The sequence below is a fragment of the Acomys russatus genome, chromosome 2, assembly GCF_903995435.1.
Source record: "Acomys russatus chromosome 2, mAcoRus1.1, whole genome shotgun sequence".
Taxonomy (NCBI): Eukaryota; Metazoa; Chordata; class Mammalia; order Rodentia; family Muridae; genus Acomys; species Acomys russatus.
In genome coordinates, this window is record NC_067138.1 from 89,601,841 (window position 1) to 89,652,688 (window position 50,848).

General features: G+C 43.6%; 2 protein-coding genes across 2 annotated transcripts; one reads left to right on the forward strand and one right to left on the reverse strand.

The window, feature by feature from the left end:
* Positions 1 to 17,899: 17,899 nt before the first annotated feature.
* On the forward strand, positions 17,900 to 43,535 carry Snapc3 (small nuclear RNA activating complex polypeptide 3). The gene is made up of 9 exons (XM_051163859.1): positions 17,900 to 18,238; positions 18,926 to 19,003; positions 25,294 to 25,378; positions 31,818 to 31,922; positions 34,047 to 34,196; positions 38,056 to 38,138; positions 40,232 to 40,396; positions 41,718 to 41,825; positions 43,165 to 43,535. Exons 1-9 carry the CDS (start codon positions 17,937 to 17,939, stop codon positions 43,310 to 43,312), a joined length of 1,224 nt encoding a protein of 407 aa, XP_051019816.1. The 5' UTR covers positions 17,900 to 17,936; the 3' UTR covers positions 43,313 to 43,535.
* LOC127204638 (reactive oxygen species modulator 1-like) lies at positions 27,116 to 27,352 on the reverse strand. Its single transcript, XM_051163844.1, has one exon. The coding sequence runs from the start codon at positions 27,350 to 27,352 to the stop codon at positions 27,116 to 27,118; it is 237 nt and encodes a 78-aa protein (XP_051019801.1).
* Positions 43,536 to 50,848: the final 7,313 nt, after the last annotated feature.

Below are 50,848 nucleotides of genomic sequence, written 5' to 3' on the forward strand. Positions count from 1 at the left end.
TCCTGAGTGCTGGGACAAAGTGTACGTTGTCACCTTGCCCAGATTTATTTCATACAAATTATGGTAAGTCATATAAACTCCACTCCCTTAAGTCAAGACCATGTAATTCTTTACTCCTTTACAATTGGCCTCTGTGCATGTGCTTTTGTGCCCAGCTACATGATCTTTTGTATTTCTCAAGACTAAATGTCCCAGATTATTCACTCTTGCTCCATATGTACTTCTGACCCCTGCCGTATATGTCCTAACCTAACTCAGTTCATTTATTAAAAATAAATAAATAAAAGAGGGAGCCAGGCATGGTGGCGCATATCATTAGTTCCAGCACTCAGGAGGCAGAGGCAGAGGCAGGCGGATCTCTGTGAGTTCGAGGCCAGCCTGGTCTACAAAGAGAGTTCCAGGGCTATTACACAAAGAAATCAAATCACTACATTTAAAAAAAGGGGGGGGGGGGAGTGCAAACTTGTGGATCCCAGCCCTTGTCAGTCAGGAAACTTTGTCCCTGATAACTAAGGTATCTACAGAACTGGGAAAGCCATGCTGCCTTGATTCCTAGTGAACTTCAACCAAAGCACCACAGAAGGAGTGCACCAAGGAGGAAGGAAGGGCTCTCCTCTGGATGTGAGTAAGGACCATTCTCACTTGGGGACACAGCACTGCTCTTAGAGCTTGGCTTTACACTCTCTTAACCTGGAAACGCAATGCAGGATAGGATCTGAGTGAACACGTGACTGTGGGTGCCCCCTTTAGGGACCAAAGCCATCACCATGGCCAGCGCTTCTTGTTCCGCTATGGGAATGGTTTGGTCAAGGACCCCAATGATCTACCCTTCCATACAGAAAGAATTGGCAAACTAAAATTTCCCAAAGAGGCCAGGCATGATGGCACACGCCTTTAACCCACGCACTGGGAGGCAGACGCATGAGGATCTCTATGAGTTTGAAAACAACCTGGTCTACATAATGAGTCCAAGTCAGCCAAAGCTACATAGTGAGGTTCTGTCTCAAGAAAATATGTGTAATGTGGAATCTGTTTCCAGGACTTACTGTTTTTTCTCTTTGGACGTAGGTTTCAAAACAGTGTAATAGGTTTCAGAGAAAGGAGCCAAGAGATGATAGTGTCTGTGTGTATTGAGAGTCTATTGGAGTCAACTGTCATTTCTTTGAGTCACCACGAAAAGTAGATCAACGGTTCTTGCAGCACTTCTGAAAGAGATCCTGGGGGGATGTTTCCTCCTCAGTTGGCCAATGGGAAGCACAACCCACCAGTGTCACCTTTCTCATTTTCCCCAAGAGACTCCAATTTCTTGTGACAGGATCTTTTCTTCACCTGATTCAATTGTTGTCTCAGAGGATTACTGCCTCTGGCTGCCAACCTAGGTCTAGTCCTAGAAGCTTCTAGCCTCCATACACTCTCACCTAGACCTAGAATGTTTTCAGCCTCTGAGACCTACTGCTTAATATGCTCACCCTTTCTTGTTCTTTTTTTTTTTTTTTTTTTTTTTTTTTAAGACAGGGTTTCTCTGTGTAGCCTTGGCTGTCCTGGGCTCACTTTATAGACCAGGCTGGCCTCGAACTCACAGCAATCCGCCTGCCTCTGTCTCCCGAGTGCTGGGACTAAAGGCGTGCGCCACCATGCCCGGCTCCTTTCTTGTTCTTACTGAGTTCTGGGCTAGCTGGTTCAACTCAGATGTTCTGCCTCGAACTCCTCTCCCAGCTGACTTATTCAATCTGGCTTTTCTCTCTGCCACTGAATTGCTGTGCTTGACCTCACACTAACCCCAGCAATCTGCTCTAATCTTCTGGCTCCTTTTCATTCTCTGACTCAGTCTGTCTTTACCTGTGTCTAGTTTGTTCTTTCATTCAACTTCTCTCTGTAAAACTCTCCCAGCAAAACTGCCTCCTCCTCCTCCTCCTCCCTCTCTCTCTCTCTCTCTCTCTCTTTCTCTCTCTCTCTCTCCATTGCCCCTTAAGTAGCTTCTCTTTCCTCTCTCTTCTCATGAGTTGGGCGTATCCTATTCTGGCAAATCTTCTCTGATTTGTCACTTTTTTCCCACTTAACTAGGCATCCTTTCAAACATGGGTGCTTCTACAAATTTTCTTTGCCTTCATTGTTTGGGATTAAAGGTGTGTACCACCATACCTTGGCCTAAACTTTTCTTTACCTGAAACTTTCTCTATACCAGGCTGGCCTTGACCTCAGATCTGTTTGCCTCTGTCTCCTGGATTAAAGGCGTGTTTGTATTCCAGCCAATCACACAGACCTAGAAGGTCTTTGGATGTGATCTCTTGCCAGAGCAGCCATGTTCTGAATTAAAATTCATATACGGTTTCTCTCAACCTTTCCCTCTGAGAGACAGAGTACTTTCTGACCCATACACATACACAACGAAGGGACCTGACCCCAGGGACCCCAGGAACCCAAACCCCCCAAAGACCTCAGTTGCTTGACTAGACCAACTCCATGACAGGTTTTCACTTTGTCTCACTAGGCCAAGTTTCTAACAATTCCTGGAAAAAACACAAGTTATGGACAGCTCATGGGCAGCTAATCAGCTTATAGAACAAAATGACTAGATATCATGTTTTTATTACTTCATGGCCTTGGTAAAGAGCACAGCTGGCCCCATCCAATCAAATTAAAGGCCAACTCCTGAGTAAGAGCCAAAACCTCAGTGACTCAAAAAGTCTTCAGTAACCAAAGGAACAGCCAATCCTGAATCCCCTCGTATACTCTGACTCCATTCTGACCAATCAATTAAAGCCTGTCACAAATCCCTCCAACTGTCTATAAATTGAGCCTGCATGCCCTCTAGAGGAGAGAGGCGATCCTCGCATGCTAGAGTAAAAACCTCGTTGTTTTTGCATATTGCCTTGAGGTCTTCTTCAGCAGATCACCTGAACCCTAACAACACAGATTCCAGAATTTAAGCAGGCGGCTTAATGGTGAGCCAGGATGATTTTTTGTTCCCTACTTCAGCCCATTCTTTAGGTGGAATTCAATGGGAACACTGTCCCTGAACTCTCAACCTACACCTTTTTGTGGATAGATGAAAAAGGGTCTTGATTGTGAAGCAAATGAGAGGCATAGATAGACCTAGGCATACAGAAACATTGGGTCAAGACATACAACATGGAAAATCAGGAGCACAGTTTCTTACAGCTCCACTGGGGCACACTCACTTCTAGCCACAGGGTTATATCAACTGGACTCGGCTAGTGAGAGAGTCCTAATTGTTGGCTATTTCTAGATCTATGGCAGAATAGAGATGAAGAGATTGAAAAGGGGGTCCTAAAATTTTTTTTTTTTAAGAAAGAAAAGAGGGTCCTTTCTAAGGAGAGGATCTTTTTTTTTTTTTTTTAAAGATTTATTTATTTATTTATACAGTGTTTGGTCTGCATGTGAGCAGGAAGCACCAGATCTCATTACAGATGGTTGTGAGCCACCATGTGGTTGCTGGGAATCGAACTCAGGACCTTTGGAAGAGCAGCTAATGTTCTTAACCTCTGAGCCATCTCTCCAGTCCAAGGAGAGGATCTTAAATATTGTGATGAAAGTGGACTACCAAGCACTGCCCATGGCACCATCAGGACAGGCAACTGTCGTGGGGTTTTTTTTTATGGTTAGGAAGCTCCAGAATCACCAATGGGACCAGAAGTGGCATGCTAAACCAAACCAGAAAGCCCATCTCGGCCCAGCCCTGAGGCAACCCTTCTTCTCTGCAAAGGCAACTGTGCTGGCAACAATAAGGTTGAAGCCAAACAGCCAAAGTCTGCTATCAGGAAATGTGCTTGTTAGGGATCAGGAAGAGCTGCCCACTGACTGCTCCAATGCCAGACTCAGAGTAATAGAAATTTATTGAATGCTAAACAAAAACTGACCATCCAAGGGCACAACCTGAGCTTGGGAGCCAGAATGTTTCCCTGAGCTGCTTTCAAAGTGAACTTTTAAAGGAAAAAGCCACAACCAAGCAGGAAAAAATCATTTCTGTTACAGCTTCATTATGTTCATCCAAGCAAGAAGAATTAACTTTTGTCTTACACTCATTGTATCTAGGTAGCCAGGCAATGCACTTTAAGCTGATTGGCTGGGATTTTAGTGTAGGGGAGCTCTTGGGAGATTTCCAGCCTTCTGGGAGACAGGAACATAGCAGGGCATTGCAGTTTAACATGACATAAGCAGAACGTGTATCCATTGTTTTATCTTGGCAGCAGGTATTGAATTATTAGTTTGTAAGTAAAGGCTGGGTTTTTTTGTTTTGTTTTGTTTTGTTTTTCTCAGGAAGGTAGAGTCTGAGAACTTAACCGTTATTTCACCCCGTGACAAAATGGAGACTTGAAGGCAAAATGGCTTCTGTTATGCTAAAGACGAATGTAGGTGTTAACAGAGGACCTACAGTTATGTTGACTAACGAACGTAGGGCTCAGCTCAGGGCCTATGATTATGCAAAAGTTTAAGCAGATTACAGCATGCTCATCAAAGACAAGAAAGACAAAGCAAGAAAATCACAGCTTTTGTGCCAGTGATGGTTGCTTGAACTTCATTGAAGAAAATGAGGGTGGCTGCCGGATTTGATCAGGAAGGTCATTAGTGATACTCCTAGAGTCTGTTTTAAGACTGTTTTAGTAGTCAGTGTGTCTCTTTTGGTCCTGTAAAAAGGCCGAAAAGAAAGTCTGAGGGCATAAATTTTGATTATGAAAACAGTAGTAGTAAAATTTCATATCCCTGAGAGAGGGAGGGAAATGGGAGGTGTGCATGGATGTGTGGAGCCTGCAGCAATGGCATGAGAACGTTTCTTTAATGTAGCATAAAAATAATAGAGAGTAGCCAATGGACAGGACATTCTCCACAGTTGTGTGGAGAGCAGGGACTGACTCTGGCATGAACTCTGGTGCCCCATATTTGACCACTTATCCATGGTGGGGAGGCCTGATGGCACTCAGAGAAGGGATAAGCAGGCTACCAAGATGAGACTTGATAGGCTGTGACCATATGGTGGGAGAGGAGGTCCGCTTCCTTCCGTCACAGAGCTAGGAGAAGGGAATAAGGTGAAAGAGGGAGGGAGGGAGGAACGGGAGGAGACAAGCAAAGGGATACCAATTGAGATGTAATCTGAATAAATTAATTTTTAAAAAGAAAAAAATAGTAGAGAGAAGGGAGTGATGGATTGACTTTAGAGTTTTATGTCTTTATTCTTTTATAATTTCATATATGGCTATAATGCTCATCCCATTACCCTCTCTTCTCCCCCCTCCCACTCTCATTGACCTCATTTTTCTTCCTAACAAGTCCCCATTACGGCTTCTTATGGTTTTTTGGTTTTGGTGGGGCACCAGATTCAGTAAGGGTTGCTTGCCTCGGGGTGGGTGGCAGGTTACTTCCTGGAGCATGGACAATTTATAAGGGATGCACCATTGAGGGATATGACACCCACTCCCCCAGCAGCAAGAACTTCCAATGCTCCTCAGAGAGGAGCGGAGCCTCTTGATTTACCACCCCATCACACACTCCCACTCCGTACTAGAGTGTTGAAGGGCCCCATCTCGTGGCAGGCCTTCTGCAGCTAACCACAGCAGCTGGAAGTTCAGGTCATGTCCAAAAACAATGGTTCACCACTGTGCTGCCTTTTTTTTCTTTCGGTCAAGTAGACATCCTAAGCTATAGTCATCTGAGGGAGGAGAGAACTTCAACTGAGAACATATCCAGCCTCCAAATTATTTAAGCTATACACAGATAAGCCTGTAGGGCATTTTTAAAATTGGTGGTTAATGGGGGAGGGCCCAGCGCATTGGGGGTGGGGACGCCCTTGGCCTGATGGTCTTGGAATCTATAAGAACACAAGATGGGCAAGCCATGAGGAGAAAGACAGTAAACAGCACTCCTCCATGGCCTCAGCTCCTGCCTCCAGGTTCCTGCCCTGCTTGAGTTTCTGCTTGGATTTCCTCAATGATGAACAGTGATGAGGAAGCCTAAATGAAAAAGACCCTTTCCTCCCCACGTTGTTTTTGGGCATGTGTTTCATCACAGCAATAGTAACCCTAAGACACAAGCACTCTGTTCCACCCTCTTACTCTTAAGTCTTCTGCCCCTGAGCCTTGGAGTAAGTGATGTACCTGTCTTGTTTTCTGTTGTTGATGTTGTTTGTTTTGTGTTGTTTTGTTTTGTTTTTCCAAGACAGTTTTTCTGTATAGCTCTGGCTATCTTGGAACTTACTATGTAGACCAGGTTGGCTTTGAACCTGGAAAGTGGCTGTCTTGTTTGAGGCCATTATAATTGTACCACCTACTGAATCACACTAGGTGAAAAAGCTCAGGGGCAAACTTAGAGGGCTTGTGGGTATAGTCTTGTGCCAGTACACACACTCTCTCTCTCTCTCTCTCTCTCTCTCTCTCTCTCTCTCTCTCTCTCTCTCTCTGTGTGTGTGTGTGTGTGTGTGTGTGTGTGTGTGTGTGTGTGTGTGTGTTGAGAAAGGGTTTCTCTGTCTTGACTGTCCTGAAACTCTCTTTGTAGACCAGGCTGGCCTTGAACTCACAGAGATCCACCTGCCTCTGCCTTCCCAAGTGCTGGGATTAAAGGCTTGCGCCACCACGCCCAGCCTGTGCCAGTACTCTTGACTCCAAATTTCACACCACTTTCACAGCACAGTGGATGGTTCCAATATCCTCAACTAGGAAATCATAAAGTCTTTTATTCCCCTCCCTCCGATTTAAGGACCAAAAGTTAGATCAAAGAGTTATAGGGACTGTAACTATCCTGGAAGTGGGAAATCTCCCTACATCTTTCTGCTATCATTTGGTCATCCTGCCAGGCTTCATATGCCCGTTTTCCAAATGTCTTTGCTGTGCCTCTTCCCAGGAAGGAGCGGCTGCTGATAAAACCCATCTGCTCGACATGCGTAGTTTCTGCTGGGGCTTGCCACCAACGCTCTTCTGTCCACGGATCCAGCAATCCCACGCTTTTCAAGCTGCTGATGCCCAGTGGAAACCTGAGAGGGACACTCTGCCTCCTCTGCTCGTTCCAACCCGGCCCTCACCCACGGCTGCCCAGGAACTTCTGTGGCCCCTATTTCCGAAACCAATGTTACTGCGCCTTCAGACAATGCGAAAGAATTCTACTGGAAGAGTGCTATATCTGGAGTGAGAGCGCCCTCTGTTGAGAGATCTGGACCAAGTTTTATAAGGCCTAGGATTAAAGGCATGCACCACCGTGCCTGCCTCAAGTCCTGCTTTTAAGAAACAAGTATAGTGGCGCACGCCTTTAATCCCAGCACTTGGGAGGCAGAGGCAGGAGGATCGCTGTGAGTTCGAGGCCAGCCTGGTCTACAAAGTGAGTCCAGGATGGCCAAGGCTACACAGAGAAACCCTGTCTCGAAAAACCAAGAAAAAAAAAAAAAAGAAACAAGTATTCCAGGACATCATATTTACATACGGAGAGCCTGTCTCAAACAATAAAACCAACAACAAAACAGGATGTGAAAATCCCCTGTGAAAAGTCCTTTCTTTGGGGGATTTATTTTATTTTTTGTTTGTTTGGTTTGGTTTGGGTTGGGTTTTTTTTTTTTTTTTTTTTTTTTTTTTTGGAGACAGGGTCTCTCTGTGTAGCCTTTGGGTTTTTTTTGTTTTGTTTTGTTTTTTTGTTTTTTTGTTGGTTTTTTTTTTTTGAGACAGGGTCTCTCTGTGTAGCCTTTGGGGTTTTTTTTTGTTTTGTTTTGTTTTTTTGTTTTTTGTTGTTGTTGTTGTTTTTTGTTTTTTGTTTTTTTTTTTTTTTTGAGACAGGGTTCCTCTGTGTAGATTGGGGAATTTTTTTTAAAAGAGGATTTCCTCTATGTGTAGCCCTGGCTGTCTTGGAACTCATTCTGTAGACCAGGCTGGCCTCAAACTCAGAGATCCGCCTGCCTCTGCCTCCTGAGTGTGGGATAAAAGACCTGCTGCCACCACCTAGCAAAAGATCATTTCTTTTACCAACAGGAGAATATCATTCTTCACACACACACAGACACACACCAGAAATGCAGGAGATTTACTATAGTCACTGTATCATAACCATATTATAATTATTCTCAATGTCTATGAGAAGGCTGGAGAGATGGCTCAGCAGTTAAGAGCACTGTCTGCTCTTCCAGAGGTCCTGGGTTCAATTCCAAGCAACCACATGGTGGGGCACAGCCATCTACACTGGGATCTGATGCCCTCTTCTGGCATGCAAGTATACATGCAGACAAAGCACTCAGAGATAAAATAAATAAATAAAATCTTTTTAAAAAAATATTTATTTATTAATGTATACAGTGTTTTGCCTACATGTACACGTGCAGGCCAGAAGAGGGCACCAGATCTCTTTTTTTCCCTTTGGTCTTTCAAGACAGGGTTTCTCTGTGGCTGTGCTAGACTCACTTTGTAGACCAGGCTGGCCTTGAACTCGCAACAATCTGTCTGCCTCTTCCTCCCGAATGCTGGGATTAAAGGTATGTGCCACCACGCCCAGCAATACCAGATCTCTTTATAAATGGTTGTGAGCCACCACGTGGTTGCTGGGAATTGAACTTAGGACATTTGGATGAACAGCCAATGTTCTTACCCTCTGAGCCATCTCTCCAGCCTGATAAATAACATCTTAAAAAGAAACTCAGGGCTGGAGAGATGGCTCAGTGGTTAAGAGTGCTGCCTGCTCTTCCAAAGGTCCTGAGTTCAATTCCCAGCAACCACATGGTGGCTCATAACCATCTGTGATGTGATATGGCGCCCTCTTCTGGCTTACAGGAGTACATGCAAGCAGAGCACTGTATACATAATAATAAATAAATCTTAAAAAAGAAAGAAAGAAACTCAGGCCTGATGGCACACAACTGTTATCCCAGCACTCAGGATGCTAGAAGCACCTGTAAATTAGAGGCTAGCCTGCTCTACAAAGCAAGTCTAGGACAGCCAAGGCTATCCAAAAAAAATACCTGTTTTGAAGAAAGGAAAAAAACCAGACAATCAAGAGAGAGAGACAGAGAGAGAGACAGAGAGAGAGAGAGAGAGAGAGAGAGAGAGAGAGAGAGAGAGAGAGAGAGAGAGGCGGGGGCAGGTGGGGGGTCTATAAAATAAGCAGTAGTAGTACACACCTTTAATTCCAGCATTCGGGAGGCAGAGGCCAGCCTGGACTACAGAACTAGTTCAAGGACAGCCAGGAATACACAAAGGAACCCTGTCTCAAAAAAATTTTTTTAAAAGAAAAAGAAAAGGAAAGAAGAAAGAAAGAAATATACAACACAACAAAACAAAAAACTAGAAGAGATCTCAGCACTTGGGAGGCAGAGGCAGGTACATTTCTGAGAGTTCAAGGCTAGGTAGGACTACACATAGAAACCCAGTTTCCTTTTGTTTTTGTTTTGTTTTGTTGAGACAGGGTTTCTCTGCGTAAAAGAGCCCCGGCTATCCTGGACTCTCTTTGTAGACCAGGCTGGCCTAGAACTCACAGAGATCCCCCTTCCTCTGCCTCCCGAGAGCTGGGATTAAAGGCGTGTGCCACTACCGCTGGCTTACAAACCCAGTTTCAAGAAGCCAACAACAACAATAACCAGCTCTAACCTTTAAGCCCTACTTGACCAAGGAAAGATAGCTTCCTATGCCCCGGCCCGCGGGGTCTTCAAACAGAACCTGGGAGGGGGTGCCGGAGTGAACAAAGGAAGACAGGAGACACGAAGAAATGAGGGCAAGTCTGCATTCTGATCAAGCCCTGTTTATTGAAAATTTTCACAAGGTTTTTATAGAACGTCTCAGAGGGGCAAGGGCAGGGTTGCTATGGAAACCTAATGGCAGCTATTCTGCTCTCTAGCCCGGTAGTAAAAACTTCAAGATAAGGGAGTAAGTTTTGAGAGAGTGCAGTTGCAAAGGTGATAAGCAAGCGGGTTCCTAGGACCTAAGGAGAATGTTCTGCTATTTATCTCAGTAGTGAAAACTTCAAGGATAGGGAGGTTAGTTCTGAGGAACGCAGCTACAGAGATAAGGCAAACAAGCAGCTTCCCGGGACCAGGACCGGGTGGCCTCGGGGTGACCCTCAGCTTGCTACACGCCTGTAACACCAGAGAACAACATTGTGAGTTCAGGCAGACTGGTGCTTTTCCACTTTTGTTCATGCTCCTTTCTCTTCCTCCCCATCGAAGGGTTGTGAGTCTTTTGGTCCTGATCTGCATTCCACCAGCGTTCACCGTCAGCAGGAGTCCAGCTTTGGTCTCCAGCTTCCCTTCAGCCAGAGGCATCTGGAGGAGTCCAGAGCAGAAAGAGAAAGGAGTGGGCTGAACAGCACCGGCTGCTGGGTGTGGCCAGGGCTATCTTCAATAAAGGAAAGACTACCAGGGCACAGAGATTAGCGAGAGCAGGAGCGGAAGTCTGGAGAAAACACAGTGAGACTAGCAAGGGCTGTAAGGAGAGTGAGCAGCTGCAGGGAGGGAAGCGTGAGGGGACTGGTGGGGGACGCAAAGTGTTTAACACATACTCTTGAGTGGAGACTGAAGGAGCCTGGAGGCTAACATGGACCTTAGTGCACTGAAAGATGCCACAGGTATGTTAGCTGGAGAGCTATAGGTCCCTTTTTCCAGAAGTCAGGGAAATGGTTCCCTTTGGCAGTCAGAAATGGCTCCCTGAGGAATGCTGGCTTTTATCTGATTGCCCAAAAACCCTCCAATTTTGTGCTCATCTCTGGCTTGGACTGCCTTTTGGAGTTTGGGGAATTGGCAACTGCTTTCAAGCTTCACTCAAACCCTAACCCTAACCCTAACCCTGAGTTTCTAAATTCTTTTATCTAAGAGACTAAGCCTGTGAAAGGGTGCTGTGCTGTCCCATGACAAAACCATGCTCGGTGAGTGTCATCGACCATCAGGCAAATGCAAATGAAAAGGACAGTGGGATACCATTTCACACGGGCTAAGATGGAGATAACAGCTTCAGATGGTAATGTGTTGGGAAGGATATGGAAACTGGAACCCTCTCATGCTGCTAAGAGGAATGTGAAATGGGGTAGCAGATTTGGGAAAGCATGTGTCGACTTGATCCTGTCAAACAGGTTAGCTCCAGGAGGGATGAAAGAATGCTTCTTCCCCCAAAAACAAACAAACAAATAAAAAACAGTAGATGGGGTGGGGTGGGTGGGTGGGTAGGGGGGAGTGGGGGGTGGGGGGGGGTTGCCTCAGCTGGCAGGTTTAGTTCAAAGTGACTCAGTTCAAACTTCAGTCAGGGACTTCCTTCTGTAGGGCCAGTGGCTAACTGGTGCCTATTAGCATACCAAGGTACGTGCTGGCCTCCAGGCTCTCTCTCTCTCTCTCTCTCTTTTTTTTTTTTTTTTGGTTATTTGAGACCTCCAGGCTCTCTCAACATCACAAATATCTGTTACAGAGTCCACGCTGGCTCTTCTCACCCCAACCCCTGCCCTAGAGTTCTCATGGGTCTCCCTTCCCCTGGCTTCTTATTACTGTATATACAACCCTGCCTTTTCTGCCACGCACTCCCTTGGTCTTCTCTTTCTTGGTCCTCTTGATCTCCTTTGCCCATACTCTCTTCTCTTCCTTTCTTGTTCTGTCCATCTGTCTTAGAGTTAGTATTGCTGTGATTTAAAAATAATAAAAATAAAAAAAAAAAAAAAAAAAAAAAAAGACCAAACCAACTTGGGGAAAAAAAGAGTTTATTCAGCTTCCACACACACCATAGTTCATCACCAAAAGGAGTCAGGACAGGAACTCAGGCAGGGCAGGAATCCAGGGCAGGAGCTGATGCAGAGCCATGGGGTGGGGAGTGTGCTTGCTGTGGTTAGTTTATAAGTATGGCCTAATAAATATTTATTATTAGGCTAATTATTATTAAGACAGTATTTTCTAACCTGCTAGTAATGGATGAAAACACAGACACCTGATGTATTTTAAATTAAGCTTTTACCCAGGGCAAGGCAGATATTACCTCCTAAGCTGTCCTCCAATAACTCCCAGTCTCCATCCCATTCCATCTGCTTATAATAATTTATATTCGGGCTACCTCCCACCCATAATCCAAAAATACTTGCTGATGTTCTGTGTCTCTTTCCATATGAAATTTCAGAATTCCTTCTCAGGGGCTGTGTACCTCCTTTCCTAGCCTTCTACTTCCTCTGTCCCTCCTTTCCTCCCCAAGATTTTCTCTCCCGGTGCCACAGGAACCTGCACGCCCGGACCTCCCTTTCGGCCTTGCCCAGGTATATTTATTCAGCCAATCAGAGAGGCAAGGTTCAGGGCAGTAGCAATTAGCATCAGAATACATCAGACCAGTCTCCAACTGGTGCTGTTTACTGGCTTGCTCCCCAGGGCCTGCTCAGCCTGCTTTCATACAGAACCCAGGACCACAAGCCCAGAGTTGATCCTACCCACAATGGGCTGATTGCTCCCCCACTAATCACTAAATAAGAAAATGCTCTTTTGGCTTGCCTACAGCCACTCTTTTTTTTTTTTTTTTTTTTTGGTCAAGGTTTCTCTGTGTAGCCTTGGTTGTCCTCTACTCACTTTGTAGACCACACGAGCCTCGAACTCATAGAGATCCGCCTGCCTCTGCCTCCCAAGTGCTGGGATTACAGGCGCGTGCCACCATGCCCGCCTCCTACAGCCAATTCTAAGGGGCATTTCTCAGTTCCCTTCTTCTGATCACACTAGCTGAAGTCAACTTGACATAAAAGCAGCCATCAGCATCCCCTCCCACCTTGCTCCTCAGGGGCTCTGGCAGCCTGCTGGCCATGTTCAGTCTACTAGTTTCTCTCCCTGCTCTGGACTCCTCAAGGTGCCTCTGGCTGTACCTGCCTTGGTATCTACAATAAAATCTTCTTCCGGACATACCTTTAGAGCAGCCACGTCCTCATTTTAAACATCTTCTTTTTCTTCAGATGTCAAAGCCTGGACATATATCCCCTGATGCTCTGGCATTTTAACTTTTCTCCAGAAGCAGTCCACATGCACACACACACACACACACACACACACACACACACACACACACACACACACACCACCTCCCCAGCTTCTTCTGTATGGCTCCTTATCTAACCTCTACATCTAACTCAAAAGACCTGGCTTTGTTCCCCTCTCTCTTTTCCATATTTCTTCTTCTGGCCTTATGCCGAGATCACCCAGATCGTGAGACCCCGAGAAAAGACCACCAGGACTCGATACAGATGCAATATACACGGGGTCCTGTATTACGAGTTCAGAGCTTCGGATCACAGTCCTTCCTGAAGGAGCAGGATAGGAGAGTGATACCGGAGCTTCAAGGCTAATGCGTTTCTAAGGAAAAACTGTAATTAGGGGTTGGAGCCACAGGGAAGTAAGGAAAAAAAAAAAAAACCACAAGAGGGGGTGGTGTGAGTCTCAGGAATGTGGACCTTCAGGCAGGTTGGGCCGAGGCCAGATCTCAAGAGAAAGTTGGGAGTCTCAGGAATGTCCACCTTCAGGCAGGTTGGGTCCAGGAGGCTGAATCTCCAGGAAAGTTGCTTTATCTCAGAGGATCATTGAGTGTTAATTGTATCTAATTGTTCCGGTGGAGTTTCTGGAGAGTGCTGGCAGGCCCAGTTTATGACAGTGTGCGATTGTTCCTGAACCACAGGAAGGAGTGGGGTCACCTGGAACACAACTTCTCACAGACCACAGCACTAATTGTAGAATATACATTACATATAGGATATGGCATTCAATTTGCCCCTACACTGGAAGCTGCTGAGACTTATAACTTGCCTGCCCTGTTGCTTTTATTGTTGTCATTGTTTCCTGTTTTTGTTTTTGTTTTTTTCTTTTCTCTTTTGGTTTTTTTTGAGGCAGGGTTTCTCTGTGTAGCCTTGACTATCCTAGACTCGCATTGTAGACCAGGCTGACCTCGAACTCACAGGGATCTGCCTGTCTCTGCCTCCCAAGTGCTGGGATTAAAGACATGTACCACCACCACCCGGCTTTTTTTTTTTTTTTATTAAACTCGAATAAAAAAAATTCCTCAAGCTTTCTTCTGGGCCTATTTTATTATTTATTTGTTTATTTTATTGATTTCAGACAGGGTTCCAACTAAGGAGACTCAAAGAGATCCACCTGTCTCTGCCTCCCAAGTGCTGGGTGTTAGCTACTGCTGCAGGGCGTGGCTGGCATGGCCTGCCCTCTACCTAGGGGCGGGGCTTCTGCTCGCCCAGAGAGTCACTATATAAACCAGATATTTTGGCTTCAGGGCCCCTTTTTTCCCACACCTCCCTACCCTCTCTCCTTCCCTCCCCCCCCCCCCCCCCCACTTCCCCCACACCCCTGTGCATGCTCGCCCTTCCCTTGCCCCTCCCAGGCCACTTTCAATAAACCTTTATTTATATTATAGGTTCATCACCAATTAGCTCATTCTGTTTATATAATCAATTGCTGGGATTAAAGACGTTCACCTCCAAGCCTGATCTCTCCCCTTTCTCCCAGAAATACTTTTGTTTGTTTGTTTGTGGCATTTTGTTGTTGTTGCTGTTGTTTGATTTGTTTTGTTTTTTAAGACAGCGTTCCTCTGTGTAGTCCTGGCTGTCCACAGAACTTGCTCCGTAGACTAGGCTGGCCTTGTACCTGGAGCTCTGCCTACCTCTGCCTCTCAAGTGCTGGGATTAAAGGTGTGCCCACTATGTCTGGCTCTGACTCATTTTTTAAAATTATCCTTTTATTAAAGAGACTAAGAACCAGGCTGGAGAGATGGCTCAGCGGTTAAGAGTGGACGCTGACTGCTCTTCCAGAGGTCCTGAGCTCAATTCCCAGCAACCACATGGTGGCTCACACCCATCTATAATGTGATCTGATGCCCTCTTCTGGCCTGCAGAGGTACAAGCAGGCAGAGCACTGTATACATAATAAATAAATAAAGCTTTTTAAAAAAGAATTTTTAAAAAGTTAGAGAGAGAGAGAGACTAAGAACCTCAAAAAAAGGATTCCAATTTCCCTGATGACATTGAAACGGTAGGTTCAAGACTAGAGGAAATAGGGCCCTCCTTATAGTGACACTGCGTCAGTTATCATAAATACACTCCTAGCTATAGGTTCAGAAGAGATGAACGTGGGTTTGTGCACAATCTTGTATATGAATATAGTCATTGTCATAACTAAAATTGATATAAAAAACTTTCAAAAAGATGTAAAAAAAAAGCTTGCAATGTCCTTTCTTTTTTGTTTGTATGAGTGTTTTTGCTTGCATGTGCATTAGGTGTGTGCCTGGCACCTTCAAAAACCAAAAGAAGGCATCAGCATCAGAATCCCATGGGACAGGAATTACAGAGGTTTGTGAGCTGCACTGTCATTCCGCTTCTGACGGTGGCCTGGATTCCATGACCAGTGGACGGGCCCAGGCACTATTTGCTTCCGGACAGTGTTGGCTCTGTTTCCTAACAATTAGACTTTATTATACAATCCAACAATCCTATACAAGAAGGAAAAGGGTTAAAGGGAAGCAAGAGTAAGCCTTCTGGTATCTGTTCCACGCATGGATCCCTAGGTATCTCTGGCCTGCACGCTGGTCTGGCTTGTAAACTGGTCTCTCCCCAAATCCACGTGCTAGCCTACTCCAAAAGATGTAGCCTTCTCCTCTCTCCTCCACCTGCGTCTCTCTCAGGCGTGCAATGGCCGATCTGGGTCAGGATCCCTGCCCCCATCGATGTTCGATTAGAAACACAGTAGCCCGGCTGGAGTCCCCCGGTCCACTTCCTGAATTTCAGACCCAGGTTGGCTCCATTCAGTCTATCCATGGTGTTTCCAAGGGGCAAAGCTCGCCAAGACCGCTTTCACCTGGGACAAGGCTTACAATCCTTCCCACTGGACAGGAACAAGGGGGACCTTGAGACCAAAGTTCCTGTTTCTCTCTCAGGAGCAGCTTAGAACATTCAGGGTGAGGCAGTCTCACCCGGGGAGGTGGAAGTGAGTTTTCCACTGGGTGTTACAGTTAGCATTTTAAAAATGAGATTGTGGGGGCTGGAGAGATGGCTCAGAGGTTAAGAGCACTGGCTGCTCTTCCAAAGGTCCTGAATTCAATTCCCAGCTCCCACATGGTGGCTCACAACCATCTGTTATGTGATCTGATGCTCTCCTCTGGCATGCAGGTATAGAGCATTCAAATACATTAAATACATACATAAATAAATAAAAATGAGACTGTGGAAACTTGGGAGCTCCATACGCCTGTGATGACACCAAAAGTTAAGCTTCCATGCTAAGCATGGCAAAGGGTGCAGGCAGACACCAGAAACCAGCCAGAAGGCAGGTCGAGTGAAAGGCCCCGGGTAGTCAACACTGAGCTAGTGGCCACGGAGCTGGCTTCAGTGGTCGCCAAGGCAGCTTCAGCATCGCTGCCTGACAGGCAGTCAAGCCCTGGGCGTCCAGCAGCAAGTCTTCCATAGAATAAATGAGTCTCAAGCCGGGCGTGGTGGCGCACTCTTTTAATCCCAGCACTCGGAGGCAGAGGCAGGTGGATCGCTGTGAGTTCGAGGCCAGTCTGTTCTACAAAGTGAGTCCAGGACAGCCAAGGCTACATAGAGAAACCCTGTCTCAAAAAAAAAAAAAAAAAAAGGAATAAATGAGTCTCAGCTGGTCCTGGTGAAGGAGTAGAATAAGAGAGCAAGCCAACCTTTATTCGTAGATCAGGGATTTTATAAAATCTGGGCGGTGGGGAGGGGTTTGAGGGTGAATGTGGCTGATTCACTGGGGCTAGGGGTGCCAGGATATTTAATCTACAAGGAACAAAATAGTCCTAAGGAAAAGCAGCAGTTAATTATCCCTTGGGTGAGAGAGATTCTTCAGGTACAGTTAAAAGGTCATTGGTTGAAACCAAGACACCAAGACATCTTATTAGCGTTGGGTGGGTGTTTCCAGGTGCTTGCTGAACAGATTTCTTATCAGGAAAGAGTCTGGCCTGTAATCTTCCCGGGGGCTATGTAACCCTTAGGGGATCTAGGGTCCCCCAGATCAGGGAAAGAGCGCAGACCCAACTGAAAAAAAAAAGAGTCTATCATTTTTATACTGAGCTCAGAGGCTATCCAGAAACCACAGACGTAGACCTTAAAAGTAGGGTTCCACATTGCACACGGGTGCTGGGAACTGAATCAGGGTCCTCTGGTAGAGCAACAAATATCCTTAACTGCTGAGCCATTTTTCTAACCCTTGATGTTTTGTTTAGTTGAACATGTCTTGACATTTCTTTTTCTTTTTCTTTTTCTTTTCTTCTTTTTCTTCTCTTTTTTGTTTTTCGAGACAAGGATTCTCTATGTAGCCCTGGCTGTCCTAGACTCACTTTGTAGACCAGGCTGGCCTCGAACTCACAGTGATCAGTCTGCCTCTGATTTGTGAGTGCTGGGCGCAAAGGTGTGTGCCACCACGCCCGCTTAGGGGTTAGTTCTTAAATTATACATTATGGCTAAGAAGAACCGTGTGTGAGGCATAACCAACGTCTCATACGTTCTTTTGTGCACCTATACAGCAAGGCATACAAACAAATGCACAGGAGGCCTTTCAGAAGATTCTGAGCCAATGGATCCCAGTGCCTATGGTCCTTGCTCTCCAGACTCTCTAGCTCTAGGACAGGAGGAGCAGCAGCAAAGCTCGCAACAAGCAGTGGACCAAAGTCCCGCCCCAATGAACCAGGGCAGAGAAAGGTATGAGAGAGGCCCCAGTGATTGAGTCTTTAGGTAATTATGGGTCCCAGACCCGGCCAGCTCTGCACTTAAGAAGCTGCACCTCCCTGGGACAAACCGAGAGAACAATGCACCCAGCCCTGCCCCCAGCGACCGAGCCGCGCCCAGGCGGTGGCCAGCCTGCCGGGAAATGTAGTTTTTTTTAAAAGCAAAGCTCGCGCCACCGCCCGCCGCCCCGGAGCCGCACGCAACTACAAATCCCGTCACGCCCGGCGACGCCCGCTCTACAGCTTTTGCCGGAAGGGATCGTGGCTGACATGGCGGAGGGCCTGCAGGGCGGCGGTGAGGGTGTCCCGCAGCATCCAGCCCCTAGTGTGAGCCACAGCAGCTTTCCAGAGTACGAGCTTCCCGAGCTGCATACGCGCGTGTTCCATGTGGGCGCCTTTGGGGACCTGTGGCGCGGCCGGCTGGGGGCCAGGGATTTGTCGCTGAGCGAACCGCAGGCAGCCCCTCCGCCGGCGCACGAAGGAGCGTCCAACAACGCCTTGGAGGATGCTGCGGTTGCGGGGGATCTGGGCTGCAGTCTGGAGGCCGCAGCAGAGCTGAGGGTCGTGTGCGGGTGAGTGGGCGACTTCGGGGCTCAGCGTGGGTCTGGCAGGGTGCAATCTCGCCCTTGCGCTCCCCCGGGACCCTTCCGGGGCTAGGGCCAGTGACTTAACCTTCACACCCCTCCCCTCCCCCAAACCGCTTCCGGAAGACTAGAAGAGCCCTAGAGTCCCAAAGCACTTTTCTTTGGTTAGATCCTGTAACCGGACAGTACAACTGCATAGAAGACTTTTCCGTTCTCTGATCTTTTAAGGCGCTTGTTGAAGTAACAGCGGTACGTGTATCTGTCATTGACATTTGGACAATGGAAGTGCGTAAGGATGGAGGAGATTTAATCAGAGCCGTGTTAAAGCCGCGATTAACCGTGGCCTCTAGTGGTCTTTGTGTATCTGTCATTACTTAATTTTCCTCAAAAGTACCTTATGCAGAGGTAGAAATATAAAACTAACTTGTAACGGTCCTTTTGACAGTATTGGCCGTCCTCAAATGAACACAAATCCTTTTCAGTAGAACATATTGGCACAAAACCCATTGTCTTACATTCTAGCCGCCTTTGAGCTGCCTGCTGGATTTCCCAAGACTTCTTAATTATTCAGTGATGTATTTAGGACAAGGTCTGACCCGCTGTTGAGAAATACATGGCAAATCATAAAATGTTGCTTTTCCTTTCCCCCTCTCCCGACCCCTCCCTCTTTCTAAGCCTTGATAAACTGAGATGCCTGGAACAAGGTGAAGACCCGGAAGTCATCCCAGAGAACACTGACCTAGTGACTTTATGGTATGAGTTTTGGTTTTATGCTATTTGTTGGTTCTGGTGCTGGCCTCCCACTAAACTACGCTACGCTGTTAGCTCTTCTCCCATTTATCTGAACTCTTTTTATTTTACTTTGGAAAGTATAGTATTGTTCTCCACAACTCCCATCAGTTCAGTGTCCTGGCTCATGGTGGCAGTTCCAGCACTCAGGAGGCTGAGTCGGGAAGCTTGGTGCTTAGGGGTTAGCCTCTGATAAACAGGGAGTTCAGTGATGATTGATTTGTTGTTGTTTTTAAACATTTGGAACATTTAGACTTTCTTGCTTTAGTTCTCTGAGTATAGGGTACAATTGTGTGGTTTTCTTCTAGCTATTCCTTTCAGTACATTGCAGATACCATGATAATTTACCCATCAGTATTTAGCTGCAAAAGCACCCTTCTGCATAACTGGGGTGATATTCTTACATTTAAAAAATAAAAAAAAATTAAGAACACAAGATCCCTAATATCCGATACATATTCAAATTTGATCTGCTTAGATTTGGGGTGCAAGCTGAATACTCAGATAGTGTTTATCAAAATACTCCTGGTAAGGAGCCATTTGTGCCTAGGAATGGCAACATAACACCTTTAATCCCAGGGAGGCAGGGATGTCTCCGAGCTTGAAGCCACCCTGGTCTTCTGCATACTAAGTTCCACGTCAGCCAGGACTACATGATATCTAAAAAAGAAAAAAAAAGAAACATGCACCTATTGCTTTGTTTCTTAATTTTTAATCTTTGAGGGAGTCATTCTACTTGTAAAATACTATAAAAATGAATTCCTAATCCTGGGTGGTGGCTCATAGTGGCAGTCAGGGAGGCTGAGGCAACCGAATCACCATGAATTCAAGGTCAGACTTAAGTTCCAGGCCAGCTTGAACTAAGTGTGAGACCCTGTCTCAAATATAATAAAATAATAATGATGATAATAATAATAATAATCTTCTTAAACATAATAACAATAAATTAATAAAAATGAAGAAAAACTAAATACTAACAAAATGCTAACATAGTTGAAGCCCATTAATTAATTTATTTATTTTGGGTTTTTGTTTTTTGGTTTTTGGTTTTTTGAGACAGGGTTTCTCTGTGTAGCCTTGACCATCCTGGACTCACTTTGTAGACCAGGCTGGCCTCGAACTCACAGTGATCCGCCTGCCTCTTCTGGCCTCTGCCAGGGATTAAAGGCAAGCGCCACCATGCCCGGCTATTTTGTTTTTTTGAGGTAAGATTCCTCTGTGTAACCCTGGCTGTCCTGCACTTACTTTGTAGACCAGGCTGGCCTCAAACTCACAGTGATCTGCCTGCCTCTTCTGGCCTCTGCCTCCTGAGAGCTGGGATTAAATGTGTGTGTCACCATGCCCAGCTGAAGCCTAAATTTTTATTATTGCAAAATTCAGGCATAAAAATGCGGTCAACTTGTAAAAGTTTCCAAGTGCCTACTTTCATTTGGCAGATTGCATAACACTGATTACAGATCTGCTTTAGCCTGCTTAACTCGTTTTGAGCACCGTTATTCTACGATAATGTTAGAAATTCATGACTTCTGCTTTGTGGCCTGCTAGTTTTACACAGCCTCGCTATAGTGGGTCATTGCTGCTTCTTTCTATTGTTTGTGTGTGTGTATGTGAGAGAGAGAGTGTGTGTGTGTGTGTAAAGCTACTGTATTTAAAACTTCACAAATTAATCCTGATGATCTTGTAAAATGTTGGATTTTTTGCAAAAGCCTAAATCTAGACCTATGCTTGTCTTTCCCTAAAACTCCTTTCCTCTGTCAATAACATAAAAATAAAAACAAAAATCTAGCCAGGATGGTAGCTCACATTTATAATCCCAGCCTTTGGGAGACAGGAATGACAATTGCCATAGGTCAAGGCCAACCTGGTTTACATATGTGAGTTCTAAGCTGTCTCTTTAAAAAAAGAAATCTACAATCCCTTAATTACAAGTTTTGTCACCCTGTTTTCCTTTCCTATTGAGGAAACTTTTTGTCATACTTGGGCATTGAAGAGGGAAAAAAAGATGTTAGAAATTGATTCTTTTTTTTTTAAAATATTTATTTATTTACTTATTATTATGTATATAGTGCTCTGGCTGCATGTACACCTGCAGACCAGAAGAGGACATTATATCACATTATAGATGGTTGTGAGCCACCATGTGGGTGCTGTGAATTGAACTCAGGACCTTTGGAGGAGCAGTCAGTGCCATTAACCTCTGAGCCATCTCTCCAGCCCCCTAGAAATTGATTCTTGCTAGGTCCTATCCTCCTTATCATAACTAAAGAACCTATCTTTAGTATTTAAGGTCTTTTGTTAAAGGCTGCTTTTTTTTCTTTCAGTTTTCATGAGTTTCTCTGTAGCTCTGGTTGTCCTGGAACTTGCTCTGCAGATCAGGCTGGCCTCAAAGATCCGCCTGCCTCCGCTTCTGGAGTGCTTAGTGCTGGGATTAAAGGTGTGTGCCACCACCGGCACCTGGCTATATTTATTTCCTGTGGTGTTTTGTGTGTGTGTGAGGGTGCCAGATCCCCTGGAACTGGACGTACAGACAGTTGTGAGCGGCCACATGGATTGCTGGGAATTGAACATTGGTCTCCTGGAAGAGCAGCCAGTTCTCACAACTGCTGAGCTCCAGCTCCCAGTACTTAACTCCTTTAACAGAAGGCTGTACCCTCTGCAGTACGCCAGGAAAAGCTGCTCAGGGAAGCACATGTTGAGGAAAGCCACTGGCCACCGGGTGCTATGGACTGCAGTGCACTGCGGGAACTGAGTATTGACATGGGGGAAGCTGTGTCACCTTAGGATTCTGCTGATGTAGCGAGTCAGACCAGGAAGTAAAGCCTTCCCTCATGTGCTGCATACAATACAAGGTCTTTCTGCTGTCCTGTACTTACACAGTTAATGAGTGCCCACTGACCCCCCCCCCCCAAATGTGAAGGTTTGTTTGTACCCAGTTTACCTTTCTTCCAAGGTTACCGTCTGCTGTGTGGCTTTGCTTTCTTGGTTCATTAGTATGTCTTGGAAGTCATTGATTCGTCCTTCATCATAGCTTCATCATTTATTCCACTGTGTGGATTTCCCATAGTGTGTCAACTACTCTCCTATATGTATGTACTTAAGCTATTACAAATGTTTTGCAAGCTGATTATGGTGGCTCACATCTATAACCCTGCACTTGAGGGTAAGACAGAGACCATGAGTATTAGGCCACCCTGGTCTAGTGAGACCACATCCAAAAATAAATAAATAAATAAACTAAGCAGAGTGGAAGTAGTGACACGCCTTTAATCCCAGCACTTGGGAGGCAGAGGCAGGGGGATCTCTGTGAGTTCGAGACCAGTTTGTTCTACATAGTGAGTTCCAGGACAGCCAGAGCTACACAGAGAAACTCTGTCCCAGAAAATAAAATAAAATTTAAAAAGTAGATTGGTCCTGAGGAATAACACCAGAAATTGTCCTTTGGCTTACACACACACACACACACACACACACACACACACACACACACTCTGTCTCTTACTTGATTGTCAACAAAGGAAATGTATTTTCTTTGAGTACATAATCCCAAAATAGGATACCAAGCCCAGCAAGTGAGCCCATGTGCTTTACAAATGGACAACAGCACTGAGGAGGATGCGGAGAACCATTCTGAGTCCGCACAGGTGATGATGTAAGGCTGAAGGAAGAAGACATCTCACTGTTAGTATTTATCCCGGACTGTAGGGTAGCAGCTCGGAAACTGATTCTCGTGGTAACTGGACCTGCGCAGATAATAGGTGCCAGTCCTCAGCCGCCCTTCTCGCTGGGAACAGGTGCATTTCGTTTGGGGACTAGAAGTATCCAAATAGAAGGCTTCAGAGCTGGCTCAAGTGGGAAAGTCCCTGCACGGAGACTGAGTTGGACCCCTAGCACACGCGTTAAAAGCAGCAGTGGTACATGTCCTAGTGCGGGTGAAGCAGAGCCATGGGGACTTGAGGGCAGTACAATAGAAAGGTGGCTCAGTGGTTAAGAACACTAGCTGCTCTTCCAGAGGACCTGGGTTCGATTCCCATCACCCACATGGTGCTTCACAGCCATCTGTCACTTCATTCTCGGAGAGCTAATGCTCTCTTTTGGCTTCTGTGAGCACCATGTACTCATGTGGTATACAGACATGGAGGCAAAACACTCATATACATAAAATAAAATAATAACAAGGCAAAATGTGGTGTGGTATTATATGTCTTTAATTCTAGCATTGAGGAGGTAGGGGCAGGTAGATCTCCAAGTTCAAGACCAACATGGTCTACAAGTTTGGCCTAGCAGAGCTATGTATAGTAAAACCCTATCACAATGAATCAATTTAGTTGATTAGTCAGTTATAATAAAATGAAAGATGGAGCTTGATAAAGAATGACACCCAATGTCAACCACATGCTCATGTAGCCAGGCGTGGTGGTGGCACACGCCTTTAATCCCAGCACTTGGGAGGTGGAGGCAAGTGGATCTCTGTGAGTTCGAAGCCAGCCTGGTCTACAAAGTGAGTCCCAGAGAGTTATGTCTAACACACAGAGAAACCCTGTCTCGAAAAACAAACAAAAAGTAACCATGTAAACTAATGATCTCAAATACATAACAAGGGCACTGAAAACACAATTGTTTGTACATGCATGGCTTAACAGACACATATGATTCTGTCTGTCTCGCTGAAAGGCTTAGAAGCTGTAACTAGTAGTCGTAACACTGTGCCACCTTCCTTCCCTGCCACAGATAGTAGGAGATGAGAGCCTGTTGCACGGTTGGAGCTCTGTATGACTAAAACTAGAGCAGTGTGAGCACAAATGATAGTAGATGTTAATCCTTGGCATAGAATGAGTGTGAGAGGAGTCTGTAAGTAGAAATGAGCTAAGGAGTAGGGACAGATTATTCCATAATAAAATTCCAGTGGGGGCAGGGGGATACCAGTAACCATATACCACAGTGAATGGTGTTAGGAGGGTATCAAATAAGTGCTAAAATTCCTCCGTGAAGAAGTAGTATTTGCATTATCTCGAAGTACCTTCCTCCAAACCTTTATCCATTTCAGAGAAAATAAAGTATTGTTCCAGTGGAGGACACTTAGCAGACAGAACTGAACTGATGCAAACATGACATTACCACTAGGTTCTGGGGTGGGCTACTCCAAGAAGGATGCCATCAGTTTTGTAAACTATCTCAACAAGATACTGCTTACTCCAGTCACAAGGACACTGAAGTCACCCAAGTTAAGGGGCAGTCTGTAAGGGCTCGTGCGCGCTCTTCTACAGTGTCAGGACCGTGAAGGATGAGACTGAGAAACTAACAGGCTTAGAGACAAAAGGAAAATAGTCAGTGCCTTGTAGGATCCTAGGTAGGAATCTGGAACAGGGTAAAAGAAAGCTCTTGGGTTGGAGAGATAGCTCAGCAGTTAAGAGCACTAACTGCTTTTCTGAAGATCCTGAGTTCAATTCCCAGCAACCACGTGCTGGCTCAACCATCTATAATGAGATCTGGTGCCCTCTTCTGGTATACATACAGACAAAACACTGTGTATATATGACAAATAAATAAATAAATAAATAAATAAATAAGTAAATAAAAGAAAGCCCTAAATCAAAGGTTGTGTGTGATCTGGGAAACATCTGCAGCTAATAACCATTGTGCTGGTGTTAATTCCTCCTCATGATTTTGTGATCCCAGAAGACACTAGGAGGAGGAAGCTTGTGGGGGAGCTATAAGGAGTATAGTCCTAGTGCTATTTTTATAATTTGAGTCTCAAATAAGTTAAAAGATTGGGGCTGGTTAGTTTAACTTGGTAGATTGCTTACCCAGCATATACAAAATCTTGGGCTTGATTCCTAGCCCTGCTCAAACAACAATAAATGTTAAATATTAATATGTTAAAGCCAAGAGATGACTAAGTGGCTAAAAGCACTTGCTGCTCTTACACAGGACCTGGGTTCAGTTCCTAGAACCTACATGGGAACTCACAAGTCTGTAACTCAGGTTCCAAGGGATCTAATGTCCTCTTATGCTTTCTGTGGGCACCAGATACACATGTGGTGCACAGACATACATGCAGGCACTCACACACATAAAATAAAAATTAGGGGGCTGGCGAGATGCCTCAGAGGTTAAGAGCACTGACTGCTCTTCCAGAGGTCATGAATTCAGTTTCCAGCAACCACAAGGTGGCTCACAACTATCTATGATGTGATCTGATGCCCTCTTCTGGCGTGAAAGCATGCTGACATCTTATTTTCATCTGTCTGTGTCAGTGTTAGGAAGGGACTCTTGGACTACCGGGAAGAAAACATCACAATAGACCGGGCCTGTAGACAAGAAACGTTTGCTTATGAGATGGTAAGTCTCCCCTTCCACTGCTCTCTGCTATGAAACAGTGTGTTGGGGCCGAGCTAGTTGGAGAGACTACCCAAGGACTGAAGGGACCACCCATTGGACTCCTTTAGCTCTCTGGCTGGCTTTTGGTTTGGGTTTAGTTGTACTATCAGGATTAGACCAAATTTATGCCTGTTTGCCAGCCTGTTCCTGGAACTTTTTTGTTTCGCTTCTGATTTTACTTTAACCGTATTCTTTTGGGAGTGGGAAAGATTTCCTGAACTTCAGGTAGACCAGGCTAACCTTAAATTCTCAGAGATTCACTTGCCTCTATCTCCTAAATGCGGGGATTAACGCCATGCTCTACCACACCCCCTTTCCCCCTCCTCCCCTTGTTTTTTTTGTTTTTTTCCGAGACAGGGCTTCTCTGTGTAGCCCTGACTGTCCTGGACTCACTTTGTAGACCAGGCTGGCCTCGAATTCACAGCGACCCACCTGCTTCTGCCTCTCGAGTGCTAGGATTAACGGCATGCGCCACCACACCCAGCCCCTTAAACCATATTCTTAATTGCTTCATGCATAATCTCTAAGACAAAGTGAAAGGGAACGTTATGAGGACTTAGGAGCCAGTAGACATGATCTTCCTCAGAAGCAGGCATGCCAACACTCTGGGCAGCTGTTGTCTTTGACCTTTTCAACCCTGTGGTAGAAGTCCATAACAAAATACCCTTTGCCTGGCTTGGCTCTGAATGCCTGTAATCTCAGCATTCCGAAGATGAACGGCAAGGGTCCCTGAAAGTTCCATTCTAGCCTCTTCTACAGAGCAAGGCCCTGGGAGGGTAGAATACGGCAACAGAATACATTCAAAGTACATTCAATCAACATTAACTTGGTTGAAAATACCCTAATGAAACCCAGGCTGATATACATACCAATGAATGAAAAAATGCTAAAAATTAGTAAAAATGAAATCATTTTTCCCTATTTCAAGGGTTCAGTAAAGTAACACTGGGCCCAGCAAGATGGCATTATGGACAAAAATGCCTGCTACAGAGCCCAACAATATATTAGCTCCCCAGAACCCACATGGTAGAAAAAAAGGATTGAGTCCCAAAAGTTGCCCTCTGACTTCTCCACTCTCTCACTGTGGCATGTTCTGGCATATGCATGCACAAGTAAGATGTAATAAAAATTTGGGATAGAGAGATGGCTCAGCAGTTAAAAGCACTGACTGCCCTACCAGAGGATCCAGGTTTGATTGCTAGCACCCATGTGATGCGGAACAGTAGGTAATAATGCCAGTTGGGTGCCGGGAGGGAACAACAGTTGCCCTCTTCTGGCCTCTGTGGGCACTGCATGTACATGATACAAAGACAGGCATGCAGGCAAAACACCCATACACATACCAATAAAAGGAAATGTAATACAAGCCAGGCGTAGTGGTGCACGCCCTTAATCCCAACACTTGGGAGGCAGAGGCAGGCCGATCGCTGTGAGACCAGCCTGGTCTACAAAGTCCAGGACAACCAAGGCTGCACAGAGAAACCCTGGCTTGAAACCCCAAGGAAAAAGAGAGAGAGAGAGAGAGAGAGAGAGAGAGAGAGAGAGAGAGAGAGAGAGAGAGAGAGAGAGAGAGAGAGAGAAAGAAAGAAAGAAAGAAAATGTAATACAAAAAAAATTTTTTAAGAAGAAAAACTTTCTTATTGTACAAGGGGCGAGTTGGATGGGGAAGTATAGACGTAGAGGCAACCAGCGTACTGATTAGCATCTTGTGCCCATTCCAATGGCCGTGAATGCACCGAAGGTGCCGCCACTCAGCATCATGGATTTCCCAGTGCTGCCCATCAGCTCCCAACCCCGCATTCCCATCCTGAGACAGAAGGTGCTGAACAGGGCCCCAGCCACCCTGCCCACAGCACAACCCATGACTAAGCCCATCTTCATGAGGTCAAAACAGCTGGGCTGCAACTGCGCATAGGGACCCACGGCCACCGGCATAAGGACCCACGGCCACCGGCATAGGGACCCACAGCCACTGGCATAAGGACCCACACCACCGGCATAGGGACCCACAGCCAGTCGCTCAGCTCTACGTCTCAACACACACAAAAAAAATTTTTTTTAAAGACAAATGTGGTAGTGCTCACCTTTAAACCCAGCATTCAGGAGGCAGTGGTGGGCAGATACCTGAGTTCGAGGTCAAGCCTGACTACCTTTAAGTTCTAGCCCAGCCAGGGCTACCCAATAAGACCCTGTCTCAAACAGAACAAAACAAAACCCACTGCCCATTAAGTACATTCACAGTGATGTTTACTGATGGTCATTTCCAGAACTTTTTTTTTTTTTTGGTGTGTGTGTGTGTTATCCCCCCAAAAAATTTTGTATCCAGTAAGGAATATAAGCGTCTGGTCTGTTTTCTGTCTGTATGAAACTGCTATTCTCTATACCTCATATGAGTGGAATTTTTCTTTTTATATGGCTTGTTTAACATAAAGTTGAAGGGCTCATCCATGTTTTGGTTTGTGTTCAGACTTCCTTCCTGTGCCCAGGGAACTCTGCTGTTACAAGGATACACAACATTTTACTTAAGTTGTTTCCACCTTTTGGTTATTATGAATTATTGTTACTGGGAATATTGGAGTATAAGTCAGTTTTGGCCTCTATTTTCAGTTCTTTTTGTGATATATCTGGGGTAGAATTTCAGACATTATGACGACTGTTTAAAACTTTATGGGCATGTGATAATTGTGCATTAACTCTATTGCCTTCCATTAGAAGCGGCATTTTCTATCCCCAATATTAATTTGTGAAACTTCAGGTTCTGCGGATCTTTTTCAGTGCATGTATTATGTTCATTTAGAGTAACCCTAATAGACATTGATCTCGTTTTGTATTTTCCTAGTGGTTAGTGATGCTAAGCATCTTTTAATTTAACTATTGGTCATTTGTATATTTTCTTTGAAAAACATCTATTTTTTACCAGTTAGAGTACACTGTCTTTTTGTCAGGTACCTTGAGCACTAGAGCTTTACCGTACTTATAATGTGAAAAGATTTTCTCTCATTCTGCAGATTGTCTTTTTTACTCTTTTGATGTTGCCAAGTTTTAAAATTTGATAATGTCAAGAATATCAATTTTTTTGTTTACTCACTTTTGTAATATTTAGGAAATATTACTAAGCAGTGCTATGAAGATTTTCCTCTGTTTTCTCTGTAGAGTTAGAGTTTTAGTCTGTTGGTTAGGTCTTTGATTCATTTGGATTATTTTTATTTTATTATTTAATTTTTAAAAATTTTATGTTTCTGTATTTGCCTGCATGGAGGTTTGTAGAGCACCTGAGTGCCTGGTGCCCATAGAAGCCAGAGCGGGTGCTAGGTCCCCTGAAACTGGAGTTAAAGATGGAAGTGAACCCTGTGTGGATACTGGGAATCAAACCCTGGTCCTCTACAAAAGCAGCAAATGTCTGAACTGCTAAGCCATTTTTCCAGCCCCAGTTTGAGTTCATTTTAATATGTGCTATAAAGTGAGGGTTACCCTTCATTCTTAATGTTCATAGCAACAAGGTGGATTGAGGCATCCCTCTCCCCAAAAGCATGGTTTCCAGATTACGTAGACATTGTGTACGCATGTGCTGGTTTCTGTTTTACTAAGACTTCAGGGTCTCACTGCGCATCTCTGGCTAGCCTGGAACTTGCTATGTAGAGCAGATTGGTCTTGAACTGGAGATCTGCCCACCTCTGTCTCCTCTGTGCTGGGATTCAAGGCCTGTACCATGCCACTGGCACTCAAAATAATATAACATTGTAAGTGTTAAAATACAACATTGTAAGTGTTACTTGGAAGCTGTTCAAGATTACCTTGAGCACTGGCTGATACAAAGATGATAAGACACTTTAGAAATAGCAGCTTCAGAAAAGGCAACAAGATGAGTTTTATGTGGCTAAATCAGTGGTATAAACATTCCATCCATCCATCCCCCCCGCCCCCCCATGTTTCTTTTTGGGAAGCAGGAGACACTAATTGGTCTCTCAGCATTGAGTGCCACATGATCCCTGTTGTGAGCAGTTAGGAAAGGAACAGAGACAGATTTGGTCTAGACTTTGTTTGCTACCGTGACCAAGGCCATGGGTTAGACCCCCAGTGCTCAGGGATGAGGATATCTCATTCCAATTACCATCTTGATTTGGTCACATATGATGAAACAACTAAAATACTTTCAGCCAAAGACTTTAGCCCAGAGTTGGCTTTCTTTTTAGCACCTTTCAGAATCTCCCTTTCTGCTTAGCTGGTGTTTGCACTCAGCAGCAAGGTTGTCTGCCTTCGGGGATAGTGCTTTTGCCCACTGAGCCATCCTGATAGCCTTCTGCTTTCTTTCATTTCTTTTCTTTTAAAACTATTTATTTATTTACTTATTTATTTATTTAATGTATATGAATACTCTGTTTTCATGCACACCAGAAGAGGGAATCATTACAAATGGTTGTGAGCCGCTGTGTGGTTGCTGGGAATCGAACTCAGGACCTGTGGAAGAGCAAGCTGTGCTCTTAACCTCTGAGCCATCTCTCCAGCCTCCCCCCCCCTTTTTTTTTTAGTTCTTAACACAGCTGTTTCATGTGTAGATGTTTCAGGTATAAACTGTCTTTTTTTTTTTTCCAAACCATAGCTCTTCCTCCACCTCTTAAGTGTATTTAGTATGTTTGCATTTTCAGTCTCACAGTGTTTTTTAACTTCCCTTGTTATTTTTTCTATGACTCGTTGTTTGTTTCACAAATGGGTTTTTTGGTTGTGTTGCATTGTTTTAATTTTGATTGTGTGTGCGCTGAGTGTGGCTCTCTCAACGTGAGTTCAGTACCCATGGAGGCCAGAAGAGGACATTGGATTCCCTGGAGCTAGATTTGTAGGCAGTTGTAAGCTCCCATTCATGGGTGCTGCAACCCCAAACTCAGGTCCTCCGCAGGAGCAGTACACACTCTTAGCCTCTGAGCCGCCTCTCCAGCCCCTTATTTCATTTCTGAGAAGGGTCTTCCTGCATAACCCAGGCTGGCTTCAAACTTTAAAGTCTGTCTTCCCCAGTCTTCATTGTCCCCACATTGTCGGGATAACACACATGTGCCACCATGCATGTGTGATTTTAGTTCCTAAGTCTAGTTGCTGGTCTGTCCTGTAGGCCTGAGAAGGCAACCTCTGGGTGGAGAGGCTGCTTCCATATGTGATAGTGTTCAGTCCTCCCACTGCCTAGTCAGTCCTGAGTTCATTATTGTAAGTAAAATATCCAAGTCCAGAATTTATTTGGGTATTTTTTTTTTTAACTCCATCAGCTTTTGTTGCATATAATTTAGGATCCTTTTGTTCTCTGTATGTTTTTAATTGTATGACTCACTGCTCTTTGGCACCTTTTTGGGTTTTTTAAATTTTTTTTTTTTTGGTTTTTCGAGACAGGGTCTCTCTGTGTTATCCTTGGCTATCCTGGACTCGCTCTGTAGACCAGGCTGGCCTCAAACTCACAGCAACCCACCTGCCTCAGCCTCCCGAGTGCTGGGATTAAAGGCATGCGCCACCACGCCCAGCTGTATGGCACCTTTTGTCAACATATAAATACCCTTCTTTGTCTCATAATCTTAATTTAAAGCCTGCTTTGTCTGACAGTAAAACCACATCCTACAAAATTTTTTGTTTTTTACAATTTGCATGGAATATCTTCTATCCTCTTGCTTTCGGCCTATTTGTGTCTTTATATCTGAAATGCTCTTCAGTAGACAGCATAGCTCTTTGGATAGGGGAATGCCCTCCATCTGCAGCTGCACTGGTTCCTGGTAAGAAAGGGCTTCAGTCTAGTACTCAGCTCTTTGGGTGGCTTTGTTCCTTTGTTCTTCCACTATTTCCTTTAGATGCTGATTTGAGCCCCGCCTCCTTCCTTTCCGGCAGACATTGAACGGATCTTCTTAGTGGTTATCTTATTTGTGAGGCCTCACGTTCTTGCCTTTTCATTCCATCTGAAGAGGGGCTGCTGCTGCTGGTACTTGTCAGCTTCTGCATACCTGTGTCTTCATATTTCCTTCATTCCCAGTGGATGGTTTTGCTAGTTACAGGAGTCTAGGTAACCGTGGTTTGGAGTGTGTCATCTGACTTGTTTCTTGTCTTGCTTTCTGATGAGAATCTGCTGTTCAGTCACTTGAGGAAGGTATGTCCTTAGTTAGGTAACTGGTTTCTATTAGTTCACTGATTTTTTTTTTTCCCCCACTGACCATATTTATGACAGCTGGCTTAGCATCTACTTTTATTTGCTTTTATTCAGCAGACTTTTACTTATATGTGAGGAGAGAGGGCAGGGAGAGGCAGAGAGGCCGCCCACCTGACCATTGCTCACTTGGACCAGGGTTGAGCAGCCCTCACTGACAGCTCTGCTCCTCTGCCTCTCGACTGAGTTACAGTGGCTGATTTCAAGGTTTTGTTGTCTTTTCAGGAATCTCATGCACTAGGAAAAAAACCTGAAAATGCAGCAGACATGGTTAAAGAAGGGGAGCTTATCCTGTCTGTGAACATCTTATACCCTGTTATATTTAATAAGGTCAGTAGTGAAACCTGGTTCTCATGGATGAGTAACTTTGAGGATTGGGGTGAAACCTAGGGCCCCAAGTATACTAGGCAGGCACTCTATCACGAGACACCACCAGTTCCCAAAAGGAGCTTTTGACAGAGCGTTTAATTATTTGAAGTCCAAACTCAGGTTTGAAAATAAATGTTAACACATACAGCCTGACTGTATCTTAGTTTTTAGAACCAACAGGATGTATCTGTGAGTTCTTAGTTTTAATAAGAAATGTTCTAACAAATGTAAAAAGTTAAGCTTACATCTTTTAAGCAGTGATTTCACTTGTAACACTGGAACGTGTAATGATTTTGCAATAGAAGCAACTGAACATGTGTCTACACCTCCAAAGTGATTCTAATTCTGTGAAGTACTGAGGGGTTTTTGGTTTATTTGGTTGGTTTTTAATAAATAGTATATTTTTAGAGGAGTGGAATGGATTTTGTTCATCAGTTGAGAATCTAGGGAAGTTCCTCCTTGATACAAATGCCTAAGATGAACAAGTTAAGGATACCTACCCAGTGCTAGTTTCTCTTCTGTTGCTGAAGAAACTACCAGGACCGACCGAGGCAATTCAGAGAAGGACGGGCTTGTTTGGGGCTTACGGTTCCAGAGAATGAGAGACTCTGATAGTGAGGCAGAGGCGGCAGGTAGCTGAGGGCTCACAGTGCAAACCACAAACAGGAAGCACCTGCAGGTCTCTAAGCTGTCAGACCCCAGGCTCAGGGCCGGGAGAGACAGCTCAGCAGTTAACAGCAAGTACCAGTCTTGGAGAGGACCAGAGTTTAGTTCCCAGCACACACATCAGGTGGCTCACAACCACCTGCTTCTCCGGCACGCTCCTCCTCAGACACCTGCATTCACGTGCACACACTCACACGTGGAAACACAGGCACTCACAGTATTAAAAGTAAGAATAAACTTAAAAACACATCATGGGCTAGGTGTAGTGGCACATACCTATAATTCTAGCACTCTGTGGGAAGCAGAGGCAAGTGGATCTCTGTGAGTTTGAAGCCAGCCTGGTCTACAAAGTGAGTACCAGGACAGCCAAGGCTACACAGAGAAAGAAACCTTATCTCGAAGAACCAAAATATATAAATAAAAACATCATCAGTGACACACGTCCTGCAACAAAACTACCCCTACTACCTTCCTTAACAGGGCCAGCAGCTGGGACCATGTTTTCAAATGCCAGACACTATAGGGGACATTCTCATTCAAACCGCCACACCCAGTCAGTTCTTAGAAATCTCCAATAAAAGAACGCTTTCTAGCTCGACATGTATATATCCTTACCCCCCCCCCCCCCTTTCTTCTACAGTGCTGAGAATTGAAAGCCAGGCTTTGCGTATGTTAAGCAAGTGTCAGATTTTGTATGTTTTTGCTTCTTCACAAAGGTGCCCTATAAATTCTGTGGTTTACGTATATTACTATACATAATTTGCACTTGAGTGGGTTTTTATGAAGCATCATGGTTGTAATTACTAATTTCATTCCTTGATATTTTAAATAGCCTGTTTTTTTTTTTTTTTTTTTTTTTTTTTAATCTTTTGGTCAGGCATGGTGGCAAACGCCTTTAATCCCAGCACTCGGGAGGCAGAGGCAGATAGAAATCTGTGAGTCAAGACCAGCCTGATCTACAGAGTGAGTTCCAGGACAGCCAGGGCTAAAACAGAGAAACCCTGTCTCAAACAAAAGGAGGAGGCTGGAGAGATGACTGAGTGGTTAAGAGCGCTGTCTGCTCTTCCAGAGGTCCTGAGCTCAATTCCCAGCAACCATCTATACTGGGATCTGATGCCTCTTCTGGGATGCAGGTGTACATGCAGATTGAGCACTCCTATACATTAAATGAATAAACCTTTAAAAAGAGAGAAAGTAGCAAATGTGGTTAACTGGTTTTCGTTTATTTGTTTTCAAGATGGGGTTTCTCTGTGTGGCCCTGGCTGTCCTGGAGCTTCACTGTAGACCAGGCTGGCCTTGAATTTAAAAGAGATCCACCTGCCTGTGCCTCCTGAGGGCTGGGATTAAAGGCGTATGCCACCCCCGACCGTAGGCTAACTGGTTTTTAAACTGAACACTTTTTTTACTGTTTGACTTTAGCACAAAGAACACAAACCGTACCAGACGATGTTGGTACTGGGCAGTCAAAAGCTCACGGAACTGAGAGATTCAATTTGCTGTGTCAGTGACCTCCAGATTGGTGGAGAATTCAGCAACACTCCAGACCAAGCCCCTGAGCACATCAGCAAAGTAAGATGACCTTTCCCTTTCCCTTTTTAAAAAAAGAAACTAAGAAGAAAATAATAGCACAGGAAATAGTAATTGCTCCAGCAGGGTCATGAATGTTGAATGTGTGTTCTCCTTGCCCAGGTCTCCTTCTGCGATCCCTAGAGCTCTTCAGAGGCGGTATTCTTTGCTCACTTCCTTGCTTTTCACCATTGACAGCTATCCTATGATACTCTCCTCCCGAGCTAACCCTGACCGGCTAGCTAGCTGACTGACCAGTTGCTTTCTTTTCCTTTTCCTTTGCCTGACTTCGCTGTAGCTTCCTTATTACTTGTTTTTGGGTTCTAGGAATTAAGCCAAACACTCCCCAACTGAGTTATAGCCCCAGCCTTATTGTTGCGTTGACTTTGTTCTTCATTTTTTCCTGTTTAAAATGCTGTAAGATTTTTCAGTCCACCCTAACTACATCCAGGAAAAGTTTGGAGTTGGCCAAGAGCCTTGGTCATTTGTCCCCTTGTAGGACTAATCAGTACAGGCCAGTACAAGACAGGGGGATGGTGCAGGGCTGATCTTTTTTGGTGTTTCCTGGCAATGGAACACTTTATGAGACAAAAGTGCCTCAGTACCTCTTGGAAAAGAGCTAAATATCAGGCAGGCTGCTAAAACATTTTCAGAAGTAAGGCTTTACGTGAGCAAACAGACCAACCTGACCCTGGTGACTCTCAAGACAGAGAAGACTGCTCTGCTTCTGTTACTTAGTGCAGCCTTGGTAGAGGACTCTGGATTTACATGCCCACTATGGAGAAGGTCTTATTTAAATTTTTAAAAATTTGTTTGTATAGTGTTTTCCCTACGTTTGTGTACCACATTATGCAGTGCCCGAGGAGGCCAGAAGAGGGCATCAGATCCCTGGGAATTAGAGTCACAGATGCTTGTGTGCGTCGCTGAGTTCCTCTGCAATGGCAGCAAGTACAGCAAGTACGCGGAGCTACTCAGCCATCTCTCTAGCTCCCTATTGTCTTAATGATATTCACACATCTTTCTGCCTACTGAAATAAGAGTCTGATCACTGCGCACATACATGCCAATGTGCCCAGTATGTGCTGGCCTTGGAAAGAAATGTCACCTTATTATTTTTGGTTTTCAAGACAGGGTTTCTCTGTGTAGCCCTGTGTAGCAGCTCTGAGTGCTGCTGTGGATGGCTTTATTTTGTGAATCACACTGAATAGTTTGATTAAAATTCACCAGCAGGCTTTTAGCACAGGGCTGTGTGGGATGTTATCTCTTCAGGTATGTATCTCTGCTTGATTTTCAACAGTGTTTAAGAAATTTATTTTTATGATGTTAAAAGCATTTAGAAGGGTAAATGCCTCTAAATGAGGTATTAAGTGAACCTAAAATCTTGTTATTGTTACTGGGCTTTGATTTTGGTTGGTTTTTTGAGACAGGATCTCTCTACATAGCCATGGTTATCCTGAACTCACTATGTAGACCAGGCTGGCCTTGAATTCACAGAGATCTGCCTGCTTATGACCAGTGAGTGCTGGAATTACAGGTGTGCACCCCCATCCAGCTTGAGCCTAACATCCTTATGATTTATGAGCCTTAAACATTTGTATTTTACAGTAGTTACTGGGTTTTTTCCCATCTGTAAGGTTTCTTTTGGAAAAATTTCAAATATATAATCAATATAGAGGATGGTATAATGAACTTCATGTATTCATTACCAATGTGCAATAGTTCTCAGCTTTTTCACAAAATTATTTCCTGTATTAAGACCATTATACCGAAAAGTGAAAATAAGCCCTTGAGTTGTGATGATTTTGTTGGTTCCACAGCCTGTATCCACTTGCCATCATGGACAGCTCCTGTGGGGGCTGGGCTGCTCAGTCACTGTCAGTGTGCTGTGGGGGCTGGGCTGCTCAGTCACTGTCAGTCAGTGTGCTGTGGGGGCTGGGCTGCTCAGTCACTGTCAGTCAGTGTGCTGTGGGGGCTGGGCTGCCAGTCACTGTCAGTCAGTGTGCTGTGGGGGCTGGGCTGCCCAGTCACTGTCAGTCAGTGTGCTGTGGGGGCTGGGCTGCCAGTCACTGTCAGTCAGTGTGCTGTGGGGGCTGGGCTGCCCAGTCACTGTCAGTCAGTGTGCTGTGGGGGCTGGGCTGCCAGTCACTGTCAGTCAGTGTGCTGTGGGGGCTGGGCTGCTCAGTCACTGTCAGTGTGCTGTGGGGGCTGGGCTGCCCAGTCACTGTCAGTGTGCTTTTAAGCAGAAAAGGGTTGCCCGTGTTTGGGTTTTCATTAAAATTGTTTTAGAATGGAACTTTTTTGTTTGTTTGTTTTTCAAGACAAGGTTTCTTTGTGTAGCCTTGCCTGTCTTGAACTCACTCTGTAGACCAGGCTGGCCTTGAACTCAGCAATCCGCCTGCCTCTGCCTCCTGAGTACTGGGATTAAAGGCGTATTGCCACCAGGACCAGCTGGAACTGTTATTTTTAAAACAAACATGTAAACAGTGCTAGTAGTTTCCAATCAAGTATCAAATACATCCAGTATCTTCTGGCACAGCCCAGGCTGGCTTGCAACCTGTGGTTCTGCTTTGACTCCTCAAGGGCGAGTGCTGGGACTGCATGTGGGAACCACTAAAAGTGCCCATCTGCTACTTGTTCGCACAGCAGGAAGTTATTAGCAGGTGACATTGGGTGGAAACCATTTTTGGTCTTGTAGAGTTTTCTTTGTAAAGAAGCAATTATGTGAGAAGGCATTAAGTTGTTCAAGAACTTCTGGAGTTTTACACACGTGTTATATGATGAACAAAACTGCATGTCTACCAAGAATGGGCTCGCCCCATCTACCTGAGGGCCCAGGGGGCAGTTCATTCCCTCAGGCGTGGCAGCAGTCTCCCTAGATGGCCCTTGAACCTTTTTTAAGACCTTAACTTACAGTTCGGAGTGCTGAAGGACCATACATACTAAAGGACAGGTTTGTGTCCTAGCAGCTGACTCCTCCACTGGCTCCTAACTCTATAGTAGGCCCTCAGGGCTCGGTGACGTGTGTAGTGAGGACTGTGGCCATCTCCTGCAGTCTGGTAGTGTGACTCAGAGCTTCAGGGCTGAGACCACGTGTGCCTGCTACCATGTTACACAGGGCAAGGTTCCTGGAGAACAGCAAGCCTGGTGGTGTACGCCTTCAATCCCAGCACTCGGGAGGAAAATCAGGTGGGTTTCTAAGCTAGATGCCAGCCTGATTTACAGAGTTCAGGATAGCAAGGTCTACACCGAGAAACCCTGTCTTAAAATATAAACAAACAAATACACTATAAGATTTACTGAAAATAGCAAAGGTTTTTGTTTGTTTGGTTTTTGGTTTTTCGAGACAGTTTCTCTGTGTAGTATTGGCTGTCCTGGACTCCCTTTGTAGACCAGGCTAGCCTAGAACTCACAGCAATCCACCTGCCTCTGCCTCTGCCTCCCAAGTGCTGGGATTAAAGACTGAAAATAGCAAAGTTTTTATAAAAATGCTGAAAACACAAGAAATGCCAAAAAACATAACCAGAGAGCTTTGTCATTACTAGGGAAGCGGCAAAGCTAATTTCTAGGTCTGATACAAAAAGAGCTGTCATTGCAGGCTGCAGGAAGAAAATGAACAATGAAGCGGACTAGATCGGTTTGGGTTCCTTTGAGTCTCAGAACACACGTTTGAATCAAGGCTAATAATTAAAATAGCAATAGGATAAAATTTAAAGTAAGCAAGGTTTTGAGGAGGATCAGCTTGTAGCAGCAGAGGGTCCCAGGAGGAGTTGCCTGGGATTCATGTGATTTTATGGTGTATACGTTTTGGGTATCTGAGTTGTTACAAATGGGCTTTCACTCAATACCATCTGCTTTCTCGTAGGACCTATACAAATCAGCTTTCTTTTATTTTGAAGGAACATTTTACAATGACAGAAGATACCTGGAATGCAGAGACTTGAGCAGGTACTAATCCTCAAAATTTGTTTGTGGTGTTTTCTGTTGGTTTTTGAGGAAGGACCTCACTGTATTCCTCAGTGAGCCTGTCCTGCCTCTGCCTCCCAAGGGCAGAAATTAAAAACATGCACCACTACACCCAACTATACAAATGTTTGTTCCTATCCTCTCCCCCAAGGGACAGTTTCTGTGTCGCCCTAGCTCAGATTAAAGACATGTGCTGCCATGCACAGTTTCTTTCTAACTCTTCTGCAAATCTCACTACGGCATGTTTAAGCCCCACCCCCACCATGGATCATTTATAAAGTTTATATTCAATGTGAATCTAAAAAGATTAGGTCCACCAAGGCACTGGTTATTAATGTGATGACCATCTTTCAGTATTTTTCTTTTGTTTTAAAGATTTGTTTTTATTGTGTATGTGGAGGAAGCCATTTTTTTTTTTTTTTTTTTTGGTTTTTCGAGACAGGGTTTCTCTATGTAGCCTTGGCTGTCCTGGACTCACTTTGTAGACCAGGCTGGCCTCGAACTCACAGCGATCCGCCTGCCTCTGCCTCCCGAGTGCTGGGATTAAAGGCGTGCGCCACCACGCCCGGCTTTTTCATCCTTTTTTAATTGTAGTTCTCACACTTATTCTCAGTTCTTAATAATAAAAATTGAGTGTCCCAAAGAGCTGTAGCTTCTGCTGAGTTAGTACTTAGCAGATTTAGATCCCCTCCTCCTGGCTTTTCAAGACAGGGTTTCTCTGTGGAACACTGGCTGTCCTGGAACTTCACTCACCAGATAAGCTTGTCCTCTAACAGGGATCTACTGTCTCTGCCTCCCAAATGCTGGGATGAAAGGTGTGCACCACTGCCACCACCACCCAGCACCATTATTTAGAATATGAAATTAAGAATTACATTCTAATTTCAGTACATATTGACATTTTTTTAAAAAAAACAAAAAACAAACAAACAAACAAAAACCATCTGTTCACCTATTGTCAAAAATAAAATGAAGGCCGGCATGGTGGCGCACACCTTTAATCCCAGCACTTGGGAGGCAGAGGCAGGCGGATCGCTGTGAGTTCAAGGCCAGCCTGATCTATAAAGCAAGTCCAGGACAGTCAAGGCTACACAGAGAAACCCTGTCTCAAAAAATAAATGAGAATGAAATTTGACATTGTTATACATTTTGCGTTCATTATAAAGTGGTGCACATCACACAGCCTCCCCCTCCCTCTCAAAAAACTGGTCCTTGATGAGAGGATAAGAGGCAGATAGACTTTTTTTTTTTTTTTTTAAGATTTTTTTATTTGTTAAGTATACAGTGTTTTGCCTGCATGTATTTCTGCATGAGGGCACCAGATCTCATCATAGATGGTTGTGAGCCACCATGTGGTTGCTGGGTATCGAACTCAGGACCTTTGGAAGAGCAAGCAGTGCTCTTAACCTCTGAGCCATCTCTCCAGCAAAGTGAGTCCAGGACGGCAAGGCTACACAGAGAAACCCTGTCTCGAAAAACCAAAAAAAAAAAAAAAAAAGAAGAGGCAGATAGATCTTGGCCTATCGACAAGACTTTAGGAGCCAGGCATGGTGGTTCCGTCAATCCCAGCAACTAGGAAGCAGAGTCAAGTGAATTTGAATTCAAAGCCAATCCGTTCTACAGAGTGAGTTCCAGACAGCCAGTGCTATATAGTGAGAGCCTGTGTTTACACACACAAACACACACACACAGACACACAAATGAAAAAGACTATTACTTGGATGAAAAGTTTGCCTTCCCCTTTTTGAGGGCCATTTTTTACTCTGTGGGATTTTGGGTATATGTGTGTGAGCCACAGCATGTGAGAAGAGAAAAACTGGTGGGAATTAGTCTTCTCTTTCCAGTGTGAACTCAGGTCACTACGTTTGTGACCAGTGTTGTTACCTACTGTTCCAAATTCCTACTCCTACTCAAATTCCTATTCCTACTCAAAAACATTAACCACTGTCATCTTCCAGAGGACAACCATCCATTCAACCAGTAGGCCAGACTGTGTAATTGCAGGTGTATGTAAACTTTTTTTTTTTTCCTGGTTTAATTTTATATTTCTTTTTCCTTGCTGTTCCCCAAAACAGAACTATTATAGAATGGTCGGAGTCCCATGACCGAGGATATGGAAAATTTAAGACTGCTAGAATGGAAGATTTCACATTTAATGATTTGAATATTAAACTTGGCTTTCCTTACTTATACTGTCACCAGGGAGACTGTGAACATGTTGTTGTCATTACAGACATAAGGTATGGGGCATCACTCAATATTTACCTTTAAAATGTCTTGTTTTGTATGTGGCATTAATTCCAGCACTAAGGAGGGAGAGGTTTGTGGACATCAGAGTTCAAGCCAGCTTGGTCTACAGAGCAAGTTTCAGGACAGCCAAGGCTGTCACACAGAAAAACCCTGTCTCAGGTGGGAAAAAAGCAAACAAACAAAAGTCTTTAAAAAGTTTTTCTTTTTATTTAAGTGGGGGAAGGGAGGATACATACTACTAACCCTAACCATGAGTATGGAGGTGAGAGGACAACTTCCAGGCATTCCATCCTTGCAGCAAGCAACTTTTCCCACTAAGACATCTCATTAACTACTCTTCTGTCTGCTTTCCATGCAGAGGCAAGTGGACACACTCCAGTAGTGCAGACCTATGCTCCCAGCACTTGGGAAACAGGCAGGCCCATTTCTCTTGAGTTCTAGGCCAGCCTTGTCTACATATCAATTTATAGGACATATAAAGAGACTCTTTTCGTGTGTGTGTTCTACATGAAAGTATTTGTTAAAATTCTATGATCTTAAAGTATCTCATTCTATTCAGTCATAGTAATCCTATAGCGTGAAGTTAGACAACTTAATTTTAAAAAAATTGAATATTTAGAATCAAAGGGTATCAGATGGTTTGGTGGGTTAAGAATGCTTGCCGAGGGCGGGGCGTGATGGTGCACACCTTTAATCCCAACACTCCTGAGGCAGAGGCAGGTGGATCTCTGTGAATTCAAGACCAGCATGGAGCACAAACCTAGTCCAGGACATCCAGGGCTACAGAGCAGCCCTGCCTCAAAAAACAAAACAGCACCTGTCTTCTTGTCTCTTCCTCAAGTGCTGAGATAGAAGTGTATGCCACCAGGCTGGAGAGATGGCTCAGAGGTTGAGAGCACAAAGGGTTCTTCCAGAAGTCCTGAGTTCAATTCTCAGCAACCACATGGCTCACAACCATCTATAATGAGAGCTGGTGCTCTCTTCTGGTGTGCACGCAGGAAAAACACGGTGTATGTAATAAACAAAACTTAGAATGTCACAGCATGTTAGCTTAAAGGAAATGGAGAAATCAATTCCTTGCTCTTTAATAAGTTAGGCAAGAACTCTTTAAATTACATCCCCAGTGTGGGCTACTTTATAACATACAACCGGCCTAAGCCAGATCTAAGGAACCAGTTTACTTTTGTAAATCAAGATGAAAGGTCAACCAAGTTCCTAATGTTGGAGAACTGGTATTGTGTGTGTGTGTGTGTGTTATATTACATATATTCACTTGCATTTCAAAATCTCCATTTATTTTCCTCATGAAAGGCTTGTGCACCACGATGACTGCTTGGATAGAACGCTTTACCCCCTTCTTACCAAAAAGCATTGGCTATGGACCAGGAAATGTTTTGTCTGTAAGATGTACACAGCTAGGTGAGTAGCAATTTTTCCTTTAAAAAGTTTTCACAGTGACTTAGGACTTGAGGTATATGCTTCCAGCTTTGGGCTTCAGAGCTTTATCTGCTAGAGTCAGTGTTCAGTGTTCCAATCAATGTGGCTGGCTAAACGAGACAGGCTTTCTTTGTGTAGACCAGGCTGGCCTCAAACTCGAGATCGCCTGCCTCTGCCTTCCCAGTGCTGGCATTAAAGGTGTGCCACCACGCCCAGCTTCAGTTTTTAAATACAGGTGTCTCCTCACATAAAGCCAAACTCAGGCTTTAATTTTGACATGGACCTGTAACTGTTCCAAGAGAAGGCAGCAGGAAGGTCGGCAAATAGCGCAATGACAACACTGAATGGCTCTCTATCCCGTCGTCAGGGCTGTGTCAGCATTACACTGTAAGGACTAGAACTCAGGCAGCTGTCCCCAAACCAGTGGTGTAGATGGACTTCACCTTCAATTTCCTGATATTTCTGCCTTATTTGACTACAGGGATTATAAGTATTATTTAGTATCTTCAATAAGGTAATCTGTTACCGCCAATCATTTGGTACATTTGGACATGGTCACTGCATAGAGAATTCTATTCTATTAAATATATGTACGTCTGTCTCTTTGTTTTGTTTGGTTTTTTGAGACAGAGCTTCTCTGTTATCTTAGCAGTCCTGGGCTTGCTTTGTAGACCAGGCTGGCCATCCACCTGCCTCTGCCTCCCAAGTGCTGGTATGAAACGCATGCGCCACCACGCCTAAACCTCAAAGTAGGTATCTGGGACACATGCTTATAATCCCAGCACGCTGGAAGCTGAGGCAAGGAGATGGAGATTTTAAGGCCAGCCAGGATTACCTAACTAAAGGAAGTCTGTTGGGGTCTGCAGCATGTAGATGATTACTTTTCCAGGGCAGCCTATTACAGAACAGGTGATTGAGTAAAAGGACAGATGTGTGTGGTGCTTCCTAATAGATCACATTACCTGAGTTTAGGAGGAAATCTTAGGTAACAGTTCTGCTGCACTCCATATTCAATGTCCCTACTGCATTAAGGCAGTAGTGACACCGTTCTTTATACATTATTGTTACGGAACAGCAGTTCTCAATGATTGTGGTAACCCCCAACAATAAAATTGTTTAAGTTGCTCCTTCATAAGTGTAGTTCTTGCTATTATGAATTGTTATGTAAATGAGTTTGATGGTCTTGGGCAAATCCCTGTGAAAGGGTTGCTCAACACACCTGCCATGCACACTTGTGCGCATGCGCGCACACCACATACACACGACCCAGAATGTTGAAGCATAAAAAACTGGCTGTAACTCTTTTATCTTTTAACTACAGATGGGTGACGAACAATGACAGCTTTGCACCAGAGGACCCGTGTTTCTTTTGTGATGTTTGCTTCAGAATGCTCCACTATGATTCCGAAGGCAACAAATTAGGGGAATTCCTTGCTTATCCTTATGTTGACCCAGGAACCTTTAATTAGTATCACCAAAAATATATATATTTTTTCCTACTCAAGTGTAATTGTTAATATTATTTAATATTTATTACAAGGGATTTTGTTTTTATTGTGGATTTTTCCTTATGTTATTTATGAGGTGTAGAAATGCTTTTTTGTATTTTGAATATATAAACCTTGATGGAAACACAACTTCTGATTCTTTTCTCCGAGTCCTGTACACTCTGTACACAATGGGTTTTGCTAACGATAGTAGAATGCAGTTATTGTGGTAGTCTTTTTAAAGGTTTTTTTTTTTTTTTTTTGGTTTTTCGAGACAGGGTTTCTGTGTGTAGCCTTGGTGTCCTGGACTCACTTTGTAGACCAAGCTGGCCTCAAACTCAAGAGATCGCCTGCCTCTGCCTCCCGAGTGCTGGGATTAAAGGCCTGCGCCACCACCGCCCGGCTTAAAGGACTCTTTGAAGGCCGTGAGAGCTACACCTTCTGTGAGGCTTCCAAGGTAAAGACCCTTCAAATATCTGTAGTAAGGAGAAATTAAAAACAAATTATTTGACAAGCAACACAAAATTCTGAGTAGTTATTTAATTTTGGGCTCTTGTACTACTAGGCACATGAGACAACACAGTCTAGAAAGACTTTAAGTTATGCTCAGATAGAGTGAAGCCACATTTCTTCACAGAATCACATTCACTGAGTTTAAAATGGCATTTAAAGTCATGGCTAAAGAAACCAATAGCAGATTTTACATTAATCGTCATAGTATTTTTGATCATGTAAAAATTAGTAAGAAGAAAATTTTCTTTTTTTCTGGCTCAGCTCCTCCAACTGTAACAGTCATAGTTACATTTCTCATTCTAAGCTATAGAAAATAGAAAACTAAAAGCAAATCATTAAAATATTTTGTGGAAAGTTTTGGGATGGGTAGAAAATTATCATGTATAATAGTAATACTTTGAACTTACTTTCTCTTTCCTAGGTTTAATTTAAATTCAGCCAAATCCTACATTTCTCTGGAAGGCTAAGAACAGAAAATTTCCATATAAATAAACTAATGAAGCATGTTTCGTGGACTTAAATTACAGCGACTGACACGGAGGTGACAAGTGCCTGCTTGTGGTATGTCTACATGTCCTTTCATTTAGTGCTAAAGGAAACACAGGGTACCACTTACAGTGTGCCTACTTACTTAACACTAAGTACAGGGAGAATTCTGCTGCATAATCGTATATTCATGATGAATGAGTGATATTATCTAATCCATAGATTAATTTGGCAGTTCCTGTGTGCCTTGCAAAATAAATTCCAGAAAGCTGTCCCTAACACATGTATAATGCCAGTTACCCCAGTGTAATAAACAAAGATGACAGAGAACAGATAACCATTACTCTATGGAATCCTTATTTATTTACTGAGAGTGCTATTCTACTTCTTTATCACCAAAAGTTCACATACTTTCATTTCTTTGATGGTGAAAATGAGGAGAGGCTAACCAGATTACTAGTTCACATCAGAAGAATTTGAGCTGTATATTTACAATCTATAAAGCCTGGGACTTCAGTTTTTCCTTATATGAATATCAGGATCTTACATGCACAACATAACATTAAATTTCATGTGTCACTTTAAGGACAGAGGTATGAATGGCACAACTCTCTATCAGTGAAGACCTTTGTGGGTATCCACAAGACCACTGTATGGAAAATAGCTGTTTCTCAAGCATCTTACTTATGCTTCACAATTTTTTTTAAGTATAATTATATCTTGTAATTTTACAGCAGGGGGCAGTCATCTGTTGGAGAATTACACAACAGAAATTTAAGCACATTTTTTAGTGACCCTCATTTCTTAAGGATCTCAGACTATAATTTTGCTCTTTGCAATAGATAGTTTATTCTCTGACCAATGGAATAAAACTTGTTCTACATACAGGAGTAGATGGCAGAATTTGTCTTCACCTGGCATATTTAATAAGGTAAGTGGATATGAATATGAACATTTTAGTATGGTAAAATGTATCACACTATTGAATTCCTAGCTAGAATAGCAAATGTGGTCTGATGTGCTCTGATCAAATTGTTTCTACATACAGGTAGATATCTGAAATTGATCCAAGCAGCTGAGAAAGCTTATCAAAATAGGCATATTACTAACTAGCTGAGTTTTGAGAGGGATAGCTTGTCTGTTAATTCAGCTGTGCTTAAGAAGAGCACACACGGGCAGAGCCAGGCAGCCTGCCCACGTAGGTCCATGCCCAGAGAAGCACTTCTGGAGCTGCATGAGCTGTAGCTTCTTGATGAAACTAACACCTATGGTTAGGGAAGAGCAGTGACAGCTCTTTCCTGAGCTGCATAGCTTCTGTATCCCCAAACAGGAGCTCAGTGACAGCTAAAGAGGAGACTACTTCCTTAACAGGAAATCCAGAATTTTTCTCAAATAGCAATAATAACTTACTAATAGAGTTTGGTAGAAAAAAAGTTTAATTAAAACAAGTTTACACATTGACACTTATGGCTTAACTAGAGTAAATTTTTGTCCAAGCTAAAAATGTACTAAGGACAAAACAGAAGACTGGTGTGTATGTAATGTACAGCGTTCAATCAAAACAGTAGTTCAATTTTAAGAGCTCTCAGAAGCAAAAGTCCAATTATTGAAGTAATTAAAAAATGTTTACATGTGAAGATAATTATCTGAGAAGTCAAGGACATATTTAATCACATCACATACAAACACTGGTAGTTTCCCATTAAATTTCAAAGCATAAGGATGAACTCTTCTACCTAATGAAAACCAACAACTGACCTGATTACTCAGATACCTCTGAAATGGCATGCCTTCATTTAACAGAGAGATAGTCCACGCTTATGTGTGTGTGTGTGTTTGTGTGTGTGTATGGACTATAGCAACTGATGTTTCTACCTTATTTTTGTAATGCTGTGGTATGTATGATACAGAAACTAAGTACAAATCTCACTCTAATATGGCCTTGTTTTCAACTAGGATAGTTTCCTTTATGGATTGATTCCAATTTAAAAAAGAAAACACAGCTTAACAAGTGTGACCTTCTTAATGAATAAAAAATTAAAGACAAACTAGCTTTAGGGCGTGATTAACAGCTGTAAAGGACTATAGATGGACTTCCTGTTCTCTTTTAGTTCTGATGCCACTGGAATCCCAGCCCTAAAACTAAATTACTTTCAAAAGTTAACAAATTTGTACCTTCTAGAACAATCTGTTGGACAGCTAGTTGTCATACAGACTACACATTATTACAAAGAGGCAAGTTAATGCAGCACAGTGGACTGAGGTTAAAGTTAGCTTCTGATAAAAGGGAGTGAGTGCTTAGAAGTAACATTCATTTCATCAGCCATAAAAATGCTCAACTTCTAAAAAACCCACAAACAGTGAAAAGACAGTCTGTTAAGTCCAAGATTTGTAAAAACTATACACAAAACCCACAGTATCTGGGGAAAAAGTAAAGATTTATACAAGTAGCAGTTTAAAAATGTAACTGCCCTACTTCCAATTCCACATTAACATACACACACACTGGCTATGTCTATAAAGCAGGCTAGCCTTTCTAAGTAGGATTCCCTCACTCTTAAACTGGATGGTGGGGCTGTTAATACTGCACACGGAATATCAGCAATAATTTTGACTTACACAAATATAAAGGGATTTTCTTCCCCCAAACTACTTAAACATCAAAACCTATACTTATAAAACTCAAACCTTTCAACAGTCTAAAGTATTTCAAATGTAGCCACTCAAAACAGATTTCTCACACACCCTTAACCTCCCAAGTCAGCCAACCTAGATATCTACTGTAGAATCCTTCAGAGATAGGTCAGCCTCCCTCTCTTCTCCTGGTGGCCTAAAATAAAGGGAGAAAAGAGAGTAGTTACAACTAAGTTTGGGGGCTTTCTGGAGCAAGAAGGGCATTAAATATGTCTAATAAAAAAAAAATAAAAATCACAAAACACTTCTGACATGGTTGTTATTAAGGCACTGTCAAGAGTGATCTGCAGATCTGGTGAAGATAACCCAAGGATCATTTAAACAGAATTTGTATCTGCGATGTTAACATAAAATAAGAACTAGACAAATACGGTTCCAAAGTTGTATTTAACAGTATAAAATAGTGACTGTACTTGTGATTTTTAATATCCTTGCAATTCTAGAAAGTGTGAAGGTCATCATTAACTGCTCAAAGAAAAATGGTTTTGACTTCCCACCTAGATCCATCTTCTTCCTGAGTAAATATAAAGTATAATATATAGTCTAATCCTAAGCAGACTATGGCTGGGGGACTGCTACAGGTTTCAGTGCCAACCTGGGCAAAATATGGAGACCTTTTCTCAATGAACTTTCTTAGGGGGCTGGGGGTGAGGCAGGGTGTCACTCTGTAGCCTTCTATCTTCTAGTGCTAGGGAGTGGGCCCAGAGTCATAGCCAAGAGCACTACCACTAAACACCTTTAGCTCTTCCTCCTGCCTCTTTGGTTGACTTCTTTTTGTGGGTTGATTGGCTGGTTGTTTTTTTTTTTTTTTGAGACAGGGTTTCTGTGTAGCCTTGACTGACCTAGACTCACTTTGTAGACCAGACTGGCCTTGAATTCACAGAGATCTCCCTGGCTCCTGAAACCACGCCTGGCTTACAACTTGTTTTTTTTTTTTTAACATGAACCTTCAAGTCTAGCATTCTAGAGGCAGGCATCTCTGTGGGTTCAAGACAGCCAGGAAACAGTGCGATCTTCTCTAAAAAGGAGTGTGGAAGGAAAGCAGATAAACAAAACCACATCTATCAAAATACCACTCTCACTGGGCGGAGAGCTCAGTGACAGTGTTTCCCTACCATGGCTGAGTGTTAGGGAGAAATACAAAACACATACTGTGAAACTGAAAGCTTTGGGGCAGTATTATTCTGCTAGAATCATGAATGAGAAAAAAATGCCAAGCACAATAGTATATACTCTGGTGCCAGCAACTGGAAAAGCCAAAGCAAGAGGGACTCTAGAGCCCAAGAGTTTGGAGCCAGACTGAACAAGAACTTTCCTATTGTGTTTGTGAGTGTTCTTCCTGAGTGTGCATTACACACAGTTGTGAGCTGGAAATCAAGCCCAAAGCCTCTGAAGAGCAACCAACCAGTGCTCTAACACCTGCGCCACCTCTCAAGCCCGACTCTCTAGTTTGAAACGGACGGCCTGCCGTGCCAAGCCTTACTTGCTCTTACTGCTGGCCTCATGGCCGTCTTTGCCTTCTTCGTTACTGTCGCCATTGTGTTGTGGGTGATTACTCTCTTGAGCCTCAGGTCCTCCATTTAGGGTCTTCGAACCTTTAGAGTAAAAAAACTGTTAGCTCATACAAAATAATACACTAAGTTGTCTTAAAAATTCATGGTCAAAGTATGGCCCTCAAGTTCCTAACACTTCAGCCTTTTTGAAAAGTTTTAAGATTGGGTTGATGTCATTTCAAAAAGGGGAATGCAAAGATGTACTCTTAATTTGTACCATTCAAAGCCTAGCTAGAGCAGCACAAGAAACAAGTTTTGGATTTTTGTTTCGTTTTTATTACCAGAGGAATTACACTCTCATTACATTTAGGAAGATTTTAAGTGGTAGAACTCTTTAGTGCACTAGCATGTAGTTTGGGTCTTTGTTTTGTTATGCTTGTTTGTTTAAGGAGAACCAAAATTTTATTTAATAGTAGCTTATAACATCAAGTGCTCAAAATATCCAGCTGACATTACTTTTTACTGTAAAACTGTTGGATCTCTGGGAAACATTCTGATAGCTTTTTAAAGCTTTCTACTGGGAACTGTTTTCATTCTTTTTTGGGGGGTGGGGGGTACAGGGTTTTCTCTGTATACCCCTGGCTGTCCTGAAACTCTCTTTGTAGACCAGGCTGATCTGAAACTGACAGAGATACACCTGCCCTTGCCTCTCAAGTGCTGGGATTAGAGGTGTGTGCCACCACCCCAGCTCCAACTGTTTTCTTTTTGTTTTTTTTTTGTTTCTTTGTTTTTCAAGACAGGATTTCTCTGTGTAGCCTAAGTTGTCCTGGATTTGCTTTGTAGACCAGGTTAGCCTCGAATTCAGAGATGGCCCTGCCTCTGCCTCCCGAGTGCTGGGATGATACAGGCATGGGAAACCACGCCCGGCCTCCAACAACAGAATATAGCTTACACCCACACACAACCAGTTAATGATTTAACAGAGCGCACAGCATGTGCAGGGTAACTAAGCAGCACTGAAAACATTGCCAATATACACATTGACTATGATCAGAAAGGAACAAGCAGCATCTTTGGCTCCACCTATGATGTGGCAATTCTGCTTAGATGCTTAGTGTACATTGTATTTTCTAGCCAAAGCAAATGGGAAAGGGGGGAATGGACTGGCTCTCTAGAAAACACTGACAGCTTTAAAAAAAAACTTGCCCCAAAAACTAAGCTGTCATTAACAGTGGTTTTGTTAGACGTCTCCTTGGTGCGCTAGTCCTTCACAATGTCCATCAGAACATTTTTACCATGTTGTGCACAAGCGCCCTGTGCTAATGTCATCTCCATCATTAGTGTAACAGTCACCTTGATTAAGAAGCATTTCAGCTATTTTAAGGTCAATGAATATACAGCACAGCCTCACTACTAAGTTCTTTCAAAGCCATTACAAAAGCAGTCCTGGCAAACAACTGAGCTTCAAGTTAGTAACACCTACCTGTTTGTTCCTTTTCTAACTTTTTGTTGGGCCCTTTCTTCCCCTGCTCTTTGGTTTTATTTGCTTCCTCGTGCTGCCTTTGTTCAGCAAGAGACTTGTTCAGCACTTGGGTAATGACTGAGTCTCCTTCACCAACCAAAAACATGTTCTTAAACTTGTTATATAACATTGTAGACTTTTCCATGATAACTTGACTAACTTTGAAACGCCGTATCTGAAAAAACAATAGCATAATTATTTTCCCTAATTGATTTACTTGTACATTAAAAATGAAGAAACTAAGAAAAGATTTTCGATTTTCAGGTCTTGAAAGCACTTACTTTCTTGAGGGTTGTGATCATCTCTGTGTGTTTCTGAGCTTGTTGCATTGTTACCTGAAGGGAAGCAAGTTCGTCCAGCGCCTCAATGCATCTGCTCACATCCTTCATGACAAAACAGCATTTCATAACTGTTAATTACCAAAGCGTCTACATAAGCTATTTCTGAAGATTTTAAAAGCTCTTAAGGTGGTACAAAATGGCCAGGTATTGTTCCTTTTATCTTAAACTTACACACTTAAAAGTCTTATATGTGAGAAAATAAAGCTATTAAAGCAGTGCATTTTAAATGAGGTTAAACACTTACTAGATTATCAATTTTGAGTGAATTTTTAATTTCAGCATGTATCCTTTGAAGTCGAGAATCCATTGATGTTTCTATAAATTGAAATATGTGAAAAACAGTAAATAGTTTTTCCCCACACCATATCTCTGCAGTCTAAACATATAAAAGAAATGGTGGTTTCAATGTTCCCATTGTAATCTTTCAGAAACCCATATAGACAAGAAGTGTAAGAAGTTACCTGCTAAT

What these genes read in the sequence shown, in the direction of transcription:
- LOC127204638 (XM_051163844.1), bottom strand. Translation starts at nt 27,352, where the DNA reads ATGCCGGTGGCCGTGGGTCCCTATGCGCAGTTGCAGCCCAGCTGTTTT.
- Snapc3 (XM_051163859.1), top strand. Translation starts at nt 17,937, where the DNA reads ATGGCGGAGGGCCTGCAGGGCGGCGGTGAGGGTGTCCCGCAGCATCCA. An exon ending in AAACGTTTGCTTATGAGATG is followed by an intron (nt 25,379 to 31,817) that starts GTAAGTCTCCCC and finishes TTGTCTTTTCAG; the next exon opens with GAATCTCATGCACTAGGAAA. An exon ending in GAATGCAGAGACTTGAGCAG is followed by an intron (nt 38,139 to 40,231) that starts GTACTAATCCTC and finishes TCCCCAAAACAG; the next exon opens with AACTATTATAGAATGGTCGG.